This window comes from Pan paniscus, chromosome 6 (assembly GCF_029289425.2).
Source record: "Pan paniscus chromosome 6, NHGRI_mPanPan1-v2.0_pri, whole genome shotgun sequence".
NCBI classification, from domain to species: domain Eukaryota; kingdom Metazoa; phylum Chordata; class Mammalia; order Primates; family Hominidae; genus Pan; species Pan paniscus.
The window spans coordinates 182516563-182588651 of NC_073255.2; positions in this window are offsets into that span (position 1 = coordinate 182516563).

Here is a 72089-nt window from a genome sequence, read left to right on the forward strand (position 1 = left end):
GAAGCAGCTTGACTTCAGAGGGACAGCTTGACAGAATAACTTTGGAGAAGAATCTAGCCAGAGACAGCCAGACTTCAGGGGAAGATTACTTACCCACCTCACCCCCTTTTCAGCTCCTCTTCCCACTGAGAGCCACTTTCATCAGCAAAAAAATAAAATAAAATAAAAAATAATAATAATCCCCTGCATTTACCATCCTTCAATTCGTTAGTGAGACCTTATTTTTCCTGGATGCCGCACTACCATTCAGGAGCCGCAAGTGTGGATACAAAAGGGTGTCATGCTGATCCTTTGCCCTCGCTGGCAAAGAGCAGCTGCTTCATGCAAAAAGGCAGAGGGCCCACTGACCGGTTAACATTTAAGCCACCCATGGATGACAGAGCTAAAAGAGCACTGTAGCATGCCCTCTAGGGGATCGGGGGCCACAGGCACCCCCACCTAGATGCTGCCACAGGGCCCACTTGGAGTATGCTCCTGCCAGAGCCCAAAAGCGCTGGTTCCAGCCCCTGCATCTACTCAACTGTGTGCTCCCTCCCACAAGGGGTGGGACACAGTGGGTCTGAGTGAGTGGAGTTCGATTCCACTGCTGCTGACTCAGCTGGTCAACTCCAGCACTCTTGCACTCCAGTTCCTGCCTTATTCGCTCATGCACTCCCTCCAGCAAGGAGTTGAGAGTGGTGGGCTGAAGAAACAAGGCACCCCTGTCACAAAACCCATGAAGGGGTCAGGGAAATATCCTGCTCCATTAGGATGTTTTTGCATAGTCCAGATAAGTGATCATTATAGCTCAGATCATGTTGTCATACTAGAAATAATAAAAGTTTACATTTGTATATATATTGAAAATACAGTCAACATGATTATGGAGTGGTGTGAAACTAAGGATGTCTTAATGGTTGTTGGCTTGAAAACCCAGATATAAGGAATTTCTGGCCAGGTGAGGTGACTCACACCTGTAATCCCAGCACTTCTGGAGGCCAAGGTGGGCAGATAACTTTAAATCAGGAGTTTGAGACCAGCCTGGCCAACATGGTGAAACCCTGTCTCTACTAAAAATCCAAAATTAGCCAGGTGTGGTGGCAGTGTCTGTAATCCCAGCTACTCAGGAGGCTGAGACAGGAAAATTACTTGAACCCAGGAGGCAAAGGCTGCAGTGAGCCAAGATCATGCCACTGCACTCCAGCCTGGGTGACAGAGTGATACTCCATCTCAAAAAAAAAGAAAAAGAAAGAAAAAACAAAAAGAATTTCCATCAAGGTAGGGCCCAGTGGCACATGCCTGTTATCCCAGCACTTTGGGAGCCTGAGGCAGGAGAATTTCTTGAGACTAGGAGTTTGAGACCATTTGGGCAACATAGCAAGATCTTGTCTCTACTAAATAATAATAATAACAATTAGCCAGGCATAGTGGCATGCACCTGTAGTCTCAGCTACAGTCTCAGGAGGCTGATGCAGAAAGATGACTTGAGCCCAGGTGTTTAAGGTTGCAGTGAACTATGACTGCACCACTGCACTCCAGCCTGGGAAACAGAGTGAGACCTTGTTAAGAAACAGAAAGAGAAAGAAAAAGGGAAGAAAAAGAAAGAAAGAAAAGGAAGAAAGAAAGAAAGAACGACAAAGGAAGGAAGGAAAGAAAGAAGGAACGAAGGAAGGAAGGCAAGCAAGAAAGCAAGAAAGAAAAAGAGAAGGAAGGGAGGGAGGGAGGAAGGAAGAGAGGGAGGAAAAGAGGAAGAAGAAAAAAGACTTGCCATCAAATAAGAGGTGAAAATCTGTGGTTAGAGTAGGTCTTGTATATAGGGAATGTCAGGAATTCACTTTTGAATACATTTTGTTTGAGATGCATACATATACAAATGGAGATGCTGAATAGACAGTTGGAAAAATAGGTATAGAGTTATGAAGAGACTCCTGAACTTGATGTATTAATTTGGGTATAGAGTGCAAGAAGATGGATATTTAAACTTGTTGGACTGAGATAACATCAACAAAGGAATAAATAGTAAAATAAAGGGGTCCAAACTTGTCTCTTGAGGCAAATATTGAGAGTAAAACCTATAGAGAGAAAACGGTTGAAAAGAGAGAGAGAAGTAATAAAGACAAGTGAAGAAAGTGAATTAAGAAAGAGTAATTGAACACCTGTTAAAACCTAATAATTAGCTAAGCAAATAAAAATGAAGGATGGCATTATATTCAGTAGAAATTACTGGCAATCTTAAAGAGCTCAGTTTCACCAGGGTACTTGGTGTGAAAATAATTTAAATGGTTGTAAGTGATATTCAGAAAGCAGGAATTAAAACAGAAATTGTAGAAAATTTTTTCAGGAGGAAGGAAACAAAAATAGATCAATGGCTGCAAGGGAAGTAGGATATATATGTATAGAAAATAATAGAGAATAAAAATACATCATGTATTAGTTTTCTAATCATTATTGTGCTGTGGATCTTAAGCACAATAGCAATGAAAGTAAAAGAAAGAACAAAACAAGAACAACATTGGAAAGAAAGAAACAATCTGTAACTTTTGAAGATATATGGTTGCCTATAAAGAAAACTGAAGTCAAACATTTTTGTGATTACAGTTATTATTAGCTTATTCTTATTCTCTTGTTTTCTAACTGTTATACTAGAATTAAAAATGATTCATGTACCACAATTTACAATATTATGTTATTCTGTATTTGTCTATATATTTTCCTTTACCAGTGAGATTTATACTTTTCTATGCTTTCATGTTGTTGTTTAGCAACCTTTCATTTTAACTTGAATAAATCCCTTTAGCACTTCTCATAAGGAAGTTCTACTGATGACAAATTACCTGTTTTTTTTTTTTCTTTCTTTTATTCTGGAAAAATCTTTATCTCTCTTTCAATTTTAAAGGACATTTTTTTTTCCAAGTGTAGTATTCTTGTTTGGCAGGGTTTTTTTTTTCTTTTTTTTAACAATTGAATATATCATCTCACTCTTACATCATCTCACTCTTTCTTGGCCTGCATATATCTGTTGTAAAATCTGTGTGTATTCGTATGATGTTGCCTTGCATGTGACAAGTCTCTTTGCTCTTTCTTCCTTCAAAATTCTCTCTAATTTTAACTTTTGACAATTTAATTATAATGTGTCTCAGTATAGATCTCTTTATGTTTGATCTTTTTAGGATTCTTCGGGCTTTATATGTATGTTTGTATTCCTCTACAGATTTGAGAAGTTTTCAGCCGTTATTTTACTAAATAAGCTTTCTGCTTTTTGTCTTTCTCTTCTCCTGGGAATTTAATAATGAATTCATTTGATGATGTCTCATAAGTTCCATGCCTCTGACTGGGTAATTTCAAATGACATATCATCAAGCTTGCAGATTCTTTCTTCTGTTTGTTTGAATCTGCTTTTGAAGCACTCTATTGAATTGTTCAGTTCAATCATTGTATTATTTAGCTCCAGAATTTCTGCTCAGTTATTTTATATCATTTCCTTTATTTTGTTTAACTTCTCATATTGTTCATGTATTGTTTTCCTGATTTATTCTATTTGTATATCTGTGTTGTCTTATAGCTCAGTGAAATCCTTTAAGGCAATTATTTTGAAACCTTTTTCAGGCAGCTCATAGATCTCAATTTTTTAGAAATGGTTACCTGTGCCTCATTTGGGTCGTTTTGTGGTGTCATTTTTCCCCTAATTTTTCATAATCCTTGTGGCCTTGTGTTAGTATTTGTGCATTTGATGAAGTAAGAACTTCTTCCAGTCTATACAGACTGGCTTGGAAGGGATACCCCTTTACCAGTCATCCTAGCTAAACATTTTGGGTAAGACAGCTCATGGGTTTCATGGCCAGGACTGCTGGCAGGGTCTATGGGCAGGTGGACCTGGTGTCTGGGTCCACAGGTGGGCAGGCCTAACACCAAAATCCATGTTTGAGAAGTTCAGTTGTAGTTTCTGTGGACAGTAGGTTCGGTGCCACGGTGCCAGGGACTACGGGTGAGCTGGCTCAATGCTGCAGACCACAAGTAGCCTTGCTACCCAGGTCCAATTGGGGAAATCCTGGTGCCTGTGTCCATAATAAAGTCAGATACTCCCTTCACTCTTCTTTTCCCTCACAGAGATAACATAGGCTCGGAGATTTTTGGGGGTGCTGCACTGTGCTGGCTTGAGGAAGGGGTAACACAAGTAAAATAAAACCATGTTTTCCTGCCCTTTTCAACTCATTTTTATTCATTTCTGTGTTCTACCCAGATGCTTTAACTTCTCACTTGGATTCAGAATTCTGTTGAAGGTATTTTCATCTTTGGATGGTTGTTAAATCTGTATTTTGTGGGCATGTGAGGGCTGAAAACTCCCACTGTTGCTGAGGTCATTTCTAAGTTGACATTTGGCTCAATTATGTGCAAACGACTTGACATTTTGAATCTACGTTTTATGTGTGTGGCAGAGACAATGCCAGTTGGTCAAAACTTTTAGTTTATTTTTCTGAAAATATAGGAAGTCTATATTTCCCAGCACTTCTGGAATCTAGGTGCAGCTAGGTAACTATATCTGGCCAAAGAGATATATACACACTTGTGTGTGTGTGTGCACGCATGCACGCATATGTGTGTGTGTGTGTGTGTATATATATATATAATGTTTATGGCTTCTAGTTATGATTTCTACTTTCTTTCTCACTTGTTTTGTTTTCGTTTTTGAGACAGAGTTTTCCTCTGTTGCCCCATCTGGAGTGCGGTGGCATGATCTTGGCTCACTGCAACCTCCACCACCTGGGTTCAAGCAATTTTCCTGCCTCAGCCTTCCGAGTAACTGGAATTACAGGTGCACACCACCACATCCAGCTTTTTTTTTTTTTTTTTGTATTTTTAGTAGAGACAGGGTTTCATCATGTTGGACAGGCTGATCTTGAACTCCTGACCTCAAGGGATCAACCCACATCGGCCTCCCAAATGCTGGATTTATAAGCGTGAGCTACCATGCCCGGCCCTGACTTCTACTTTCAAAAGGTCTTTTTTTCCTCTCTTCATTAATTTTCTATCAAAATGTGGGTGATCCAGTGGTTTATTCTGCAGCAGTGCCACTAGATAGAATGAGTCAAAACCCCTGAAATATCTTTACTGAAGTTTCCCCATTCATGGCATTCCCTACCATCCTGACATGCCAGGTACTAAGGGGTTTCCTGGTATACAGGACTTTCAGTACTAAAACCAGAATAATCCCATGCAAACCTGAACTGCTGGACACCCAACCAGGCATACTCTATAAGAAAACAGTGTAAGGGAGAAATATTATTTTATTGTATTAAGCCACTGAGATTTAGAAATTTATTTTTGTAACAGCAATTAGCCTACCTTTAGTAACAGAAATTAATGTGTCACAGTGTTATACTACCAAAACAAACACATTGGCTTAGATAATGAATAATGAGAAAACTGACGTCAAGAGCTGGAAAGATGTTGATCCATGCATTCCCATGGTGAAGCTCTTGATAATATTGGCACTATGTTAACATTGGAGGGAGATTACTTGTATTCTAAGCTAGTAACACGAGGATAAGAAATCAGAAGTCACTTGTGTCCTCTGTGGTGGTGGTATGTTTTTAAAAATGTAAAGGGCAACTGTACTACAACTTTTGTGAAATGTAGAAAGCAATTTCTTTACAATGTAAAATGTATATTAAAACCACGTTGCAGCTGCACAAAAACAGATATCAGGCTAGATTTGTATATCGTATTCATATATATGTAAAACAAATCACAACCTCACATGCACAGATTCATAAAAAGTAATATTTTTTCTTGCATCTCACTTCATTTAAAAAAGATTACCCAGAAAATACATCCATGTGGTATATATAAGATCTATAGGCATCCACGTGTAAAGATATATCTTTCCCTTGCTGTCAACCACTGTTTGTCTTCCCCATTTAAAACCTTGGTGTTACATTCCTTTTCTCACTATCTTATGTGAATCATTATTAGTTTATCATCAATTGCATTTACATTTGTGGGTCATTAAACCAGGCTCTTTCAACTAACTTTTAACTTTGCCAGCATTTTTACACGAATAGTACGACAATGAAACCACATAGTACTGTCACGGACTTTGTCCCACTGAGATACACAGAGAGGACTGGACAATATTGAAAGAGCACAATTAACCCTTTCCAAAATTTTCCTTTTCTATTATTGCACTGTGGCATTTTGTTGCTTGTTATTACCATCTTTGGAAACTACTGCTTGAAAATACCACTTAAAAACCTTTAAGAAAGGTCTATTTATTATTTGAATGTTTGTGTAAATTGAAATAAAATATGCATTTCAATCACTGTTTGGATCCCTATGTTGTTCATCACACAAACCATATTAATGCTAGAGCAGCATCTTTCTAATCTTCCTAGGATAGAGTTCAGCAAGATATATCCTTGATTAACTTCCTTATGATTAACTTCCTTATTGTATTCAAGTCTTTTCTAAATTATTACTTTCTTAAGGAATCTTGTACCACAACCCGAATTAATATTGCAATCTCATCCCTGGGAATTTTGACCCTCTATATTTATTTATTTATTTATTTATTTATTTATTTTATTTTATTTTGAGATGGAGTCTTGCTCTGTCTCCCAGGCTGGAGGGCAGTGATGCGATCTCAGCTCACTGCAAGCTCTGCCTGCCAAGTTCACGCCATTCTCCTGCCTCAGCCTCCTGAGTAGCTGGGACTACAGGCACCCGCCACCACGTCCGGCTAATTTTTTGTATTTTTAGCAGAGACGGGGTTTCACCGTGTAAGCTGGGATGGTCTCTATCTCCTGACCTCGTGATCCACCTGCCTCAATCTTTATTTTTTAATTGATTACTAATTTAATTTATTATATAAAGAGATATTTTCTGCATGATAACAAATCTTTGAAATATTTTGAGCTTTGCTTTGTACCCCAATATATGGTCAGTTTTCATAAGTGTTCTTTATGCTTGAAATGTATTCTGCTATTGTTGAATATAATATACATTTATCCATAGATCAAATAAATTAATTACATTATTAAAGTCCTTTTATCCTTAGTAATTTTTTTCTGCTAAATTATCAATTACCAGCAGAAGCGTAATAAAAATCTCCCACTCAAACAGGGAATGTTTTTCCTTTTCCTCTGCAGTTATGTGAATTCTTTACACATTTTTGAGACTGATATCAGTTGTATGTAAGTTTTTAGTTTTTGCGTATTTGTATTCATTGAACTTTTATCAGCATATAGATATCCTCTTTAATAATATTTATTGCCTTTAGATAAAGTCCAATTTTTATGGATACAAAACTTAAGCTCATTTGCCCTCTGGTTTCTTTTTGTATCTAGCTAAATGGAGGAACCAGCAAGAAATCTAAGGTCAGGATAGTGTTTCTCTACCAGAGGCTACAACTTCTGTAGACTCATTCTCTCCTAACAGCTGCACGTCTTGCTTTTGCCCTTTACTTCTTCAGATGTGGTGTTGGTGATGCCCCACCCTCATCAACTATCAGTGCTATTCTGGGGATGCTTCACATTGCATAGTTAGTTTTCCTTAACATGTTTGTAAATTAGTTCATTCATAAAGTGATCCTTAGTTACCTTGTTTGAGTGTATCTGGCTTATCTGTTTCATGCAGCCCAAGATACAATAAGAAGGAGTTTGATAGAATATTTCTTCATTACATATCAACAGCCACACATTTCCCAGCTGGAATACAGTAATGCCCACCTTCTCTTCCATAAACAACTCCTTCCAGATCTTAAGAGATGTTATCTAAGGTACACTATTTACATGTATCAATTTTGGAATCAGTTCAGATGCATTTAAATGCAAGTGATACCAAATTCAAGTGCTTATAAATTAAACCTGTGACATTTACAATTTTTGAACAGAAATCATACAGAGAAATACATTTTTCCTAGGGAACATTATACGAAGTAATACATCCATTTATAAACCAAAACAAATGTTACAAAAAGTATAGTTGCAAACAGTACCTGTACTGCAATATGCAGTTTTCTATTCCATTCTGTGCTTCTCAGGAAATATTCTATTGCCTTCTTACATTTATTTCATGTTCAACTCACAGCCTTGCGTTTGAAAAATACTGACTACAACTCTAAGGACATTTACACAAAGCCACTCTTAGATACAAAGGAGCCTAGGAAAATGAATAGCTAATCATTTAACCTCTTTAGTAGGATATGGAAAGTGTGTGTGGGGGGGCAACATTTGAAAAAGCTGTAAAATAAACAATGATATCTGCAAAAAAAAAATACTTACCAGGAAGGAAAAGCAAGTACCATTTTAAGTGGTGAAATATCAAAGCTATTTTCATTAAAATTATGATCAATTCAGAAATCCCCATTAGCATTATTTCCATTTAAACATGATTTTGGGGGATGACTTACAACAAGAAGACAATAAAATAATGTAAGTTATATAAATATTAGAAAAATGTGATGTATAACATGACAAAAATTTAAATAAAATGTAGAGTTACTAGAATTAATGAAAAATTTTGGCAAGCTGACTAAATACAAAATAAATAGCCAAAAATTATTTTTTTACTAAACAAGCAATATCAAGGAAGAAATAAAAAATAAGACAATTCACTATTAGAACATTTGTTTATATTAGCATAATTACTAATTTTCCAATAATATTATGTATAGAAATCTACCCTACACAATACAGTTACTGTCAGAAAAAATATATTACTAGCAGTGTTATTTATATTGATGCTGCCTCAAAATTTTCTTTAAATCTGAAAACTGACAGACAGTAATTAATAAATTGTGCCATATTTCTACTATGTAAATTCTTATATGCAAATATTTATGCATATTTGTACTATATCCATCTAGAAATGAATGAATATAAGGTAATATGTTTATGACCTTGTAATAGGCAAACATTATCTTAAGACACAAACTGCATAACAATAAAAGAAAAAATTATATTTTATCAAAGCTAAAAACTTTGGTTTAATCAATAACATTAAGAAAATAAAGGAAAAGAAGTAGGGTAAAAATAATCAATATACAGGTATCTGATAAAGAACCCGTATCTGATATATTTTAGAACATTAGAATTAGAAAACAGTGAAATTAAATCAATTAAGAGAAAAGACTCAATCAGCTTACAAAAGAAAATACGTGAATGACTTATAAGCACAGGAAAAGTCGCTCCACAACCTCAATTAGAAACAACTTCATACAAACTAGAATTGAATGTTATGGCAATTTTTAAGTTAAACATACCCCTATCTAATGAGTCAGCAACTCATAGGTATTTGCCCAATTAAAACAGAAATGTATGTCCACAAAAAAGAACTATAAAAGAATTATCATAGCAGCCTTATTTGTAACAATAACTGAAAACAATTCAACCACTTATCAAGAGGAAACTGGTTAAGAAACTGATGGTATATTTATACTACTGAATAATAATTAACAATAATAAACAGGTGATTCTTACAAGCATCATTCTTAAAAGCATTTTATTGAGCAATAGGAGCCAAGCATAATAAAAACATGTCCACTAACTTAAAGGACAAGAATAGGCAAATACACAAATCAGAGGTGACTGTCTTCAGGGATAAATAGAAAATAGATACTAGTTCTGTTCTCCTATAATGGAACTATTCTAAGTAGTAAGTGGGTAGTTGCAAAAGTTGTTTTTTGTTTGGTGTTTTTTTTGTTTTTTCAAAATTTCTCGAACTATACAATTAAGATCTGGGCATGTTTCTGTAAATATATCTCATTTTAAAATTATTGATTAGAAATACTAAATCACGACCTATCCAAGTTTATTTTTATAGCAGACATATCTATTGTAGTATCTTAAAATCCTTATTCACTGATATTAATTTTGCTAATTTTTTATAAGAAAAAACAAGCAAATTAACCGGTAGCAGTAAAAATTAATTTTAATTAATTGTTTTCTGTATGGTGGTATGGTTTATTGGAAATAGCACTGGCATAGGGTTTAGGTGATGCTTTTTTTTTGTCTTGGTCCTATGATTAATCTTCACAAATACATTAAACACTATGCCATTAATTTTCTTTTCTGTGAAATAAGTTGGTGTGCCACTTATCAATGCACTTTCCTTCAGCTCCATGTTTACCCTTCATTGCTTGCTCTGCAAAAATGAAGATGGATCTTTCAAATACTTTTTCTTTGCATGATGAAAAGAAAAATAGTATGATGTTAAGTAAAAGATGCTGGATGGACATTGAAGAGGAAATGTAGGTTGTCTCTTCCTGGTTCTTGTACATTTTTCTCCCCAGGCTCCTGCAGTGTGTAGTTTCTCCCATGTCTGCTTCCTGCAATGAATAGCTTTTCCAGTGTCCAGTTCCTGTGACATGCAACAGTCAAGGGGACCCAGGGCCCATCAGCTTCTCCCAGTACACACTCTGGCAATGTCAATACGTAGTGCCACCAGTGAGGTACCTCCCTTTAAATGGCCTCACTGCATTTCTTCAGGATAATCTGCAGCAAGTTCTGGGCATGAGACTTCTCTGCAGGCAGATTGCTGTAGCACCTCAAAGGGAAGATTTTCATCAATTTCCATGAGTATACTATATCAGTGATTTCTTCACCATCTGCTACATCATGACCACACTCATCCCATTGAGGTCTTGGTTTCTTCCATGAGTGAAAACTGTGTCTTTCTAGCATAATGTATTATTTTTTTAAATGGGGTTCAAAGACACCACAAGTTTACACGTTTAAAACAACATACGTTTAGCTCACAACTTCTATGGGTCAGAAGTCTTGGCACGGCTAAACTGGGTTCTTTGTTCAGGGTCTCACATGACTATAATTAATGTCTTGGCCAAGTTTCATTTTCTTCTGTAGCTCAAGATTCTCTTCACAGATCATGTGGTTATTGGAGGAGTTTAATTCCTTGAAGCTGTAGGACTGAGCTCCCTGTTTTCTTTCTAGTCAGAGGCTGCTTAGCCCTTAGAACCTGCCAGGAATTTCTTGCCATGTGGCCTTGTCCACTTCTTGCCATGTGAAGAAGTGTATGTCATGTACTTCTTCAAAGCTAGCCAGGGAGAGTTTCTTTTTCCAGTTTCCTAAGACAGAGTTTCATATAATGAAAAAACAATTAGAGCTGTGATGTCCCATCATTTTTCAGTATTCTACTGGTTGGTAGTCACAGGTTCTACCCACACTCAAAGGAACGGGATTTGCATGGTAAAACATCTGGGGGCAGAGATCTTGGGGCTTGCCTGAGAATTCTACCTATCCCAGATGCTCTCTCCTAATGCAAGTGATAATGGCTCTTTCTGTTTTCTGAGCTCCTTAGGGTTCCTTTCAGTTCTTACTAGCCAGTCTCCTGTTACTTCAATATCCTGCTGTAATTAATTCTTCATATCATAGAGAGAAACTTTGTCTATAAAGTGTAAAATAATAAACATTCCATGCTTTCAGAACAAATATGGTCCCTGTCACACATTGATACAAGAGTTAAGAAGAAATCACTTAGGCAAATAGTGAGGGTATGGAAGTCCTCGGTAAGGCTTTTATTTTTAATAAAATGCAGGCCTAAATTGTTTTCTAACAAAGAACATCCTGTAAAGTCGAGCAGCAGACATAAACAAGCAAGCTGGGAGCTTGCACGGGTGAATGCCAGCAGGAACTAAGGACTAGACATGCTCAAGATAGTGGCTCCATCTTCCCTTCTCTGCCAGCCATGTGTACAGTAAGAAGCAGACAAGATGGCCCTAATCAACTGGAAAGCCCATTTTCATAGTAAGATTAGGGTGGGGCGACCCACCTTCCCCATGCACTATATAACCATCATACCTGATCAAACCAATCTGTGAGCCCTATGTAAATCAGACACTGCCTCCTCAAACCTGACTATAAAATTCAGCCCTTCTGCCACACGCTGGTCCTTTCTGCTCAGAGATCCCTGTTTCTATAGAGAAAACTGTTTCTCTTTCTCTTCTGCCTATTAAACCTCCGCTCCTAAACTCCTTGTGTGTGTCTGTGTCCTAAATTTTCCTGGCCTATGGCAACAAACCTCAGGGTATATACCCCAGACAATGTAGATGCTTCAGTATGCTATTTTTGGTTTTGGTATTTTAACAAATTTTAAAATCTTAAAACTTAAAAGTCATTCCTAGCTCACAGGCCATACAAAAACAGGTTATGGGCCAGGTTTGGCCCATGGGCCATAGTTTTCTCTTCTCTTTCATATATTCAACTTTTCCTAGTCAAGTAGCTTTGTGGTTTCTGTTTCCTGGTTGGATCTGCAGTGAAAGGAGATAGATTCTGAAAGATGAGAGTCTTTGTGGTTTCAGGCTTGAGTGCAGTGCTGAGCAATAAGGGGCAATAAGGAAAGGGATACCTCTTGGTAATCCATGGCATGCAATGGCATCATGATTAAGCAAGCTATCTCCTGTGGTTGATGAAGTCTCAGTTGAAGCAAGTCCCTTGGAGGCTCAAGAGCCTGCTGCACTAGACCAGTGTAGTAGTAGCAATGACCAGAAGGACTTTGGTATGAGAGAATGTTTTTTAGTGCACTTGAACAAAAACAAAAAGAAAATGAGTTTAGATATTTCAACTTTAATTCAGATGAATATCTTATTTCTTATAGCTACAGGGTTGATATTGTTTTAAATAAAGCACATTTAATTGTGTAATTGAACTCAGTCTCATCAAGTATCTCACATGAAAGAGTATCAACTAGGAAAAGATAGGATCCTGAAATTTGGAATAAGGATATCTGGTTGAATTTAGATGACAGTCTTGAACCTCCAAGTCACTCTGAGCCTGCCTTAGTAGTGGAAGTAGCTTTCCTTACACTACTAAGTATATGAGGAGACTGGCCATCTTCCACATTAAAAAAAAAAAAAAAGAAAACTTTGCTAAATTCATCTGACTTTGATGCCTTCAAAAAAGATGATCATTCTTCTTAATATGCATAACTACTCCTTGTGGTCACTTGACCCCTAACTAAGGGGCAAGAACACATGACATCTAAGAAAATACCTTATACATCAAAAGAATGATCCAAAAACATTGATAACGTATCAGTAGAAATTTGAAGAACATATGTGAGAGAGGATTCTAAGGGTGTTAGACCAAGGAGTGTGGACTATAACATTGAATTCATTAACATGATGCACTTAATAAAGATTCTGAATTTAAGATGCTAGTTTGTTCAGGTTGAAATAGCTCTTACTGCTTACTTGTTTGATTGACTTAAACTTGGGCACAAAGTTTGCTGATATTTAATGAGGATGAGGTGTCAGATTTTCCCTGGCACGATGTAGAGAAATGAATCCAAAAGTTGAATTTATCATGTGTGACATGCTAAGTAATGACATATGACATGTTTCTCCCAGATGCAGTCAATAAAAAAATTCAAAAGCTACATCCTTCAATAAGCTGTTGAGAAACGTATTAATGAGGGGAACATCCACATCCTTAGGTTCTTCTTCCTTTTAGGCCAGTTATAATTGTAGGGCATGCCAGCATTAAAATAAGCTCAGTGACTTAATGTGAGTGATGAGATCCCAGAGTAGCACAGGACAAGTGACAGAACTCAACTGCCAAAGACAAAGTGGCAACATAAAGGGATGCAGGGATGTACTAATATACAGAATGCCTTGACCCTCAGAAATCTTAGGAATGTAATAGATGGGAAAACCACTAGCATATCGCTTGATCTATATAACATTGAAAACTTCAGTTATGGAAGCCAAAAAAATCCTGACTTGATTTGGTACCCTGAATAGTCACATTCTCAGTCTGGTTTCCAGACTTAAGTCAATCCAGAGACCCAGAGCTTCTTGATTAATAAAGAGGAAAGTGTTTCTTGAAGAGGGACCTTGAACTGTTGCTGCAAATACGTATCACAAATGTTCTCTAAACATTCCCAAAATGCCTGCGACCATGGCTAGACAGACTATACTTAGGGAAACATGAAATACCCATACTTTTTGAGATAAATAGACCTGGCTTTGAAATGACACTAATTTCTGAGGACCCAAAATGTCACTGTTGCCACAGTGGAGTTCTGTGGTGATCAAGTCCTAGTTGTAGTCTTAGCTCAAGTCTGACTCAGGGGTCCTAGTTAGTTCATAAATCCACCCTAATTATTATCCTACTTCCTGAATGTACAAATAGAATAAACATACTTGGGTACTACAGAATTCCCACATTTCCTTTCTGACCCTTGACGTGAGGGCAATTATAGTAGAAAAGGCTATGTTATAATCTCTGGAACTTTCATTCCCTAGAAAGATAATGTAACAGAACCAATAACACATCCTAGAGGGTGCTGTGAAGATTATTGCCATCATCAAAGATTTTAAAGAAGCATTATAAAGTATTCAGTGGGGCTATGATGTACTTTGAGTAGTACTTAGTATTGCCAGCAATGAATACAGTGACTGTTGGGCTATGACTCTTATAACTTGGGAGTAAGTGTGATGACTTTTTCACTTGTAAAAATAGCTGTATCCTATTAGATAAATATAAACACTTTATTAAGTATTTTATTATTGTATATATTCAAATATGTGTAGAAGGGTTCATATGGATGGTGACTAGCCAAAGAGACAGACTGTCCTAGATATTAATATATTAATTATAGTATAATGTTAATACATTAGTTAATTATATGTAATATATGTTAATGTATGAAATTAATAAAATAATTATAATATTTAAAAATCTGTATTTCACTGCTTGCTCTGGAAAAGTGGAACTGGGCCTTTTAGAGACTGTTCCTTTGTCAGCTGGTACAATATTAAGTGCTTTCAATAGATACTACTAAAAGGACACTGAAGGTGGAAGGAGTTTTTCAGTTGCTGCTTCAAGTATGCTGCTCTCACCAGATTCCTATATCATGTGGTTTCTTCAGGGCTTAGCTCCTCACTTATTTCTCTGCCATCCATTGAAGCACAGATAATCCCTCTCCAGAAAAGTATGGATCTCAGCTGATATGGTTTGTCTGTGTCCCCACTCAAATCTCATCTTGAATTTTATCTCCCATAACCCTCACTTGTCATGAGAGACACCTGATGGGAGGCAGCTGAATCACGGGGTCAGGTTTTTCCCATGTTATTCTCATGGTAGTGAATAAGCCTCATGAGATCTGATGGTTTTATAAAGGGCAGATCCCCTGCACACGTTCTCTTGCCTGCCACCATGTGACACGTGCCTTTGCTTCTCCTTCACCTTCCGCCATGATTGTGAGGCCTCCCCAGCCATGTGGAACCATGAGTCCATTAAACCTCTTTCCTTTATAAATTACCCAGTCTCAGGTATGTCTTTATAGCAGCGTGAGAACAAACTAATGCAATAAATTGGTACTGGTAAAGTGGGGTGCTGCTATAAAGACACCCAAAAATGTGAAAGTGAATTTGGAACTTTGTGACAGGCAGAGGTTGGAAAAGTTTGGAAGGCTCAGAAGAAGACAGGGAAATGTAGGAAAATTTGGAACTTCCTAAAGACTTGTTGAATGGCTTTGACCAAAATGCTGATAGTGATATGAACAATAAAGTCCAGGCTGAGGTGGTCTCAGATGGAGATGAGAAACTTTTTGGGAACAGAAGTAAAGGTCACTCTTGCTATGCAAAGAGGCTGGTGGTATTTTGCTCCTACCCTAGAGATTTGTGGAACTTTGAACTTGAGAGAGATGACTTACTGTATCTTGTGGAAGAAATTTCTAAGCAGAAAAGCATTCAAGATGTGACAGAGCATAAAAGTTTGGAAAAATTGCAGCCTGATGATGCAGTAGTAAGGAAAAAAACAGATTTTCTGGGGAGAAATTCAAGCTGGCTACAGAAATTTACGTAAGAAACAAGGAACCAAATGCTAATTTGGCTCAAGACAATGGGGAAAATATGCCTAGGATATGTCAGAAACCTGTGTGGCAGCCCCTATCACAGGCCCAGAAGCCTAGGAGGGAAAAGTAGTATCCTAGACTAGGTCCAGGGCAACCTTCCTGAATGTAGCCTGGGAACTTGGTGACCTGCATCCCAGCCACTCCAGCATGACTGAAAGGGACAAAGATACAGCTCAGGGCACTGCTTTAGAGGGTGCAAGCCCCAAATCTTGGCAGCTTCCATGTGGTGTTGGGCCTGCAGGTGCATAGAAGACAAGAACTGAGATTTGGGAACTAATATGGTTTGGCTGTGTCCCCACCCAAATCTCATCTTGAGTTGTAGCTCTCACAATTCCCACATGTTGTGGGAAGGACCCTAGTGGGAGGTAATTGGATCATGGAGGTGGGTCTTTCCTGTGCTGTTCTTGTGGTAGTGAATAAGTCTCGAGATCTTGATGGATTTATAAAAATCACAAGTCCTCTCTTGCCCACCATCATGTAAGAAGTCCCTTTGCTCTTAATACATCTTTTGCCATGATTGTGAGGCCTCCCCAGCCATGTGGAACTGTGAGTCCATTAAACCTCTTTTTATTTTATAAATTACCCAGTCTCAAGTATGTCTTTATCAGCAATGTGAAAATGAACTAATACAGTAAATTGGTACAAGTGGGGCACTGCTGTTAAGATACCTGAAAATGTAGAAGTGACTTTGGAACTAGGTAACAGGCAGAAGTTGGAACAGTTTGGAGGGCTCAGAAGAAGATAGGAAAATATGAGAAAGTTTAGAACTTCCTAGAGACTTGCTGAATGGCTTTGGCCAAAATGCTGATGGTGATATGGACAATGAAATCCAGGCTGAAGTGGTCTCAGATGGAGATGAGAAACTTGTTGGGAACTGGAATTAAGATGACTCTTGCTATGTTTTAGCAAGGAGACTGGCTGCATTTTGTCCCTGCCCTAGAGATATGTGGAACTTTGAACTTGAGGGAGATGATTTAGGGTATGTGGCAGAAGAAATTTCTAAGCAGCAAAGCATTCAAGAGATTACTTGGGTGCTGTTAAATGCATTCAGTTTTAAAATGGAAGCAGAGTATAGAAGTTCAGAAAATTTGCAGGCAGACAATGTGATAGGAAAGAAAACCCCATTTTCTGAGGAGAAATTCAAGCTGTTGGCTGCAGAAATTTGCCTAAGTAATAAGTAGCCAAATGTTAGTCCCCAAGACAGTGGGGAAAATGTCTCCAGTGTATGTCAGAGATCTTCACAGCAGCCCCTCTCATCACAGGCCTGGAGCGGGGCCCAGGGTCCCTCTTCTGTGTGCAGTCTAGGGACTTGGTGTCCTGCATCCCAGCTGCTCCAGCTTTAACTAAAAGGGGCCAACCTACAGCTCTGGCCTTGGTTTCAGAGGATGCAAGCCCCAAGACTTGGCAGCATCCACATGGTATTGACCCTGTAGGTACAGAGAAGTCAAGAATTGAGATTTGGGAACCTCTGGCTAGATTTCAGAGGTTTTATGGAAACACCTGGATGTCCGGGCATAAGTTTGCTGCAGAGGTGGTACCCTCATGGAGAACCTCTTCTAGGGCAGTGTGGAAGGAAAATGAGGGGTTGATATTCCCGCACAGAGCCCCCACTGGGGCACTGACTAGTGGACCTGTGAGAAGAGGGCCACCGTCCTGCAGACCCCAGAATGGCAGATCCACCAAAAGCTTGCACTCTGTGCCTGAGAAAGCCACAGACACTCAATGTCAGCTGTGAAAGCAGCCAGCAGGGGGGCTGTACCCTGCAAAACCACATGGGTAGACTTGTCCAAGGCCATGGGAGCCCACTTCTTGCATCAGCAAGAGCTGGATGTGAGACGTGGAGTCAAAAGAGATCATTTTGGAACTTTAAGGTTTAATGACTGCCTTCCTGGATTTCAGACTTGCACAAAAGGCCTGTAGCCCCTTTGTTTTGGCCAATTTCTCCCATTTGGAGCAGGTGTATTTTCACAATGCCTGTGCTCCCATTGCATCTGGGAAATAGATAAGTTGTTTTGATTTTACAGGCTCCTAGGCAGAAGGGACTTGCCCTGTCTCAGATGAGACTTTGGACTTGGTTTTTTGAGTTAATGCTGGATTGAGTTAAGACTTTGAGGGACTGTTGGATAGGCATTTTGAAATGTGAGGACATGAAATTTGGGAGGGGCCGGGGTGGAATGGTACAAGTTGACTGTGTCTCCACCTAAATCTCATATTGAATTATAGCTCCCATAATCCCCACATGTCATAAAAGGGACTCAGTGAGAGGGAATTGAATCATGGGGGCGGGTTTTTCCCATGCTGTTCTCATAACAGTGAATAAGTCTTAGGAGATCTGATGGTTTTATAAAGGGCAGTTCACCTACAGTCTCTTGCCTGATGCCATGTAAGACAAGCCTTTGCTCCTCCTTCACCTCCTGCCATGATTGTAAGGCCTCCACACATGTGTGGAACTGTGAGTCCATTAAACATCTTTCCTTTATAAATTACCCAGTCTTTAGTATCTCCTTATAGAAACATGACAATGGACTAATACATCAGCCCTGTGAATGGCAACCTCTTTTTTGAGCACTCTTCTTCGGTCTTAGGTTGTGTTAAAATCTATGATTTCTGAACTTTATAGAGTTCCATTTATTTCTTACTATCCTACATCTCATTACTCCTGTTTCTATCATAGTTAATTACTTGTTTTTGAACTTCCCTTGGTTCAATTACTGTGTGTTTTGTGTCACTGGCTTGGCCCTTAACTAATACAGTTGGTTAGATTATATAATGCTTAAGATCCGTTCTGGCACTAGATGTAATTATTCTTTCATGATTGCAAAGCAAAACTTCTTATTTTCCTTTGATGAACTACATCATAGGATATGCAAAAACAACAATTAAAATACCTTTGATTCATGACACTCATATAACATGTTAGACAACATTACTTTTTATAAATTAGCTATAACGCAGAGCTCTATTTTTCCTAACCATAGGACAAATTAAAATTGCTTTAACTTATAGTATTAATTATATATTCATCTCTGTTTTCAAAAAGAAAGAATTGCCAGGCTCCTTGGAAAAGGGTCATGTTTCCTAATCCCAGTTAAATATTCTGCATTAGAGTGATGCTTCCTTCTTAAGCACCATGTAAAAAACATGATATATATTTGCCTCACAGTAGTATTAAAATAGGCTCTATGTAATATTTCAGTTTATTGTTAATTAAAATAAGAAAAAATGGAAGCATGATAGTGAACTCATTATAATTCACTTTGAAAGAAATATATTTCACATTGTGAGGAACAGAAAATTAAGACATATTCCACTTAGTACAATGGAGTTTTCAAGGAAGGCTCTATATGCCTTTTGATATTGTGTTCTTATTAATATTAAAATGATGATATCATTGGTGTTTTATAACTCCTTCATTTCTCTTCCTAAATACATGTTCCTAAAAGATAATGACTATCATCAAGTTTACAAATTCCATGAGGTCCTGCAAAAGATAAGAATTTTTCATACATTAAAATATGCATTAGCATGAATATCCTGAAGACAAGAAAACATCTTAGGTCCAGACAGAAGAAAAACACTGGGGAAAACAGAGAAAAAGTAAACTATAAAATGTTAAAGGGAATAAAAACAGTAAATTGATGACATGGGAAATCATTAAGTTTTTGCAATTTATTTTTTTTAATCTTCTGAATATATTGGGAATACATATTAAAATTTAGAGGTGTGAATACTGTATATGATTAACTCAAATAATTCTGATTGAAGCATATTAAACACTTGATTACCTGCCAAAAATAGAACACTTTTTTTCTGAATTTCCTTCTAACCAGCACGGTTTTTAATATCAACTAGTTTAATAAAAGTATTAAGGATGTGATAAGCCTTGAAAATAGCATCCTATAATCTTCGTCTGTTTATATGCATGCCCTTGTATAATCTTCTCTCCTTGCGTGCAAAGAGTTTACATTGACTCAATTTTAAAGAATAGAATATGGCAGAAATGGCAGGATATCAATTGTAAGATATAAAATGGTTGAAAATTTCATCTTGGTGCATTCTCTGTCTTTCTCTCTCTCTTTCTCTCTCTCCTTCACTCTCTCTTTTTCTCTCTCCCTCAGAACTCTCACACTAGGGGGAAACAAGCTGTCTATAGGACAAAGAATTAATGTCAAAACTCAAGAGACATGAGAGCTATAAAGAGCCACATAAGTGGATCCTTTTCCCAGTTGAGCCTTTGGATGACTACAGCCCAGCCAATGTCTTGATTACTATCTTGTGAGAGACCTCGAGCCAGAGGCACCAAATTAAGCTATGCCCAGAATCCTGGCCTCCAGAAACTGCAAGATAACAAATGTTGGTCGTTTTAGACTGCTAAGTTTGGAAGTAATTTATTACACAAGATTAGAAAAGTAAATATATGCAAAATATATATCAGAATGGCAGGCAAGAGAGTAGACATATGAATATGAATTATTGATTCAGATGTACAGAATACAGCGGCAATGAAAAATTGAATATTTAAAATATGCAGAGTCCTTGTTTGAGAAAATAAATTTACTACTTAATCTTGATGAGTTTTTATTATACACTTCAAAATCAACACCTTCCCAAAGGTGTTGCTTTATATTTGTATATATCAGTAGCAAGTTCAAGTAAATTATCTATGATTTATTCATATATACAATGAAGTTAATACAATGAATTGTCATGGTTCTTGTGGGAAATCCATGTGTGAAGCCATTTAAAGTACACTTTAATGGTAACTGGCATATTTTAAGCAATCCAATCACTGCATTTTCCACCTCTTCTTTTCCTTACCTTTCCTGAACTTCTTTAATGATCATGCTTATTTCAAGCTGTCCCATTCCTCCTTATCTTCACTCAGAGATTTTTTTAAAGACACTATAAGAAAGTCTGAGAAAAATAAAGCATATCTAGTAACCTTGAAATAAGCTAAAAGAGTTTTAAGCAAAAAAAGCTGATCCCTTGAGTAAAAAGAAATCTTTCATGGGGGCCTAGAGACCAGCAAGCCCAGACAGCCACATGATACTGCCAATATCTGTGTACTTAACCCTGGAGCCTGAGATCAGTTTACTCACCCCACCAGAAACACCACCAATTCCTGCAAGCCCCGTCAGGCACCAGAGGACTGACCTGACATTGCCAGCACAAGCACTTGTGCCTCTTGTTCAGGGATCCAAGAAACATATTACCCCAGGCCTGATGACTCCACTACTGGCACCTGATTGTGCCACCCAGGGACCCAAGGACTGCCTTACCTGGCCCACTGGTGCTCACATAGTGCACCTAAGGTAGAAAGACTGGCTCACTTGAGGTAGAACACTAGTGGTGCCTACATGTGCTACCTAGGAGCCAGAGGATTGGTTTACCAATGATTATGAAATCATATTAACATACAAAACTCACTGGAAGAGCAGATACACAAATGAGAAAGGGAAAGGAAACAAAAGTTATCACTAAGGAAAGCCACCAATTCATAAAGATAAGCAATAATAGAGGAAGAAAGGAACAAAAAATATGCAAAACAATCCGAAAACAATCAACACAATGTCAGGAGTAAGTCTTCCCCAACCGATAACAACCTTGAATGGGAATGGTTTAAATTCTTCAATTAAAAGATAGACTGGTTGAATGGATTAAAAAAAAAAAAAAAAAAGACCGAGCTATATCCTGCTAGAAGAAACTCAGTTTATCTGTAAAAACACACATAGACTGAGTCAAAGTTGGGAAAGTATATCCCATAAAAATAAGAGCTAAAAGCATGCAGGAGTAGCTATGTTTATATCTGACAAAATTGACTTTAAGTCAAAAAAAAAAAAGAGACAAAAAAGCTCATTATATAATCATAAAGGTACCAGTTTGTCAGAAGAATATATCCATTGTAAATGTATTATGTATACACCCAACACTGGAGCATTCATTTATGTAAGGCAAATATTAGTATTAAAGAGATAGATGAACCTCAAAACAAAAATATTTGGAGATTTCAACACCCAACTTCCAGCATTGTAAATATCATCTAGACACAATATCAACAAAGAAACACAGGGATTAAACTAAAACATAGACCAAATGGAACTAACAATTACAGAATCTTTTATCCAATCACTGCAGAATACATATTCTTCTCATCAGCACAAGTGATATTCTCCAGGATAGACCATATGTCAGGCCACAAAATGAGTCACAATAAATTTAAAACAAACAAGTCACAGTAAGTTTAAAACAAAATTATTTCAAGTAACTTTTCACACCAAAATGGAATAAAAGTAGAAATCAATAACAAGAGGACCATGGCAAACTAAACAAATACATGGAAATTAAATAAAATGCTCCTGAATGACGACTGGGTTAATGAATAAATTATAAAAGGAATCATAACATTTTGTGGAACCAACGAAAATAAAAACACTGCATACCTAAAGCTATGGGATACAGCAAGAGCAGTACTAAGATAAAATTTATAATGATAAACGCCTACATTAAACAGTGGAAGGATTTCAAGTAATCTAATGATGCCCCTCAAAAAACTGAAAAAGCAACAACAAACAAAACTAAAAATTAGTGGAAAGAAAGAATAAAAGCGAACCAGAACTAAGTGAAATAGAGCCTACAAAAACAATACAAAATATCAATGAAATAAAAAGTTGGTTTCTTTGGAAAGATAAATTTAAAAATCATTAGCTAGATTAAAACAGACATAAGTACCAAATAAAATCAAAAACAAAAAAAAAAGACATTGCAATTAGTACTACAGAAGTATAAAGGATCATTATTAACTACTGAAAGCAACTGTGCCCCTCACAGATTGGAAAACCTAGAAGAAATAAACAATTCATAAACATATATAACCTACCAAGACTGAACCAAGAAGAAATAGAAAACTTGAAGAAGAAATAGAAAACTTGAATAGACCAATAACAAATAAAGAAATTGGATCAGTAATGAAAGTGTCCCAGTAAAGAAAAGCTCAAGTCTGGATGGCTTTAATGCTACATTCTACCAAACTTACAAAAACTTAACACCCATTAAAAACAAACAAACAAAACTATTCCAAAACATTAAAAAGGAGGGAATTTCTTTTTAGGTCATTCCATGAAACCAACATTACTCTGATACCTAGACCAGGCAAAGATGCAACCAATAAAGAAAGGTACATACAGTCCTGTATCCCTGATAAATACAGACACAAAAATTCTCAACAAAATGCTAGCAAATCAAATATAACAAGGCATCAAAAGGATAGTACATCATAATAAATTATAATTCTTCCCAGGGATGCAAGAATGTTTTAATATGCACAAATCTGTAATTATGATACATAATATCAATATAATAAAGGACAAAACCCATCGGATTTTCTCAATAAACTCAGAAAAAGCCTTTGATAATATTTAGCATCTTTCATGATAAAGACTCACAACAAATTGGGTATAGAAGGAAAATACATCTAAACAATAAATGCCACATACAACAAATTCACAGTTAACATCATACTGAACTGGAGAAAATAAAATGAAAGCCTTTTATCTAAGTTCAGAAACAAAACTAGGATGCTCATTTTTACCACTTTTATTAAATGGTGTACTGGAAGTCTTAGTCAAAGCTATTAGGCAAGAGAAAAAATAAGGGGCATCCAAATAGGAATGGAGTAAGTCAAATTGTCTTTGCTTGTAGAAAACATGATCTCATATTTAGAAAAACCTAGTGACTCCAACTAAAATCTATTAGAACTGAAAAATAAATTCAGGCTGGGCACAGTGGCTCACGCCTGTAATCCCAGCACTTTGGCAGGCCAACGTGGGCAGATCACCTGATGTCAGGAGTTTGAGACCAGTCTGGCTAAGGTGGGGAAACCCTGTCTCTACTAAAAATACAAAACTTAGCCAAGCGTGGTGATACCCGCCCATAATCCCAGCTACTCTGGAGGCTGAGGCAGGATAATCACTTGAACCTGCGAGGCGGAGGTTGCAGTGAGCAGAGATCATGCCACTGCACTCCAGCCTAGACAACAGAGTGAGACTCTGTCTCATAAATAAATTAATGTAAAGCTGCAGAATACAAATATTAACATACAAAAGAAGTATCATTTACGTACACCAACACAAAACAGTGTGGAGAGGAAATTTCAAAAGCAATTCCATTTGCAATAGAGACAAAACATAAATAAAATACCTAAGAATGAATTTAACCAAAGAAGTAAAAGTTCTCTACAATAAAAACTGTAAAACACTGTTGAAAGGAGTTAAAGAATACAGATTATTTCATCACCCAGGTATTAAAGCCTAGTACCCATTAGTTATTTTTCCTCATCCTCTCCTTCCTCCTACCCTCCATCCTGCTGTTCCCCTCTATGTGTCCATGTGTTCTCATCATTTAGCTCCCACTTAAAAGTAAGAACATGTGGTATTTGTTTTTCTGATCCTGTGTTAGTTTGCTAAGGATAATAAAAGTCTAAACAAAGAAATTAAAGAATACACAAAAATGGAAAGATATTCCATTCATGGATTGGAAGAATTAATATTTTAAAATGTGCTTAGTAAACAAAACAATTTACAGTCTCAAAGTAATTTCCATCAATATAAAAATTATATTTCTAACATGAATGAAAAAGCAATCCTAAAATTCATATGAAACCAAAAAATAACCCCAAATAGCCTAAGCAATTATGAGGAAAAGAACCAAGCTGGTGGCATTACACTACCTGACTTCAAAATATACTACTAAGCTATAGTAATCAAAATAGCATGATATTGCTATAAAAACAACACATTGAACATTGGAACAAAATAGAGAATACAGAAATATATACACATATTTACAGTCAATTCATTTTTTACAAAGGCACCAACACCATGCATTGGGGAAAGGACTGTCCCTTCAATAATTGGTGTTGGAAAGATGGAAAATTCACATGCCAAAGAATGAAACTAGACTCTTATTGCTGATCACATACAAAAAAAATTAAAATAGATTAAAGAGGTAATTGTGGTATCTGAAACTATCATACTACTAGAAGAAAATTTTGAGGAAATTCTTCAGGACATTGGTCTGGGCAAATATGTTTTGGTTATGGGAAGACTGTAAAAGCATAAACAAAAAAGTAAAAGCAGACAAATGGGATTATATCAGGCTAAAAGCTTTTACATAGCAAAGGAAAAGCACAGTGAAGAGATAAACTACAGAATGGAAGAAAAATATTTGCAAATCCCAACATAAGATTGGCACAAGAATATATGATGAACACAAAAAAGTGAACAGCAATAATGACAATACTACTACTACTAGTAATAATAATAATACAATTAAAATAGGCAAATGATGGGGAGTATTTCTCAAAAGAAAATATCAGTGGTCAACAGGTATGTAAAAAAATGTTCATTATCATGAATCATCAAAGAAATGTGAATCTAAACCAGAATGCATTATTATTTCATCCCAGTTAAAATGGCTATTATCCAAAATACAATAAACTTAAGGAATTTTAAAACTGATAACTAGAAATATTTTGTACTCACTTCCTCCATTAGAAAGAATCAAAACAAGCACATTATAATCAAACTTTAAATAGATCACCTAGGAGCAAACATTGGATTTCAACAGAGAAATAACAGGTAACTCTAATGTCAAGAAAAGAGAGATAAACAAGGGAGCCTGCTAGGCTAAGATTGACTGGGAGCCCACTGAGTCTCCCCAGTGTGAGCAAATAGTAAGTGAGTGACCAGTAGCAGTCCACATTTCCACCCCAGATTCCTGCTACGGGACAGCCCCTCAACCCACATGGGCCCTGAGACTAGCATAGGAAGATCCCTCAATACCATATGACATCATTGCTTCAGAGTGGGAGCTCACACTGGATCTCATACACCCCGAGTTCTCAGAAGCTACAGCATGGTGCTGCATTGAGAACCCAGCCACCATCCGACTGCATCTTAACCTGGAGTCCAATAACTCCTGCATCTAAAGATCCTGGAGCCTCACTGACATCCCCAATCCACAGCAAGTCAACACTGCCAGCTGTTTCTGCCACCATCAAAGCACATGCCATTATAGTTACCCTGCCACCCTCAGCAGCAGGACTGCCTTGCATTTGCAAGCACCCCAAAGACAGGCTACCCTGCTTGCAACCACCATTTAAAGCCAAAACACACACTCCTCATGTACCTGTTTACCACTGAAAGCAATGTTGCCCTACTCAGCAGCAAGGTTATAGCACAGCCACTGCTGTCTCCACCTCAGCATTTTGCTTGGTGGCTGGATGTCATCTCACCCCTGCCTCCCAAAGCCAGAAGGCACACTTGGAGGCCTGATGGCAGGCCCAACCAGCCTGTCTCCACCCCTGCTCACAGTGCCTGAGCACACTGTCCAAAGGCCTGGGAATTGCTCAGCCTTATACACAACCTTTGGTGCCTGAGCACTCCTCTCCACCTGAAGATGGGCCCTCCCAGATGGGCCCTCCAAACCTGCCCGTGTCAGTATAGTTGGAAACCACATATATCTGCCAGCACCAGGCATAGATACTGGCCCACCAAGACTATTGTAGCCCCAACCAATACCAGCATAGACCACTTGGGACCCAGATGATTGTCCCTCCACTGCTACTGTCATCACCTATAGCAGACCTACTCCTCAGGGTCTCAAGGTCCTATGCACCTGCCCAACCTACTGCTGCCACTGCTGGCCTTCAAGAAAAGCCACCTGAAGGCCAAGAATTGGCCTGCCTTGACACACTAACACAAGTACCAGCATATTCAGCCCTGGGACTCAAGAACAGGCATATTTGGCATGCAGCCGCCACCACTGAAGCCTGAGGACAGCTCATCTGATGTCCTCATTCTCATCAAAACTTTATCACAGCCTCTACTAACCACACCCTAAGCCACTAAGGAAATCAGGCACCACTGGTCCTATTTACAGCCAAAGTAATCATATGAAGACATAACTATTGCAGACACCCAGAATTGAAAGCAACAGCAGATTTCTCACAAAAACTTTACAGGTTGGTATAGAATTAGATGATATATTCAAAGTGCTGAAAGAAAACACTGTCAGCCAAGAATACTACATCCAGAAAACTTATTATTCATAAATGAAGGAGAAATACAGTTTTTCTCAGACAATCAAAACCTGAGGGAATTCATTACCATTAGACTGCCCACACAAAAAATGTTTAAGAGAGTCTAACACCTGGAAGTGAAAGAACAATACCTATCATCATGCAAATGCAGGAAAGAAAAACCTACTGGTAGAGGAATCACACAAAGAAGAGAATGGACTCAACTATTAGCACTACAGAAAACCACCAAACCATAATGATAAAAAGAGTGAAATAAATGAAAGATGTACAAAACACAACCAGAAACCAATTAATAAAATGACAAAAATCAGATCTCACATATCAATCATAACCTTGAAAATAAAAGATTTAGACTTTTCACCTAAAAGATATAGACTGATTTTTTTCAATGACCCAACTATATGCTGTCTACAGGAAACTCATCTCACCTGTAAAGACATATATATAGGCTTAAAGAAAAGGAATGAAAAAAATAATCTATGCAAACGAAATCCAAAAATGAGCAAAGTTAGCTATACTTTTATTAGATAAAACAGATTTCAAGTCAAAATCAGTAAAAAGAGATAAGAAAGATCAGTATACAATGATTAGGGGATCAATTCAGCAACAGAATATAACAATTCAAAATATATAAGCATGCAACACCAGACAACTCACATATATAAAACAAATATTAGAGCTAACGGGAGACACAGACTTTAATACAATCATAGTTGGGGACTTCAGCACCTCACTCTCAGTATTAGACACATGAAATAGAAAAAAAATATTTATAAAGAAACTAGAATTTATGCTGTGCTTTAGATTAAATGCATCTAACAGGCACAGAACATTTCATCCAATCACTATAGAACACAAATTCTTCTCATGCACACATGAAACATTCTCTCAGCTAGAACATATGTTAGGACATAAAGTAATTCTCAGCTAATTTGAAAATATGAAAATCATATTAAGTATTTTCTCAGACCACAACAGCTAAAAATTAAAATTCAATAATGAGAAGAACTTTGAAAACTGTACAAATACAGTTAAATTGTACAACATTCTCCTGAATGAACATTGGGTCAAGAAAAATTTAAGGAAGAAATTTAAAAAGTCTTGACACATGAAAATTGAAACACAATATACAAAAATCTTTGGAGTACTGCAAAACCACTGCTAAGAGGGTAAAGTTTGTAGCAATAAATGCCTTCATCAAAAAAGTAGAGAGATTTCAAATAAATAACAATGCATCTTAAGGAACTAGAAAAGTAAGAACAAATCAAACCCAGATTTGGAGAAAGAGAGAAAGAATAAAGATCAGAGGAAACAAAACAAAATAGAGACTAAAAAATTAATACAAAGTATCAACAAAACACAAAATTTGTTTTTTTTTTTGAAAATATAAGAAAATTTGATAAACTACTAGCTAGAATAACCAGGAAAAAAGACAGATGATTAAATAAATAAAATTAGATATGAAAATGGTGATCTACAACTGATGCCATAGAAATACAAATGTTATCAGAGATGATTATGAACTGTACACTAACAAACTTGAAAACGTAGAGAAAACAAATAAATTCCTAAACACATACCACTTACTGTGATTCAATCAGGAAAATGTAGAAAACTTGAACAGACCAATAATGGGTCATGAGATTGAACCCTAATAAAATTGCCCCAGTGAATAAAAGTCCAGGGTCAGATGGTTTTACTGCCAACTTCTTCTAAATATAACAGAAAAATTAATACCAATTTTCTCCAAACTCTGACCAAAATTTGAAGAGGAGGGAATTCTCCCTTAGTCATTCAATGAGTCTAACATTACCCTGATACTAGACAAGTATGCAAGAAATATGTGAAACCATAAAACAATATTCCTGATGAATACAGATCCAAAAATTTCCAACGAAATAGAAGAAAATCAAATCTGCACATCAAAAATGTAATAACACCATAATCAAGTGGAATTTATGCCAGGGATGCAAAGATGATTCAAGCCATGCAAAGCAATAAATATGATAAATTATATCAACAGATTGAGGGCCAAAAACCATATGATCATCTCAATAGACACAGAAAAAAACATTGGCAATACTCAACATCCCTTTATGATAAAAAATTTTTCGACAAACTAGGCATAGAAGGAACAAACCTCAACATAGTAAAGACGAAATATGAGAAACATACAGCTACCATGACACTGAATGGAGAATAGCTGAAAGTCTTTCCTGTAAGAACTGAAATAAGACAATGATCCCCACTTTCACCATTCCTATACAACATACAGCTGTAAGTTCTAGCCAGAGCAATCAGGCAAGAGAAAGAAATAAAAGCATCCTAATTGGAAAAAGAGAAGGCACATTACCCCTCTTTGCAGATGGCATGATCTTATACATATAAAAACCTAAAAACCGCCAAAACTTCTTATATGTGATAAACAGTTTCAGTGAATTTGCAGTATACAAAATCAACACACAAAATTTGTAATGTTTCTACATACCAATATTGAACTAGTTGAGAAAGAAATCAGGAAGGCAATCTCAAGTATAATAGCTACAAAAAATTTAACTACAAATAAATTTAACTAAGAAGGTGAAACACCTCTACAACCTCTACAAGGAAAACTACAAAACAATGATGAAAGAAATTTAACAAGACACAAAGAAAGGGAAAGACATCCCATGATCTTGGATTTAAAAAATTAAAATTGTTAACATGGTCTTAAGACATAAACCAATCTATAGATTCAGGGCAATCTTTCTCAAAATGGCAATGTCATTTATTCACAAAAATAGAAAAAAAATAATGCTAAAGTTTTTATGAAACCAAAATAGAGCCTTGAGTGGTAAAAGTAATAAGGTGATAAAATACTGGAGGCATTACACTACCTAGTTTTACAATATATTACAAAGCTATATAAATCACAACAGCATGGTATAGTATAAAAACAGACACATAGTCCAGTGGAACAGAATAGAGAATCCAGAAATAAATGGACATATTTACATTGAAATGATTTTTGACAAAGGCCTCAAAAACATACATTGGAAGAAAGGTAATGATGCTGGAAAATTTAGATATCTATATGCAGAAAAAATGAAAATGGATCCCTGTCTCTCAACATATTCAAAAATCAACTCAAAATGGATTAATTACTTAAACATAAGACATGAATTTATAAAACTACTGAAGGAAAACATAGTGGAAACACTTCAGGACACTGGATCTAGGCAAAGATTTTATGGTTAACACCTCAAAAGCACAGGCAACAAAAACAAAAATGAACAAATAAGACTATATTAAACCAAACTCTTCTGCACAGCAAAGGTAAGAATCAACAGAGTAAAGAGACAACTTGTTCAACGGGAAAAATATTTCACCTAAGAAGGGGCTAATATCTAGAATATAAAAGGAACTTAAACAACTCAAGAGTAAAAAAGAAGCCAGCAAAAAAAAAAAAAAAACATTTAAAAGTGGGCAAAGGACATATATAATCATTTCTCAAAAGAAGACATAAAAATGGCCAATACCCATATAAAGACAGTGTTCAACATTACTAATTTTCAGAGAAATGCAAATTAAAATCATAGTGAGAAATATTGTTACCTCAGTGAGAACCGATACTGTTAAAAAGTAAGAAATAATGTTGGCAAGGATGTGGAGTAAGGGAAGATCCTATTACTGATTGTGGGGATATAAATTAACACAGCCACTATGGAGAACAGTATAGATATTTCTAAAAAATCTAAAAATAGAACTACCATACAATCCAGCAATCTCACTACTGGATATTTATCCAAAGGAAAAGAAATCAGTGGTCAACAAGGTACCTGCACCTCACAATGATTGCAGCACTATTCACAACATCAAAGTTATAGAATAAATATAAGTGTCCATAAACAGACAAATGAATAAAGAAACATGGTTTATGTAAGTGTCCATAAACAGACAAATAAATAAAGAAACAATGGAATACTTTTCAGACGTAAGAATGAAATCATATCATTTCCAGCAATATGGATGGAACTGAAGGTCATTATTTTAAGTGAAATAAGCCAAGCTCAGAAAGACAAATATCACATGTTCTCATTTATATATGGGAGATTTAAAAAGTTGATCTCATGGAGATAGAGAGAAGAATGATAGATGCCAGAGGCTGGGAAGAGTAGGGGTCATGTGGAAGAGGGGTTGGCTAATGGATACAAGGATACAGTTAAATAGAAGAAGTAATTGCTAATGTGTGATAGCAAAGTAGAGTGACTACAGTTAAAATAATGTACTGAATATTTCAAAATAGCTTGAAGAGAAGACTTGAAATGTTCCTAAAACAGAAATAATAAACATATGGATACCCTAAATACTCTAACTTGATCATTACATATTCCATTCATGTAACATATTACATTCCTCATAAATACATATAAATATTAGGTGTAAATTAATTTTTTTAAAAAGAAAACAATAGGAGATTTGGCAAGGACATGGAGAAAGGAGAACTTTTATAATTGTTGGTTGAAATATAAATTAGTACAGGCATTATTGAAAATAATATGGAGGTTTCTCAAAAAACTAAAATAGAACTACCATATGACCCAACAATTTAGGATAGTGAGTATCTATCCTAAAAAAAAAAAAAAAAAAAGAAATCACAATATTGAGATCTCTGCACTCCCATGTTTATTGCAGCACTATTCACAATAGCCAAGATACGGAATCAACCTAAGTGTCCATCAATGAATGAATGGATGAAAAAAATTGTGGTGTATATACACAATGGAATACTATTCAGTCATAGAAAATAATGAAATACTTTTGTTTGCAGCAATATGGATGACCCAAAAGACATTATGTTCAGTAAATTAAGCCAGGAACAGAAATACAAATATCACATGTTCTACATCACATATGAAACCTTAGAAGTTAATTATATGGAAGTAAATTGTAGAATAGTTGTTGCCAAGGCTGAGGAGAATGTGAGTAAAAGAGGGATGAAGAGAAGTTGATTATGAGTAGAAACATATAGATAGAATACATTCTAGCATTCAATAGCACAGTAAGGTTACTACAGTTATCCGTAACTTACTGTATGTCTCAAAATAACTAGAAGAGAAGATTTGAAGTGCTCTCAACACGAATAAATGATAGATATTTGAGATGATGGATATCTCAATTAACCTCATTTGATCACTGCACACTGTATGTATATGTCACAACATCACTAGGTAATTTATAAATATCTATATTATTATGTGTCAATTAAAAACCCCAACAATTCAGGTAAAAGACAAAGATTGCCCTTGCTATAGTTTGCTGAGGATGATGGTTTCCAGCTTCATCCATGTCCCTACAAAGGACATGAACTCATCCTTTTTTATGGCTGCATATTATTCCATGGTATATATGTGCCACTTTTTCTTAATCCAGTCTAGACAGAAAACCAAACACCGCATGTTCTCACTAATAGGTGGGAACTGAACAATGAGAACACTTGGACACAGTGTGGGGAACATCACGCACCAAGTCCTGTTGTGGGGTGGGCAGAGGGGGGAGGAATAGCATTAGGAGACATAACAATGATGAGTTAATGGGTGCAGCACACCAACATGGCATATATATATATATATATATATATATATATATATATATATATGTAACAAACCTGCACGTTGTGCACATGTACCCTTGAACTTAAAGTATTAAAAAAAAGATAAAGGTTGGATTAAAAAGCAAAACTCCATTATATGCTTTTAACAAGAGACACAACTAAAACAAAAGAGAAGTTGAAAGTGAAAGACTGGTGAAAGATATCCATCCAAGCAATAACCAAAAGTGAGTAGAGCCATATAAACATAAAACAATAATAAATTTTGAGGCAAATAACATTTCTGGAAAGGAAGAACTCTATTTTATGACAATAAATTGTTCAAAAAGAGACAATAATTTAAGATCTGTCTTCAAAGCCTCAAAATATATAGAATAAAACTGCCAACTACACAGATAGTGAGAAAAATTCATGATTACAGTGTAAAATGTTCAGATCCTACTCTGTGACTGACAGAATAAATATACCAACACTTCAGTAAGTATACAAAATTTGAACAATACAGTGAGAAAATGACCAAAGAATTAGTTCAGCCATTGTGAAAGACAGCATGGTGAATCTGCAAAGACCTAAACACAGAAATGCCATTTGACCCAGCATTGTCACTACTGGGTTATATACCCAAAGGAATATAAATCATTCTGTTATAAAGACACATGCATGTGTATGTTCATTGCAGCACTATTCACAATAGCAAAGACATGGAATCAACCTAAATGGCCATCAATAATATTATATGTAAATAAAATATGGTGCATATACACCATGAAATACTATACAGCCATAAAAAATGAGATCATGTCCTTTGCATGAACATGGATGCAACTGGAGGCCATTATTCTCAGCAAACTAACGCAAGAACAGAAAATCAATACCACATATTCTCACTTATAAGTGGGAGCTAAATGATGAGAACACATGGACCCATGGAAGTGAAGAACACACACTGAGGCCTTTCCAAGTGTGGAAGATAGGAATAGGGAGAGGATCAGGAAAAATAAATAATGGGTACTAGACTTAATACCTGGGTGAGGAAATGATCTGCACAACAAAGCCCCATGACACAAGTTTACTTTTGTAACAAACCTGCACTTGTACCTCTGAACTTAAAAGTTAAAAAAATAAGGCAAGAAAAAATTCTGCTATTTAAACAATAAGATTAAGGCATTATCCTATTCCTTGATACTAAAATTAATAATAATAATTAATAGTTATTTATCTAATGCTATGTAGTAGTCAGTTATAAGGGCTTTATATGTACTAACTCATTTTATCCTTATGTAATTCTATGCAGTAGGCACTAGATTATATGTATTCTATATACAAGAAAATTGATATGTAAAGAAGAAGTTACATAAATTCTCCAAAGGCATATATTTAATACATGGCAAAGTCAAGATTTAAACCAAGGCAGTCTAACTCAAAGGGCAGTGTTCTTAATAGAGGCACTATACTGCTGAGGGTACATGAATTGTTAGAACTAGATTTTTATTTTTTAAGAAATGAATGAATTTATTGAACAAAATTAGTAAATATTCATTTCCAGAAGTTATGATTGCCTTAAACTCCTTTTAAATTTTTCCCCAGAAGCTTTTATGTCCACATCTTTTTGTAAGCTAGAGAGAGAAGTGAAACCTCTGACTACGAAACAGTGTTAATAAGACCAAACCTTTAACTTTATCAACTTATGCTCAAATCAGCCAAAAATCTAGTCCAAGGATCAGCTTGGAACTGAGCACTGTGGCATGAAAAGAAATGCAAAGGGTGCTTCATAAATGAATTTAATGATGAATGGTCATACACTGCCTTTTAAGGATATTTCTAGTAAGATGTATATGGATCAATGCCTGACCAAGTGTAGTTCAACAGCATTTATAATTAACTGAAACATAAAGTGATGATTAGATTAATGACTCCTATAGGTAGTGTTAATTTGGAAAGTAAAAAAGGCATCCAGAAATCAATATGTTAATGTATATAGAAACTATATATCTAGTTAGTTTCTATATTCAAGCTTACTAGAATTGTATACAAATTGTCTTGAAATAAGGCTCTTATGTTTGTTATTCTCATGAGTAAGATAATAAAACATTGTGACATACATTTACTAAACTTCTGTATTTACTTAGTTGAGGCTTTTAGACATCATATACAGATAAATGAGGTAATCTCAAAATCCTTCAGGCTTGAAATGCCATGTTTTGCTTTGAACACTTATGCTATATTTCCCTGAACACTTCATAGATTAATCATATTATCGTCGCTTCATAGATTAATTAGATGGAACCCATTTGCAAAACTGAAACATTGCAGAAAAATGTTTTAAGGAGGAAGAAAGAGGAAAAATTAACTTCAGAATATAGAAAGTATAAAATGTTTCCCTAAATAAAGCTGTTCTGATATATCATTTAAATTCCTCCCCTTAAATTGTCATACCCACAAGCAACAATTCTCATTTATTCCTTTCTTGTGTCCTATACTCAATTTGTCTGTAGCTCATAACAAGTATGATAAACTGGAGAATGATAAAACACTGCTTATCTGAGAACTTTCTGCAAACTAAAACTGTTTGTAAAAACATTAGCCACTGCCACATTTTGGAGCCCTACATAAATTTTCTTTAAAACTTTCTTCAGAGAATTTGATCTTGCTTAATCTTTCTGAATAATATTTATATATTAATTCTACTTTCCCTAAATTATCTCCTTCCACAACTAATACAAGACATAAGCTGTTTCAAAGTGTTTAAAAGAAGTTTGTCTAGATCAATTTTTAATTATAAAAGATCATATTTCTGATATAGATATAAAAATATAAATGAATTGCTCAAAGAAAGTTAAGACAGAGGTGAAAAAAATACCTATTAAATGCAATTAATGAATCCTCTGAAACCCAATTACTTGCTCTTTTAAATTTCACAAAAATTTTTAATTCTTTCTTCTGGAAAATTTTGGCACCATTTACATTCTCTATAGTTATTAAAAAAGATTAAATTTGTCCTAATCATTTGTATAGGGGTTCAAATTGATCAATTTGCTGTTGTCTCTGTTAGAAAACCCTTTCTGTGATTGGTATAATACTACATATTCTAGACTTCATTTGTTTGTAAATCATGCCATCATAAAAAATAAGGCATACCTACTCCAAAATTCTATCTGTCATTTTCTCTATGTCAGCATAGCAAAAATACTGATTCAGTTTCTGAGTCCATTTCCATTCACCTTGTCGTGTGTGGAAATTTTTTCCAACCCTAGTAAGTCTTAATTTTCAGTTTTAATGTTTATATCTTTTTTTCGAGATTTCTTTAGAGAAATTTTTGTTGGCAATTGGAATAGCATGTATACAGCTCCTAACCAGCCTTCATTTTAAATTAAAACCCTGTTTTGGCATGGTGGCTCACGTGCCTGTAAGCCCAACTCTGAGAAGCCAAGGCGGGGGAATCACCTGAGCCCAGGAGTTCGAGACCAGCCTAGGCAACATAGCAACACCCCATCTCTAAAAAATAAAGTGTAAAAAAATAAAAGTTAGCCAGATGTGGTGGCCCACGCCTGTAGTGCCAGCTACTCAGAAGGCTGAGGCAAGAGAATGTCTTGAGCCCAACAGATCGAGTCTGCTGTGAGCCATTATGGCGCCACTGCATTCCCAGTCTGGGCAAAAGTGAGAAGACCTTATCTTAAAAAAATAAAGTAACAATAACAATAAATTGAAACCGTAATGCAGTCATTATCTATCATTATATTTACTATGTCATAATACTGTATGTTTTACTTTACATTGCAATGTGCCATATTTGCTTACTTCAGATAAAACCCTTGTATACTCTTTATTGCCTCATATGTTTTTGAATTACATTTTTTGTTTTAAGGTAATTATACAATAGGCTCACATTCAGTTGCAGGAAATAATGCAGAGACCACATCTACTCCTTACCTAGTTTTTGCCAGTGCTGACATCTTGCAAAACCATAGTACAGTATCACAATTGGGATATTGACATTGATACAGTCATGATATCAACATACAGAACAATTCCAACACCACAGAGATTCCTTATGCTGCCCCTTTATAGTTACATCCACTTTCCTCACCTCCTTAATCTCTGACAACCATGGTCTGAAAATCTGTTCTCTTTTTTAAAAATATTGTTATTTTATAATATACAGAATATAATCTTGCTGTATGTAACCTTTGGAGATTGACTTTTCATGCTTAGCATAGTGTTCTGAAGAGTCATTCAAGTTGTGCATATCAAAACTTTATTCCTATTTTATTAAGTATTATTCCATGGAATAGATATAGTCGTGTTTACTTAACCATTTATTAAGGGCATCTGAATTGTTTCCAGTTCTTAGCTATTATGAATTAAGATGGCATGAACACTCACGTACAAGTTTTTGTGTGAGAAAACTTCACATTTTTCTGGGATAAATGCCTACTAATGCATTTGCTGGGTCACATGGTAGTGGCTTGTTTAATTTTAAGACAATGCCAAACTGTTGCCAGAGTGGATATACCATTTCAAATTCCTGTTGATATTAAATGAGTGATCCAGTTTTTCTGCAGTTTTATCGGTATTTGTTGTTATCATTAATTTTCATTTTTGACATTCTGATAAGTATATAGTGATAACTCATTGTGGTTTTAATTGGTATTTGACTAAAATTGCTGAACAGTTTTTCATGCATTTATTTGCTATGTGTATGTCCTCTTTGACAAAATGTTATTTCATGTATAGTGCTTATTTTCTAAGTGGCTTGCTTTTTTTTCTGTTGAGTTTTGAGAATTTTTTATATATTCTGTCCTTTCTCAGATATGTGGTTTGCAAATATGTTATCTCAGTCTGTAGCTTTTCTTTTCATTATTTTAGTAGGAGAGTGCTTCCAAGAGCAAAGGTTTTTAATCTGATGAAACATAATTTATTCAACTTTCAATTCATAAACTATGCTTTTGGTGTTATATCTAAAAACTCTTGCCTTACCCTAGGTTCTGTTAAGTTCCTTCTTGTATATTTTCCTAAAATTTTTGTAATTGTACATTTAAATTGTGACCCATTTTGAGTTAACTCTTAGATAAGGTATAAGACTTACATTGAGATTTTTCTTCCCTCATTGGATATCCAATTGCTCCAGCACCATTTGTTGAAGAAAAACCTATTTTTTTTCAGTGAATTGCTTTTGCCCCATATTTCCAGAAATCTATTATATGTGTGTGGGTCTACTTTGGGTTTTCCTATTCTGTTCCCTTAATCTATGTGTCTAGTCTTCCTTCAATACTATACAATATTGATCACAGGCAATATTAAAAAAACTCCTAAAATTGGGTAGACCTATTCCTCCAACTTTACTTTTTCAAAGTTTTGAAAATTATCATATTCTTTTGCATTTCTATATAAGTCGATTTCAAATATCTTGTCAATATCTACAGATAAATCTTGTTGGAATTTTGATAGGAATTGTGTTAAAGCTGCATATCAATTTGGGGAGAATTCACATATTTACGATGCTGTGTCTTCATATCCGTGAATACAGTATGTCTTTTATTTAGGCCTTCTTTGAGTTATTTCATCAGCATTTTGCAGTTTTTAACATAAAAGTCTTAACATGTTTTGATAGATTTATACCAGAGCATTTCATCTTTTTAAGCAACTGTAAAATACATTGTATTTCTAATTTTGCATTAAATGGTGTTATATAGAAATACAACTCATTTTATAGGTTTGTCTTGCATTTGAATTCACTTATCAGACTTAGGATTTCTTTTTCTTCATTTTCTTTGGGTTTTCTACATAAATAATCATGTCACCTAAAAATAGCAAGAATATTTTGTCTTCCTTTCCAAACTGTCTATCTTTTAATTCCTAGTCTTGCATATTTTCACTGGGTAGAATTTTCAGCACTATATTGAACAAAAGAGGTGGGAATGGATATTCTTGCTTTGTGCTATTGAATCTCAGGGGTAAAGATTTCAGTCTTTTTATCATGATTATGAGCTTTTTTCATGATGAGTATGGAATTTCATAAAATGCTTTTTCAGAATAAATTAAAAGAATCACAAGATTGAATTATTTTCCAGTATCGACTCACCTTTACTTACCTGAAATGAACCCCTATTGGTCATAGTGCTTAAATTTTTTTTATATGTTGATGAATTGTATTTGTTAGAACTTTGTTATAAATGTTTACATCTATATTTATGAAAAATATTGTTCTGTAGTGTTCCTTGTCAATATTCTTTCATCTGGTTCTCATATCAGGGTAATACTAGCTTCTTAAAATAATTTGGTTTTGTCCACTCTTCTACTTTCTGGAAGAGATCCTTCAGGTTTGGTGCTAATTCTTTTTAAAAGTTTTAATGGAATTACCCAGTCTGACCATCTGGGCCTGAGGTCTGTAGTGATATCTACTTCCTGTTATTGATAATTTTTTATCTTGTCTTTTTTTCTGTATTAGTCTCATTTTTTTTTTCTCTACTGATATTCTCTTCATTTCATTGGTGTCTCATTTTATCTTGATTTCCCTTTGCTTGTTTTGGGTTTGCTTTACTATTCCTTCTCTAGATTTTTGAGGTAGGAGTTTAGATTGTTGAATTAAAACTTTTCCTTTTTTATGTAAGCATTTAGTGCTATAAATTTTCCTCTTGGCACTTCCTTAACTGTATTTTCAAAGTATTGAGAAGTTTATTTTTATATTCCTTCAGGGCAATGTATTTTTGGTCTTCCCTTGAGATTTGTTCTTTGACACATAAATTATTTAGAAGTCTATTGTTTAGTTTGTGTTTGGAGACTTTACCGTTATCTTTCTTATTGATTCCTAGTTTGATCCCATTGTGTTAAGTGAATATATTCTGTATTAATTGAAGGGAATACTTGTGCACTGTTGGTGGGAATGTAAATTAGTATAAGCACTATGGAGAATATTTTGGGGGATTCTTCAAAAACTATTTTAAATTTTTTGATGTTTGGTTTATGTTCCAGGATATGATCTATCTTGGTATATGTTCTATTGCACTAAAAAAATGTTTAGAGGAGAAAAAGTTTTGACCGTCAGTCAGACAAAATATCCTAACTTCCTACACAACTATCTATGACACCATCCCAAGGGGCAATGGAATTGGTGTGTTTCATTACAGCTTGGTAAAATTGGAAGTCTAGGCTCCTTGCTTGTCCCTTATGACCATGAATGTGGTCGGGCTGCAGATTTTTTTGTGCTGTTTGTTTTAGTGTAGAGTGGTTGTTGTCTAAAACTTCTCTGTATTGCCAGGATACCCCTTTCCTGGGCCTTTGTCCAGAGGAAGTGGGATTTTGAGGTGTTGTTTATTTATTTCTTGATTTTTGCTTGCCCATGTTGGTTTTTCTGGTTGCTAGCTTCTTCAGCTTCAAATATGGAACATATGAGGGAAATTATAACTCAGGGAACTAACATGTAGATTTTAGGCTCCTGAAGTTCCCAAATAGGGTGCCTTCTCTCCACCCTTCAGGGTTTAATAATGTTCATTTTGTATATAAATGTTCAAGGACATTTAGTTGGAAGACAAGGGAAAATATGTATATTCTATTTTCCCTGACTTCTGTATTTTAACTCAGAAAACTGTCCTCAAACATCATCATGCTATGATTATGTCTGTCATGCTTAATCTGAGAGGGAATGGCCAACTTTCTACAATTAAAATATTCTACTAGGTTGTGTTGACATAGTTATTTCTGAATAGTATCATGGTGAAGGGAGTTTTTAAATTTCTATCCTTTACTACTGGACAAAAAAAATAGGTACAATAATACTTCTTTAACAACCCCATTAAGCAAATAATCTGATCCTTAGCTGCAGGTGTTCAGGAAGTGGCAGCTGCTTCAGCATTTCATATCCAACATATCTACATTTTCAGATCTTAGAAAAGTAATAATACCTTGCATGAGTCCAGAACATACATACATTTTTAATTCAACATGTATTTTCTCCAGAAAATAGAAAAATAAATAGAAAATGTCTCCTCTGTTTGGCAAATTGAAATGGCAAAGACACTATTATTTTATTCGTCTTGTCACTGACAGAGAATCTAGAAAGGTAACTCTTGTGTTGTAACTCACTAACAGCTGATTTTATTGCAAGGCAAGCATTGCTCAATTCCTAGGATCAACAAGGATAGTATTAGAACATTTTTTCCACTATTTTAATAACCACAGCCATGTTTACTCATGGGAAAGAAAGGGCAGAAGAAGAGAAATTCCTAGAATCTGTGTGATCATCAAAAATATCATTCCTGTGGGTGACCACAATTTTAAAAGCTATCATATTCTGCAGAAAAACTGAATAATTAGGGAGATATCTGGCTCCTTTGGTTGAGAAATTATATTCAGAGAAAATTATATAGCTGACTACTGATTTGGATACTGAGTATGTTTTCTATATGTATTGATTTGTATTTTTTAAGGATAATAGGGTCCTGAAATATTCAATTAAATATACAGTGAAGTATTTAATGTATTTTTAAAAGCCAACTTCAAAATTATTATGAATCTAGATCCTTATTTGCTATGCTAAATTAGGCTAATAGAAAAAATAATTTAAAATATCACTTTCAAAATAGAAAACAAATTACAGCTATTTTGTCGTAGTGATTCTATTCAAGCTTCTTATGTTGATGTTAAAACAGTATTTTAGAGTACTGTATACCTTCAGGCTGATTTTATCCTTATGAACTACAATTAATCTTGGAATTAACAGTCTTTAATCTCTGAGAACATATTTATCTCTACATATTTTTTAATGTGATGTAAGATTGTACAATAAGATAGCACAATAATAATAATTATATTTTTTGTCTGGTTTTGTTTTTTAATCTTGATTATGCCCACTAAGACATACTTGCTTTCATTGATAATATTAAGGATAAAATTTCAAATAAAATATTTTTAAAAATCTAAATTTTATAACTGGTAATTTCTTCCCTTTAAAATTACTGCCGGGTTATAAAACAATCTTGTTTTAAACCTACATGTAGACAATGATTGCTCCCTAGTCCCAATAAAATACTTTGCTTCTCTTAAAGTAACTAAAATAATCATACAAATTGGAATAATTAAGCAGCAGATTTTCACAGAATGAAGAAAGAATGATTGCATTATTTGATCAAAAGTGAATGAAAAACTCATGAAAAAGATAGATTAATATTATTGGCATAAGAAATATATCATGAAATTACCACACAAGCTGGTAATTTACAAATATCATTGTTTATCAAATTTTTGTGTTCAAGTTTCTTTGAAGCAAAAAACGCTCCAAATTTATTAGTGCATATAATTGAGTAAGACATGGATTAATTGCAACTAGGCCTACACATTTCTCTTATTCCCATTTCTTCACTATGATAAAAGTATGTGTATTGAAATTGCCATTATAATGTTTTTCATTTTAATTGACCCATAATAACAGTGCATATTTAGGGAGTACAATATGATGTTTGGCTACAGGTATACTTTGTATAATGAACAAATCTGGGTAATTAGCATATTCATCACCTCATATGTTCATCATTGCTTTGTAGTGAGAACATTCAAAATCCTCTCTTCTGGTGTCCTATTGCACAGTAGGTTGACTATAGTTAACAATAATGTTTTGTATACTATAAAATTGCCATTCTCTTTTGTCAAAAATTGCAGTCAGTGCAACTTTGATTTTGTTTGAGAAACAAAGCCATCATCAAATCATAAGACTGTTGTAAAAATTGGGCTCACTAGAATTTTTTAACTCAATTTCATAATTTACACATTTGTTTAATGCTGATATTTATAAGATCCCTATAGCAGAAATAGAACCTTTTTCTTAAGAAATGTTGATTATTGTACCTACTGAAAAGCTGCTGCCCCCCAAGCTTACTTTTCGGAAAGGCAATATATTCATTCCTTTTTTTATTTATCCATTTGCTTCCCTACATTATGGTTTAGGTACATCGTTAAGCCCTAAGAAAGATACTAAGTTGAATATGATATGCTTGCTTCTAGCAAATATTTCTGGTCTGGTCAAAAAAATAAGGTTACTATAATACAATATAATAACTACTTTATATACAATGTAAACCAAATGATAATAAAAACAAGCCAGAAAAACTGTTTTCCTGGAAATATCAGGGGACATCTTAAAGAGGAGGTAGTGTTTTAACTGGGTTTTAAAGAATGAACGCAATTTCACTTCACCATAAGAAAGAGAAGGGACGTACCATGCAGATGGAATGGCCTATGTGAAAACACACGAAGACTTGAAGAATCATGCTGTAGGTGTTGAAATGGCAAGATTCCAATGTGTGTGTTGAGACTGATACTGAGATTCTGGACTAGACAAAAACTAGATTGCAATGTGAATTCTCTGAGCAATTATTATCGTTAGTGACCTACCAGCCACAATCATATCAACTATTTTCTCCTGAAACTCTCCTTATAAATATCTCTTCTCTCTACTATTGTGATAGACTTAGAAGGATCAATAAATGGGATTCATTTTGTAGAATGCTTTCATGAGTCTTAGCTTCCAATGATATTGTAATTCTTTCAGGTTTACCATATTACTTGAGGTTGGTAGTGTAGATAAATATGACTTCTCAGAAGGGAAGTAAAATGGACCATTAAAAACTTAACACAAATTAGCTTATTCAGTGTAATTGACAGCACACAGAGGGACCATAAGGGATTTGAGACATGAGGCAGACCCATTTTAATGCAAATGAAAGGAATCAAAAGTGTGCAGATCTGGGTTGCTTTTCAGTCAGGGAAAACCTAACCAGAAAACCAAAATAGACGTTTTGGATAATCTAAGAAGCAAAAAGAGGCTTTTAGGCCGGGCGCGGTGGCTCACGCCTGTAATCCTAGCACTTTGGGAGGCCGAGGCAGGCGGATCACGAGGTCAGGAGATCGAGACCATCCTGGCTAACACGGTGAAACCCCGTCTCTAATAAAAATACAAAAAAATAATTAGCCGGGCGTGGTGGCGGGCGCCTGTAGTCCCAGCTACTCGGGAGGCTGAGGCAGGAGAATGGCGTGAACCTGGGAGGCGGAGCTTGCAGTGAGCCGAGATCGCACCACTGCACTCCAGCCAGGGCGACAGAGCGAGACTCCCTCTCAAAAAAAAAAAAAAAAAAAAAAAAAAAAAAAAAAGGCTTTTAATGATCAAAACTGAGGAAGTCACTAAAACAGTGATTTGGGAGTCCTAAAACTAAATATTATTCAGTTATGACAGACCAGTCCCAGGCTCTTTCTGATTTAAGACTGGAGACAAAGACAAACTGCCTTCACTTTGGTTTACTATCACAGTAGCAGATAAGAGGTGCAAAAGAGTCACATCACATTAAGTTTATAGAAGTGAATGTGGTTCGCTGCTGTTTTCCTTTATTATTATTATTATTATTATTTTTATTTCAGACAGAGTTTCACTCTTGTTGCCCAGGCTGGAGTGCAATGGCGCAATCTCAGCTCACCGCAACCTCTGCCTCCAGGGTTCAAGCGATTCTCCTGCCTCAGCCTCCTGAGTAGTTGGGATTACAGGCATGCACCACCATGCCCAGCTAATTTTTAATTTTTTTTTTAAGTAGAGATGGGGTTTCTCCATGTTGGTCAGGTTGGTCTCAAACTTCTGACCTCAGGTGATCCACCTGCCTTGGCCTCCCAAAGTGCTAGGATTACAGGCATGAGCCACCATGCCTAGTTTTCCTTTATTCCTTATAAAAGCAAGTTTCATTTCTTGGTCAAAGCAGCCGGTAAGTGACCCTTGTCCACAGGTGAGGGAGGGCGCCCAGAACTACAGGTACTTAGCCTCTGTTTTTTTGTTTTTTATTTTCTGAGACAGATTCTTGCTCTGTCACCCAGGCTGCAGTGCACGGAGTGCAGAGATGTGATCTCTGTTCACTGCAACACCTGCCTCCTGGGTTCAAGCGATTCTCATGTCAGCCTCCCAAGTAGCTGGGACTATCAAGCTTCATCTTCTTATGGCTTGATAACGCAGTTCTTTTTAGCACTAAATAATATTCCACTGTCTGGAGGTACCACAGGTTGTTTATCCACTCATGTATTGAGGGACATTTTGATTATTTCCAAGTTTGGGCAATTATGAATAAAGAAACTATAAATATTTGTGTGCAGATTTTTGTGTCAATATATGTTTTCAATTTATTTGGGTAAATACAAGAAGCACAACTGCTCAATCATATGGTAAGAGTATGTTTAACTTTGTAAGAAACTGTCAAAATGTCTGCCAAGTAACTGCATTATTTTGCATTGCCATCAGCAAAGAATGAGAATTCTTGTTGCTCCAAATCCTCTTTAGCATTTGATGTTGGAAGTGTTTTGAAACTTGGCCAATGTAATACGTGTGTAGTGGTATCTAGGTGTTGTTTTCATTTGCAGTTTCTTAATAACATATGATACTGAATATCTTTTCGTATGTTTATTTGCCATCTGCTTGTCTTCTTCTATGATGTCGGTTCCATTTGCCAATTTTTCTTTTTATTTATTTTTGTATTTTTTTTGCAAACAAAATGCCACTTTTTAATCTCTTAAAACTAATATATCTCAGGCTCTTATGATTTCAATGGTCTCATTTCAGTTTAAATATCTAGTTTATTCAAAGTTCCCCTCCCTCTGACAAGATCCTTAATTGGCTCCCAGCTAATTATTTCTCCTCACCGTAGAGCATGCAGAAACAGCAAGATTCCTCCATGTGACCCTGATACAGTGGGAAACTTGTGAAAGCCAGACACCTCACCCCTGCCCTTTGGCTTACCTGTCCATACCCTGTGTCTTCTCTGGGGCACCTGGTGCCTGAGGACTGGGGCAGATCAGCCTGAGAATAGGTGTTGCTCAGAGCTGTGAGTGTGAGTGTAGGTGCCCCTACTTTGGGGGCACACAAATCTACTTAAAACACCTCTTCATTTGGGAGCTTTGGGCCAAAGAGGAAAGCCTTAACCCAGCCTTTCTATCTGTAAGAAAGGAAGGCACAGAGAGGGCAGCAGCCTCTACTTGAGATGACATTGTCAGGATAAAAAGGCCTCCAAGAAGACCTTTGATGAAATTATTATTCTGAGAAGAATGCAGCCCAGGGAAGAGGTTTACATGTAGAGAGAAGAGCTAGTACAAAGACAAATTTATAAATTGGAAGTTAATTTACATGTTGTTTAATGTTAAGAGTTATTTGTATATTTTGAATAACAGTTCTTTATCAAATATGTATTTTGCGAATATTTTCTTCCAGTCTATGGCTTAGTTTTCCATTCTCTTCATATTGTCTTTCACAGAAGAGAAGTTGTCACTTTAATGTAATTCAGTGTCTTGATTGCAGACAGAGCAAGATAGTAGTATAGAAGGCACCATCAATTGCTCCCCCAACAAGGACACCAATTTAACAACTATCTACACTACAGAATCACCAACATAATAACCAAAAATCAGGCGAGCACTCAAAGTTGCTGGTTTTAACTTAATATTGCTGAAAGAGGCATTGAAGAGTTAAAACAAACTGTCTTGAATGGCTGATGCCACCCCTCCCTTATTCCCCAGCAGCAGCAGCATGATGCAGAGAGCATTTCTGGGCACTGGAGGAGGGAGAGTGCAGTAAATGTGAGGCCTTGAATTCAGTGCTGTCCTGTTACAGCAGAAAGGAAAACTGGACAAAATCTAGCTGACTCCCATCCATGGAGGGAGCATTCAAACCAGCCCTAGCCAGAGAGGAATCACCAATACCAGTGGTCAAAATTCGAGTTCCCACAAGTGGTGCCACCATGGGCTAAACTGCTCTGAGTCTTTAAATAAACTTGAAAAACCATCTAGGACCTAAGGACTGCAACTTTTTGACAAGTCTTAGTGCTGAACTTGGCCCAAAGACAGTGGATTGGGGGTCACATGACCTTCTGAGACACCAGCTGGGGCAGCTAGGGAAGTGCTGGCATCATCACTCCTTTAACCTGAGGCTGCATAGCTCATGGCTCCGAGGGGGGAGCCCTTCCTTACACTTGAGGAAAGGAAAGAGTGAAGAGTACTTTATTTCACATCTTGAATAACAGCTCAGTCAGAAGGATAGGGCACCAGGAAATGTCATGAAGATCTGATTCCAGGCCCCATGTCCCAGATGACATTTCTAGACATGTCATCTGACAGAAAGGAACTCACTGCCTTAAAGAGAAGGACCCAGTCCTGGCAGCATTTATTATTTGCTAACTGGAGAGACTTTGGGCCCTGAATATCCAGCAGCAATACACAGGGACTATGTTAGGGCGGTGGGTGAGACTCTAAGACTTCTGGGCTTAAGGTGAGACTCATTACATTACCAGCTATGATGGATGTGGGGAGAAACTCCTTCCACTTGAGAAAAGTAGAGGGAAAAGTAAAGGGGAGTTATCTTGCACTTTAGGTACCAGCTCCTCCATGCAGGAGTACAGCACCAAGAGAGGTCTCGAGGAACCTGATTGCAGTATTTGGCTCTTGGATGGTATTGCTGGAACTTCTCTGGGGAAAGGGAGCCCACTACTCTGAGGAAAGGGAGCCCACTACTCTGAAGGATGAATACTAGGCCAGCCATCAGTCACAACAAGCTGACTGAAGAGCTCTTGGGCCTAAAAGGTACGTTGAGGGTAGTCTGACAGTTCTCTTCTTGGGCCTGTGGTGGTAGTGCCCATGAGGCAGGGCTCTTCTGCCATTGGAAAAGGTAGGGAAGAATGGGAAGGTCTCCATCTTGTGGTTTGAGTGCCAGTTTAGCAGTACAACAGAATATTAGGTAACTTTTAAGGTTTTTAACTCTAGTCCCTGGCTCTCAGGCAGCATCTCTGGACCTACATAAGGCCTGGGGAAACTCACTGCCCTGAAGTGAAAGACACAGGCCTGTCTGGCTTACCACGTGCTAATTGTAGAGCCTAACGGCCTTGAGCAAACATAGGCAGTAGCCAGGGAGACATCACAGCAGGCCTTAGGTGAGACCCAGTGTTGTGCTGGGTTCAGATCTGAGCCAGGGGAGTCTTAGTTGCGGTGGCCACAGGGGTGCTTGTGTCACTCCATCCAATGCTTCAAGGAGTTCAAAACAAGGAGAGACACTCTGTTTATTTGGGAGCAAGTAAGGGAAGAGAACACAAGTTTCTGCCTGGTAATCCAGAGAGTTCTTCCGGATCTTGTCCAAGATCATCAAGGCAGTATCTCTAAAAGTCTGCAAGAACCACAGCATTACTGGACTTGGGGTGCCCCCTGAAGCAGATATAGTTTAGATCACAACACCTAAGTTTTTTTTTTTTTTTTTTTTTTAATATCCAGACAACTTTCTAAAGAAGGGGAAGTTCAAAAGCCCAGACTGTGAAGACTACAATAAATGCCTAACTCTTCAATGGTCAGACAGAGATGAACATCTACAAGTACCAAGACGATTCAGGAAAACACGAACTCACCAAATGAGCTAAATAAGGAACCAGAGGCCAATCCTGGAGAAACAGAGATATATGTCCCCTCAGACAAATAATTCAATATAGCTGTTTTGATGAAACTCAAATAAATTCAAGATAACACATAAAAGGAATTCAGAATGCTAATCACATAAATTTAACAAATAGATTGAAATAAATAAAAAGAATCAAGCAGAATTCTGGACTGAAAAATGCAATTGGCATACTGAAGAATGCATCAGAGTTTTTTAACATCAGAATTGATTAAGCAGAGGAAACCACTAGTGAGCTTGAAGACAGGCTATTTGAAATTACACAGTCAGAGGAAACAAAGGACAAAAGAAGAAAAAATAATTAAGCACACTTACAGGATGTAGAAAATAGCCTCAAAAGAGTTAAATTAATAGTTATTGACATTAAAGAGGAGGTAGAGGAAAGTGCATGGGTAGAAAGTTTATTCAGAAATTTAGTGGAGAACTTCACAAATCCAGAGAAAGATATAAATATCCAAGTACAATAAAGATATAGAACACTAAGCAGATTTAATCCAAAGATTAGCACAAGGTATTTAATAAAAACTCCTAAAGATGCAGGATAAAGAAAGGACTCTAAAAACAGCAAGAGAAAAGAAACAAATAACATAAAATGGAGTTACAATATGCCTGGCAGAAGACTCTTCAGTGGAAACCTTAAATGCCAGGAGAGAATGGCATGACATATTTAACATGTTGAAGGAAAAAAAACTTTTACCCTAGAATGCTATATCCAGTGAAAATAACCTTCACACATGAGGGAGAAATAAAGACTTTTCCCAGACAAACAAATGCCGAAAGATTTCACCAACACCAGATAGATGTGTGTTATGACAAATGCTAAAGAGAGTACTTCAATCAGAAAAAAAAGACAGTAATAAATAATAAGTAATTATCTGAAGGTACAAAGCTCAGTAGTAATAGTAAGTACACAAATAAACAGAATATTATGTCATTGTAACTGTGGTGTGTAAGTAAACAAAGAAACATAGAATATTATATCACTGTAACTGTGATGTGTAAAATTACTTCTATCATAAGTAGAAAGAGAAAATGATGAAATAATTAAAAAATACAACATTTAAAGACATAGATAGTACAAGAAGATGTAAACAGAAGCCACAACATTTGAAAAGCAGGGGCATAAAGTAAAGGCATAGAGTTTTTATTAGTTTTCATTTACTTGTCTGTTTATGTAAACAGTGTTAAGTTACTATCAGCTTAAAAATAATAGGTTACAGTATAGTATTTGTAAGCCTCATGGTAACTTCAAACCAAAAATTATATAAAAGATACACACACACACACACACACACACACACACACACACACACACACAAACTAAGTTATATTAGCAGAGAAAATCACCTTCACTAAAGGAAGACAGAAAAAAAAAGAAGAAGGAAAAGACCAGAAAACAATAACAAAGTGGCAGGAGTAAGTCATTGTTTATCAAGAATAATGGTGAATGTAATGGATGAAACTCTACAATCAAAAGACATAAATGGCTGATAAAAAACAAGACTCAAAGATCTGTTGCCTACAAGAAACACACTTCATCTATAAAGGCACACACGGACTGAAAATAAAGAGATGGAAAAAGATATTCTATGCCAATGGAAAGCAGATAAAAGCAGGAGTACTTCTATCAGACAAAAGAGATTTCAAGACAAAAATTATAAGAAGAGACAATGAAGTTCTGTTCCAAGAAGGCCAAATAGGAACAGCTCTGGTCTGCAGCTCCCAGCGAGATCGATGCATAAGACAGGTGATTTCTGCATTTCCAATTGAGGTATCTGGTTCATCTCACTGGGACTGATCGGAAAGTGGGAGCAGCCCACAGAGGGTGAGCCGAAGCAGGGTGGGGCATCACCTAACCCAGGAAGTGCAAGGGGTCAGGGGATTCCCTTTCTTAGCCAAAGGAAGCCATGACAGACTGTACTGGGAAAAGTCAGGACACTGCCAACTAGACACTATACTTTTCCAACGGTCTTATCAATGGCACACCAGGAGATTATATCCCATGCATGGCTCAGCGGGTCCCACGCCCATGGAGCCTTGCTCACTGCTACTCCGAGATAGAACTACAAGGCAGCAAGCCTGGCTGGGGGAGGGACTTCCAACATTGCTGAGGCTTGAGTAGGTAAACAGAGCGGCTGGGAAGCTTCAACTGGGTGGAGCTCACCACAGCTCAAAGAGGCCCGCCTGCCTCTGCAGACTCAACCTCTAGGGGCAGGGCATAGCTGAACAAAAGACAGCAGAAACTTCTTCAGACTTAAATGTCCCTGTCTGACAGGTCTGAAGAGAGCAGTGGTTCTCCCAGCACTGTGTTTGAGCTCTGAGAACAGACAGACTGCCCCCCTCAAGTGGGTCCCTGACCCCCATGTAGCCTAACTTGGAGACACCTTCCAGTAGGGGCCAACTGACACCTCATACAGCCAGATGCCCCTCTGAGATGAAGCTTCTAGAGGAAGGATGAGGCAACAATATTTGCTGTCCTGCAGCCTCTGCTGGTGATACCCAGGCAAACAGGGTCTGGAGTGGACCTCCAGCAAACTCCAACAGACCTGCAGCTGAGGGACCTGACAGTTAGAAGGAAAACTGACAAACAGAAAGGAATAGCATCAACATCAACAAAAAGGACAACCACACCAAAACCCCATCTGTAGGTCACCATCATCATAGACCAAAGGTAGATAAAACCACAAAGATGGGGAGAAACCAGAGCAGAAAAGCTGAAAATTCTAAAAACCAAGTGCCCGTTCTCCTCCAAAGGATCTCAGCCCTTCACCAGCAGTGGAACAAAGCAGGATGGAGAATAACTTTGATGAGCTGACAGAAGTAGGCTTCAGAAAGTTGGTAATAACAAACTTCTCCAAGCTAAAGGAGGATGTTTGAACCCATCGCAAGGAAGCTTAAATCTTGAAAAAAGATTAAACGAATGGCTAACTAGAATAAACCGTGTAGAGAAGACTTTAAATGACTTTATGGAGCTGAAAACCATGGCATGAGAACTACATGACACATGCACAAGCTTCAGTAGCCGATTCGATCAAGTGGAAGAAAGGATGTCAGTGACTGAAGATCAAATTAATGAAATGAAGCAAGAAGTTTAGAGAAAAAAAGAGTAAAAAGAAATGAACAAAGCCTCCAAGAAATATGGGACTATGTGAAAAGATCAAATCTACATTTGATTGGTGTATCTGAAAGTGACAGGGAGAATGGAACCAAGCTGGAGAACACTCTTCAGGATATTATCCAGGAAAACTCCCCCAAACTAGCAAGACAGGCCAACATTCAAATTCAGGAAATATAGAGAACACCACAAAGATACTCCTTGAGAAGAGCAACTCCAAGACACATAATTGTCAGATTCACCAAGGTTGAAATGAAGAAAAAAATGCTAAGGGCAGCCAGAGAGAAAAGTCGGGTTACCCACAAAGCGAAGCAATCAGACTAACATTGGATCTCTTGGCAGAAACCCTACAAGCCAGAAGAGAGTGGGGGCCAATATTCAACATTCTTAAAGAAAAGAATTTTCAACCCAGAATTTCATATCCAGCCAAACTAAGCTTCATAAGTGAAGGAGAAATAAAATCCGTTACTGACAAGCAAATACTGAGAGATTTTGTTGCCACCAGGCCTGCCTTACAAGAGCTCCTGAAGGAAGCACTAAACATGGAAAGGAACAATCGGTACCAGCCACTGCAAAAACATGCCAAATCGTAAAGACCATTGATGCTAGGAAGAAACTGCATCAACTAGGGGGCAAAATAACCAGCTAACATCATAATAACAGGATCAAATTCACACATAACAATATTAACCTTAAACTTAAATGGACTAAATGCCCCAATCAAAAGACACAGACTGGCAAATTGAATAAAGAGTCGAGACCCAGCAGTGTGCTGTATTCAGGAGACCCATCTCATGAGCAGAGACCCACATATGCTCAAAATAAAGGGATGGAGGAAGATCTACCAAGCAAATGGAAAGAAAAAAAAAAGCAGGGGTTGCAATCCTAGTCTCTGATAAAACAGACTTTCAACCAACAAAGATCAAAAGAGACAAGGCCATTATGTAATGGTAAAGCGATCAATTCAACAAGAAGAGCTAACTATCCTAAATATATGTGCACCCAATACAGGAGCACCCAGATTCATAAAGCAAGTCCTGAGAGACCAAAAAATAGACTTAGACTCCCACACAATAATAATGGGAGATTTTAACACCCCACTGTCAACATTAGACAGATCAATGAGAAGGAAGGTTAACAAAGATATCCAGGACTTGAAATCAGCTCTGCACCAAGCAGACCTAATAGATGGCTGTAGAACTCTCCACCCCAAATCAACAGAATTTACATTCTTCTCAGCACCACATTGCACTTATTCCAAAATTGACCACATATTTGGAAGTAAAGCACTCCTGAGCAAATGTAAAAGAAAAGAAATCACAACAAACTGTCTCTCAGACCTCAGTGCAATCAAATTAGAACTCAGGATTAAGAAACTCACTCAAAACCAAACAGCTACATGGAAACTAAACAACCTGCTCCTGAATGACTACTGGGTACATAATGAAACGAAGGCAGAAATAAAGATATTCTTTGAAACCAACGAGAACAACGACACAACATACCAGAATCTCTGGGACACATTTAAAGCAGTGTGTAGAGGGAAATTTGTAGCACTAAATGCCCACAAGAGAAAGCAGGAATGATCTAAAATTGACACCCTAAAATCACGATTAAAAGAACTAGAGAAGCAAGAGCAAACACATTCAAAAGCTAGCAGAAGGCAAGAAATAACTAAGATCAGAGCAGAATGAAGGTGATAGAGATACAAAAAACCTTTCAAAAAATCAGTGAATCCAGGAGCTGGTTTTTTGAAAAGATCAACAAAATTGATAGACCACTAGCAAGACTAATGAAGAAGAAAAGACAGAAGAATCAAATAGATGCAATAAAAAATGGTAAAGGGGATATCACCACCAATCCCACAGAAATACAAACTACCATCAAAGAATACTATAAACACCTCTATGCAAATAAACTAGAAAATCTAGAAGAAATGGATAAATTCCTGGACACATACACCCTCCCAAGACTAAACCAGGAAGAAGTTGAATCTCTGAACAGACCAATAACCGGCTCTGAAATTGAGGCAATAATTAGTAGCCTACCAACCAAAAAAGTCCAGGATGAAACAGATTCACAGCCTAATTCTACCAGAGGTACAAAGAGGAGCTGGTACCATTCCTTCTGAAACTATTCCAATCAATAGAAAAAGAGGTAATCCTCCCTAACTCATTTTATGAGGCCAACATCATCTTGATACCAAAGCCTGGCAGAGACACAACAACAAAAAAGAGAATTTCAGACCAATATCCCTGATGGTCATTGATGCGAAAATCCTCAATAAAATACTGGCAAACTGATTCCAGCAGCACATCAAAAAGCTTATCAACCATGATCAAGAGGGCTTCAGCTTTGGGATGCAAGGATGGTTCAACACACACAAATCAATAAATGTAATCTGTCACATAAACAGAACCAAAGACAAAAACCACAAGATAATCTCAATAGATGAGGAAAAGGCCTTTGACAAAATTCGATGGCCTTTCATGCTAAAAACTGTCAATAAGCAAGGTATTGATGGAACATATCTCAAAATAATAAGAGATATTTATGACAAACCCACAGCCAATATCATACTGAATGGGCAAAAACTGAAAGCATTCCCTCTGTAAACTGGAACAAGACAGGGATGCCCTCTCTCACCACTCCTATTCAACATAGTGTTGGAAGTTCTGGCCAGGGCAATCAGGCAGGAGAAAGAAATAAAGGGCATTCAATTAGGAAAAGAGGAAGTCAAATTGTCCCTGTTTGCAGATGACATGATTGTATATTTAGAAAACTCCATCATCTCAGCCCAAAATCTCCTTAAGCTGATAAGCAACTTCAGCAAAGTCACAGGATACAAAATCAATGTGCAAAAATCACAAGTATTCTTATACACCAATGACAGACTCAGAGAGCCAAATCATGAGTGAACTCCCATTCACAATTGCTACAAAGAGAATAAAATACCCAGGAATCCAACTAACAAGGGATGTGAAGGACCTCTTCAAGGAGAACTACAAACCACTGCTCAACGAAACAAAAGAGAACACAAACAAATGGAAGAGCATTCCATGCTCATAGATAGGAAGACTCAATATCATGAAAATGGCCATAGTGCCCAAGGTAATTTATAGATTCAATGCCATCCCCGTCAAGCTACCAATGACTTTCTTCACAGAACTGGAAAAAACTACTTTAAAGTACATATGGAACCAAAAAAGAGCCAGCATTGCTAAGACAGTTGCAAGCCAAAAGAACCAAGCTGGAGGCATCACACTACCTGACTTCAAACTATACTACAAGCCTATGTAACCAAAACAGCATGGTACTGGTACCAAAAAAGATATATAAACCGATGGAACAGAACAGAGCCCTCAGAAATAACACCACACATCTACAACCATCTGATCTTTGACAAACCTGACAAAAACAAGAAATGGGGAAAGGATTCCGTATTTAATAAATGGTTCTGTGAAAACTGGCTGGCCATATGTAGAAAGCTGAAACTGGATCCCTTCCTTACACCTTATACAAAAATTAATTCAAGATGGATTAAAGACTTAAATTTTAGACCTAAAACCATAAAAACTCTAGAAGAAAACCTAGGCAATGCCATTCAGGACATAGGCATGGGCAAGGACTTCATGTCTAAAACACCAAAAGCAATGCCAACAAAAGCCAAAATTGACAAATGGGATCTAATTAAACTAAAGAGCTTCTGCACAGCAAAAGAAACTACCATCAGAGTGAACAGGCAACCTACAGAATTGGAAAAAATGTTTGCAATCTACCCGTCTGACAAAGGGCTAATATCTAGAATCTACAAGGAACTTAAACAAATTTATAAGAAAAAGACAACCCCATCAAAGAGTGGGCAAAGGATATGAACAGACACTTTCGAAAAGAAGACATTTATGCAGCCAACAGACACATGAAAAAGTGCTCATCATCACTGGTCATCAGAGAAATGCAAATCAAAACCACAATGAGATACCATCTCACACCAGTTAGAATGGTGATCATTAAAAAGTCAGGAAAGAACAGGTGCTGGAGAGGATGTGGAGAAATAGGAATGCTTTTACACTGTTGGTGGGACTGTAAACTAGTTCAACCATTGTGGAAGACAGTGTGGTGATTCCTCAAAGATCTAGAACTAAAGATACCATTTGACCCAGCCATCCCATTACTGGGTATATACCCAAAGGATTATAAATCATGCTACTATAAAGACACATGCACATGTATTTTTATTGCGGCACTATACACAATAGCAAAGACTTGGAACCAACCCAAATGTCCATCAATGATATACTGGATTAAGAATATGTGGCACATATACACCATGGAATACTATGCAGCCATAAAAAAGGATGAGTTCATGTCCTTTGTAGGGACATGGATGAAGCTGGAAACCATCATTCTGAGCAAACTATCACAAGGACAGAAAACCAAACACTGCACGTTCTCACTCATAGATGGAAATTGAACAATGAGAACACTTGGACACAGGGCAGGGACATCACACACTGGGGCCTGTCATGGGGTCGGGGGATGGAGGAGGGATAGCATAGGAGAAATACCTCATGTCAATGACGAGTTAATGGGTGCAGCAAACCAGCACAGCACATGTATACATATGTAACAAACCTGCACATTGTGCACGTGTACCCTAGAACTTAAAATATAATAATAAAAAAAGAAGAGACAATGAAAATCACTGTATTATAAGGATCAATTCAGCAAGATGATATTACACTTTTAAATATATATGCAACCAATGCTGGAACAACCAGATATATAGAGTAAATATTATTAGTGCTGAAGACAAAAATGGGCCCCGATTTAATAATAGCTGGACACTTTAACACCACTTTCAGCATGGAACAGGTGTTCCAGACCAAAAATCAACTGAGAAAGATTGGCCTTATTCTGCACTACGGACCAAATGAATCTAATAGATATTTACAGAACATTTCATCCAAGAGCTGCAGAAAACACATTCTTTTCTTCAGCACATGAATCATTCTCAAGGATAGAACATATGTTAAGTCACAAAACAAATCTTAAAACAGTCACAAAATAGTGAAGTAATATGAAGCACCTTCTCTGACCACAATGGAATAAAACAAGAAGTCAAGAAAAAGAAGAATTTTAGAAACACTACAAATACATGAAAATTAAACAATACTCTTCTGCATGACCAGTGGGTCAATGAAGAAATTAAGAAGGTAATTGAAAAAATTTTTTAAACAAATGATGATGGAAACACAACATACCAAATCCTATGGAATACAACGAAAGCAGTATTAACAGGTACGTTTGTATCTATACGTGTTTACATCAAACATAGGAGAAACATGAAATAAACAACCTAATGATGTGTCTTAAAGAACTAGAAAAGTCAGAGCAGATCAAACCCAAATTAGCAGAAGAAAAGAAATAATGAAGATCAGAGTGGAAATAAATGAAATTAAAATGAAGAAAATGCAAAAGGTTACTGAAACAAAAAGTTGGTTTTTTGAAAAGTTAAACAAAATTGACAAAACTTTAGCTGGAGCAATTAAGAAGAAAAGAAAGACAATCAAAATAAATAAAATCAGGAATGAAAAAGGAGATATTACAAACGATATCACAGAAATTTAAATGAGCATTAGTGGCTAGTGTGAGTAACTATATGACAACAAATGGGAAAAGCTAAAAATCCATTTCTGGATTACCCGGTCTATTCCTTTGAGCTACTTTTGTGTCTTTTTGCCAACAATCACACCGTTTAGCCAAACACTATACGAACATAACTTTATAGGGCATCTTGAAATCTGCTCCCGTACGATGCCCTAAAATTCTAGCTGCCTTAGCAATTCCACATTCTATTCTGTTTTTCCCATCTAATGAGATTGGTTTTCTTTCTTGTACTTTATTTCTCTGCATCATAGTTTAGAAAAAGCTCCCAGGAAAAAAGCTTCAGTAAATGTGGAACGTATATCATTTCTCTTAAGACTTTCAGTCCTGTACTATCAGCAGTGTAATAAAAGTTTCTTAATATATTTTTCCAATTTATAATTGTTCACTATAGGAAGTAAGTCTACAACCAACTACCCTGTCATGTCAGGATCAAAAGTCAGCTTTCAGTTGCTTTCATCCACCAATTATTCTCTTCCAAAAATTTAGGGATATATATAATTTATATATGCATTCAGATATAATGCATATATACAATGTACATATATTATTTTTACATATACACTCATATATATGTGCATATGTACATGTATATATGTATGTGCGTGTGTGTGTATGTGTGTGTGTATATATATACACACACACATACACACACACGCACATACATATATACATTCTGTTTGCTACCTTCTTATCCTTACTTCCTACCTAGAATAACAGCCTTAGAGATTGTCGTTTGTCCTTCTATAGTACTAACAAATGGGTGATTAACTGATGTGTATGACAACAGAAGCTGTCTATAAGAAGAGTCAGTCTAGGCAGATGTGTAAATTATCCAATATTTAATTTATGTGTGCAGAAGCACAGCCTTCATAAGCACACCCCATATTGTAGTGAATATAGAAGACTTAGGCAGAGATCAGAAATTCAATAAGCTTGCAATGGCTTCTTTTTAAATAACAGGTTTTCCATGGGTTGGTATCATGATAAGAGAAAGGCTTTGGAGAGAAACCCAGAAGAAACTTGGTTTGAGCCCTTGTTATATCTGTAATATAACTACTCCAAGCATCAATGTCCTCATGGGTTAAAAGAATACCACAGGAATACCATTTTTTTAAAGATTGTTTCAAGGATTTAAACAGTGAATCCATGTAATGTACTTATCAAAGGATCTGGCTCTCACTTTCTGGTTAATAAATGGCAGTTATTATCATTACAACTGGAAGTGCATACAACTATCTTTGGCTGTATACTAGAAACCAACAAATGCCATTACCTCCTGGAATATATTAACCAGTGGTCTGACAGCTTAATGATGTGTGCCAGCACATTGAAAGATAACAGGAAAAAATAAAAACAACTCAACCCAGAGGATTACTAGGATAGGGATCAGGGTTGGGGAAGAAGAAAGAACAAAATTCACCTTTGGTCCCCAAAAATCCCAGGCATATTTTAAAAAGATAATCCTTCTGAAATTTATTCTTTTACTATAACATAAATTCCCTTATCATCCTGTATGATTCTAACCCTTCATGCGTATGTGTAATATATGTATGAACAAGCATAGAGTAAATAATGAGTAATATTGTATTTAAGTTGGTTTTGTCAATTTTTTCACTTTGAATTAGTGACATTTAACATTTCTGCATATATGGTGTCTTAACTACAATCATATGTCATAGTTGTGAAAATTGTCTATTTCATACCGTAATTAGAAAAAATATACCACCTTAGAATGTTACTGAGATACAAAGAAACAGCAATATAGTCTAAGCATGTACCACTCTTTAATAATATTTAACAGATATTTGTATCATTCTAGGCACACACACACACATTCACACACACACAGGAGTGTAAGGTACAATTCCAGATTCTAAAGACCTCACACTCTTGCAGGGAAACTCATCTGTGAAACTATTGTAAAATATATTGCTACTGTAAAAAACAGACACTATCTATTTTCTTTTTCAGAAAAGTAGGTGACAGGCTCAGAGGGAAAGAGGCATTCCTGCTGTGTCTTTACTTATCAGTTATATTCTTTTCGAAGGTCAAGTTGGGGAAAGAATCTCTAGGTCAAGGAAAAACTACAAGCAAATATACAGAATTATAAAGATGTATGCCGTGCCTAGAAAATAGCAAGAAAAGAGGTTAACTTAGAACATACATTTATGGGTGAGAGTGACAGAATGTGATACCAGAAAGATAGGTTGAGAACATATTATGAAAGGTTTGAATGCCATTTTGAGGTGTTAAATTTCTACTTACGGAATTCAGGAGTGGAAGAATTATGATCAGGTTATTTTATATAAGTTTGAGATATAAAATATTTTAGAGAAAATATAATATGGCATACACTAAATATACAATAATACATATTTATTATATATTATAAATATCAAATGTTATATAATATTGATAATATAACATTTTATAATATTAAGTAGGTTCAATATTCTATAGATAATTGCTGATATTAAGAAAAAAAAATGGTCAGGTGTGGTGGTTCATGCCTGTAATCCCAGCACTTTGGGAGGCTGAGATGGGAGGATTGCTTGAGGCCAACCAGGAGTTTAAGACCAGCCTGGGCAACATAGTGAGACTTCTCCTCCACCACGTCTACTAAAAAAAATTTTTTTTTAAATTGTGTGGGTGTAATGGCATGCTTCTATTGTCTCAGCTTCTCCAGAATTCAAGGCCGCAGTGAAGTATGATCATGCCATTTAACTTCAGCCTTAGTGACAGAGAAAGACCCTGTTTCAAAAGAAAAAAAAAAGAGAGAAAAAAAAATTACTAGAATGGGGCCGGGTGCAATGGCTCACACCTGTAATTCCAGCACTTTGGGAGGCCGATGCAGGTGGGTCACAAGGTCAGGAATTCAAGACCAGCCAGGCCAACGTGGTGAAACCCTGTCTCTACTAAAGATACAAAAAATTAGCCGGGTATGGTGGCGTGCACCTGTAATCCCAGCTGCTTGGGAGGCTGAGGCAGGAGAATCACTTGAACACAGGAAGCAGAGGTTTCAGTCAGCTGAGATCATGCCATTTGCTCTCCAGCCTGAGCTGAGATCATGCCATTGCACTCCAACGTGGGCTACAGGATGAGGCTCATCTAAAAAAGAATTACTAGAATGTGAACCATATGTACTATTTCATTTTATAGAGAAAAACCATAAAATAATCTGACTTTGTACAACTAAAGTAAGACATATGAGACATTATTCATATGTCTTTCTATAACATAAAAATAACAATATAATAACATATAAAAACACTCATGATTTGCCTCTCTGTTTGTCTATTATTGGTGTATAGGAATGCTTGTGATTTTTGCACATTGATTTTGTATCCTGAGACCTTGCTGAAGTTGTTTATCCGCTTAAGGAGATTTTGGGCTGAGATCATGGGGTTTTCTAACTATACAATCATGTCATCTGCAAACAGAGACAATTTGACTTCCTGTCTTCCTATATGAATACCTTTTATTTCTTTGTCTTGCCTGTTTGCCCTGGCCAGAACTTCCAATACTATGTTGAATAGGAGTGATGAGAGAGGGCATCCTTGTCTTGTGCTGGTTTTCAAAGGGAATGCTTCCAGCTTTTGCCAATTCAGTATGATATTGGCTGTGGGTTTGTCATAAATAGCTCTTATTATTTTGAGATACATTCCATCAATACCTAGTTTATTGAGAGTTTTTAGCCTGGGGAGTGTTGAATTTTATTGAAGGTCTTTTCTGCATCTATTGAGATAATCGTGGTTTTTGTCATTGGTTCTGTTTATGTGATGGATTACGTTTATTAATTTGCATATGTTGAACCAGCCTTGCATCTAAAACCATAAAAACCCTAGAAGAAAACCTAGGCAATACCATTCAGGACATAGGCATGGGCAAAGATTCAAAGATTTCATGACTAAAACTCCAAAAGCAATGGCAACAAAAGCCGACATTGACTAATGGGATCTAATTAAACTGAAGAACTTCTGCACAGCAAAAGAAACTATCATCAGAGTGAACAGGAAACCTACAGAATGGGAGAAAATGTTTGCAATCTATCCATCTGACAAAGGGCTAATATCCAGAATCTACAAGGAACTTAAACAAATTTACAAGAAAAAAACAATCCCATCAAAAAGTGGGCAAAGGACATGAACAGACAATTCTCAAAAGAAGACATTTATGTGGCCAACAAACATGAAAAAAAGGCTCATCATCACTGGTCATTGGAGAAATGCAAATCAAAACCACAGTGAGATACCATCTCATGCCAGTTAAAATGGCAATCATTAAAAAGTCAGGAAACAACAGATGCTGGAGAGGATGTGGAGAAATAGGAATGCTTTTACACTGTTGGTGGGAATGTATATTAGTTCAACCATTGTGGAAGACAGTCTGGCGATTTCTTCAGGATCTAGTACCAGAAATACCACTTGACCCAGCAATCCCATTACTGGGTATATACCCAAAGGATTATAAATCATTCTATTATAAAGATACGTGCACATGTATGTTTATTGGAGCACTGTTCACAATAGCAAAGACTTGGAACCAACACAAATGCCCATCAATGATAGACTGAATAAAGAAAATGTGCCATGTATACACCATGGAATACTATGCAGCCATAAACAAAGATGAGTTCATGTTCTTTGCAGGGACATGGATGAAGCTGGAAACCATCATTCTCAGCAAACTAACACACAGGAACAGAAAACCAAACATCTCATGTTCTTACTCATAAGTGAGAGTTGAACAATGAGAACACGTAGACACAGGGAGGGGAACATCACACACCAGTGCCTGTCAGGGGGTGGGTGGCGAGGGGAGGAATAGCATTAGGAGAAATACCTAATGTAGGTGACAGGTTGATGGATGCAGCAAACCACCATGGCACGTGTATACCTATGTAACAAACCTGCACATTCTGCACGTGTATCCCATAACTTAAAGTATAATAATAAAAAAGTTAATATTTATGTATCTATATACATTATTTATAGTCTTAAATCTACACTGAGGCATTTTTTGTGCTTGTAATTTTTACTAATCAGAGGGCATTTTGATATATTTTTCTGCATCAGCTAGAATTTGGTTTCAATATGTTGAATGTACATAGTAGATATTGTTTGATCCTCCATGCTGGGTTAACTGTCTACTAATATTTGGGAAATTATCTGTTTTATAAACTTGACTTTGCCTCCCACTGGCAAAGCTACTTCTGCTGGCTCAATGCACATGTGGCCTGGCTCCTTGCCCAGAATATTGCACCTGGAGTCAGGGACCAAAGTATGCAGAAAGTAGGCCCTGAGAGGTTTCATTGTTGCCGTTATAATTGTTTGATTGTTGCATCTAAAGAGACAGTCACTGATGGAGCAGTTGCAAAAGTATACCAGCAGAGATATTCTCACTGCACTAGTACCTGTGCTATAATTTTTTGACCATAGATTGGACCTGACAGCCTTTCTTTCCATTCTCAGAGCCTGCTTCTTTCAAGCTCCTAGGCTTTTAGCAATTCTGTCAGCTACCCATCATCTTTTCCAAACATTTGTTTCCTGCATATATCCTTCATAGGCACATTTTACTGCTTGTAAATTAGGTCTCTAATGCAAGATGTGCCAATTATTTGAAAGCGGGGGTGATGGCATTTACCTTACCAATCATTAGCACAAAATCTGGCAGTGGTCATGCAACTGTTATTGAAAACATATATTTAACAAATTAATAAATAAATGATAAGCATTAAAATGACATTTACATTTTGAAGACGAAGAATAATTTTTGCAGGTTGCTTTACTAGATTCTTGGAAAGATTTGAGTAAAAGAATGTATAAAGAATTTTGGGGTCCAGTGAGGTATCTAAAAGCTCCCAAAGTAGAAATAGCAGCATCTTTGAGTGGAAGACCTTTTGACTAGCTATTTAGTTTGATTAGCCTTGTTCTACATAATTTGGGCATCCTGTGAGTAAGTGCCATATGGTGTCAATAAATAAGCCTTTAGTGTGTTTCACTTATCCTCCACAATGTATATAAAAAGGTCAATTAACCCTAATTAAGTCTCTCTTTTCTTTGGTTAGGATGTACGTGTTTTTCCAATCAAGCACCCAGTGAGATTTTGTAGTGTTTCTACATGGTTGATTAAGGGCATGTCAAAGGTATAAGTGAGGAGAAAAGTTTAAATGTCTTTCTCTGTTAAAAACAAACAAACAAAAAACAGTATCAACAACAACAAACATATCGGGATTTTTTTTGCAGGGTATTATCACCCTTTTATTGCATCATTTCCTTGTCAAAATCTTGTTTTCAAACTCCTGTAACTCACTTCACCTGGGTGGATAGATTATAAGAACACAGGAAGCGGAACATCACACACCGGGGACTGTTGTGGAGTGGGGGGAAGGGGGAGGGATAGCATTGGGAGATATACCTAATGCTAAATGACGAGTTAATGGGTGCAGCACACCAACATGGCACATGTATACATATGTAACAAACCTGCACGTTGTGCACATGTACCCTAAAACTTGAAGTATAATAATAATAAAATTAAAAAAGAAAAAAGAACAATCTAGAATAGGGACATACCAAATCTGTTCCTTAGGGGCCACTGCGTGACATTCCAAGGCTCAGCACAAATCCACAACAGTATACAGTATGGGTTAAGGTGTAGATATTGAGAAAGGACCAAGATGCAGGCTGCTGGGGACTAAATCCCAGCCTGTAAGGTACACAGGATTTTTTTTTGATGGTAATCTGAAAGAAATCTGGTAGAGCACTATGATCATCTCCAACATTCCCTTTCTAAGATTTTGAGGGAAAAGTCACTTCACTGAAACATATGCAATAGAAAGCATTATATTCAAACCCCATAATGAATTATTATCAGAAACAAAAATTGAGCAGGAAAATCCATTTATAGACAAATGTGCACCCTGATCTGAATAAACAATTTTGGGGAAGCTGAAATTTCCCCAAAGGAGAGTAACTATACAAACGATGATTCACCAATTTCATATAATATTTTGCAGCCATTAGCAATGATAGTTTGAAGCTTAGCCAACACATTGGAAATGCTTAAGATATTAATTTATGTGAAAATGATAAGCAGAATGTCTATTACACATACATATAAAATACACATATTCATGTATAGGTAGATGTATAGTACCTTTCATGTATAACATGTATATGTACATGTATGCTATCTTTTATGTATAATCATGTAATAGTCATTCTGCTTATCATGTTCACTTATTTTATTAATACATTATTTACATATGTATTACTATATATATATAGAATGATCAAGAATAAAATACTCATTTTTCTAAAGTGATAAAATTGTGAATGATTTTCTTCCTTGTGATTCCTGATTTCATATTTTTGACATACTTTCTTCAATAAAAATATATTCGTGCAATAAAATAAATGATTAATGAATTGACTTTCTTTTTTTCTTTTTTTTTTTGAGACACTGTCACTCTGTCACCCAGGCTGGAGAGCAGAGGCATGATATCGGCTCACTGCAACCTCTGCCTCCAGGGTTCAAGGGATCATCCCGCCTCACCCTCCTAAGCAGCTGGGACTACAGGCGTATACCACCAAGCCCAGCTAATTTTTGTAGTTTTAGTAAAGATGGGGTTTTGCCATGCTGTCCAGGCTGGTCTCAAAGGATCCACCAGCCTGGGCCTCCCAAAGTGCTGGGATTACAGGCATGAGCCACCGTGCCTGGCCTGAATTGACTTTTAAAGTCTTTTGCACCCTGATTTACATTTCTTTCGCCTTCATTGGGGACAGTATAGTATAAAAAGGACAGAATTTTAAAATTTTAAAAGTCAGAGTTGGTTACAGTCTCAGATCAGCCATTATTTTAAACCTCAGTTGTGAAAGTCATAATATAATTTAACCTTTTGATCATGATGAGTTTCTGAGTGAAGACATAGTACCACTCAAAATCTTAGGAATTTTTTTACAGGTCATTTTGCATCAAATTGACACAAAATGGTATATTTAAATTATCTTTCTCATGTTCTTTTTAAAATTTTTAAAAATTTTCTCTTAGTCCTCAAATTTTAGAAACTTTATTCTCATTTTTTACCATTTATATAATTATATTAAAAATCAAACCAAAGTATAATGTCTGAAATTTAAGTAAAGCTATTCTCATTCATTCATTTCTTTTTCATTTATAAAACATTTGTTGGTCTTTATTACTTTCCATACACAGATTTCTGCAGGGTCTTTAATTCATTTTCATCAGATTCTCCTTGCAGTCCTTCTGATAATAGGAAATGGATTAAGAAGAGTTATATCCTTGACAGTCATTTTCAGTGGTGAAAATCCAAGTTGGGGACTAAATATGGTCTTTTTATTCTTTATCATTTTAGTGCTGAGTAAATTACAGCTGTCCTCATTCTTCTGCCACATTAAAATATCTCAGCCTGTCTCTTTTAAAGGATAAATGATATTTTGAAACATAGAATTTGCTTTGGCCTGCAATTTAATCAGCTCTCCAAATCCTGCCAATCACCTTAGGACTAAAACAGTTTTTCTGTTCAGAACATAATATAACCTTTAGTGTCTGTTCATGCCATTATAAGTCAAGACTGAGTCCTTTGTAGCTCTCTACAATAAGAGGACTTAACGGAGATCTCAATTTTATTCTGCTTCCCTCATTGTAAACAACTTCAGACTCAAAATGACCCCTCACTTTAAACTGGATACAGATATACCCTAAACTCTGTGATTGGCTGTCAAGAAGCTGAACAGGCAACTCTAAACTCATCCTTATAATCCCATTATCTTCCTCTTCATATTTAAGAGTCTACTTTTAGATCTGCCCGAGAGTGCCGTTCTGCTAAAACCCCATACAGGATACACTGCCTCTAATTATATATTACAGCAGAGGAGAGTGTTTCTAGGTAAATAATTGGCTAACGGGTACTGATTGCAGTTAATTAAACTAGATGGACATAGCTTTCTTAGCCTACTTCCTACATTTTTCTGAAAAATCTCAGTTTCTAACTAAATTTAAACATCTATAAATGTATAAAAATTAATTTAAGACAGAAAAATGTTAACAGATTCATTCATAAGTAGTCACACTTTCCATGTAACCTACATATCGCCCCTTCAACCCATACTCCAAGCCCTTCTATTCTGCTCCACTTTTTCTCTTTTCCATAGTATTTATCACATTTAGTATTCTAGACAGTGTTCTCTTTGCTTATGTTTCATTGTATTCTCTCTGTTAGAAATTATGCCACACAAAGATCAAGAACTTCATCCCTTTTACTCACTGATATTTATTCATTGATATATGCCAACTGCCTAGAACAGTGCACATAGTATAATGGATACTCAATAATCCCCATTGAGAACTAGTATATATGTATTTTTTGTTTCATTTTGTAGGAAAGAGAACACAAAATGTTGTGTTTAGACACTATATTTTCTTTCATTCGGGTTATTTGCAGTTTTTCGCTTTGTCCTCTATTTGTCAGCATGTTATACTCACATATAGTCTAGGACCTAAATAGATAGCTTCTTCACATGAGTTACATGATTCTTGGTTATTGAACCTAACTGGATGGAATAGTCAAAGTGATGCACGGTATACCATGTTTACAAATAAAGGTGACATACATCATACAAAGAAGGTAAATAGCTCAAGTGAAGCTTTTAGCAAAATTTTAATGTAAGAATATTTTGTCTTGGGCTTTCTTGTTTTCTCTTTTTCTGGTTCATCGCCACTATGGCAACGTCCATCTTCTCCACACTTACATACATGCATTCCATTTTTATCCACTATAAAAATGGTCTCTCAGAAAATGCTCTTAAATACCCATGGAACACCGGGGTGCAAAAAGTCATAAAATTTTAACTATAATCCCCCCAAGAAGAAACTTTATTTTCACCCAAAACAAAGCCTTAAATCAAAGGGGTGAAATGAGAAATGTCTATTGATGGAGCTTAAAATATATAAATGGGGAAACAAAATATTTTGGCAGAATGTTCATACCATTGACCCTGAAATCATTTAAATCAGAGATCAACTAATTGAGATTCCAATCCTACCAATCTCCTCACCCCATCCTCAATGTGATTTGTAACACAATGTTATTCTCCTTTAAATTACTACGGTTCTTATATTTTGAACTGCACTTGGCAGAGTCACTTTAACATAACACATGAGAAAAGACAAGACATAAGCAGAAAGCTATGTGTCCTATATTGAGCTCAGCATCCTTCCCTCTTTTAATAAACCTAGTTTTTCTCTCAGCAGGTTGTCCAGTAATCCATTATTAGTTAAAGGCACTAAACCTTCCAGAGAGTTTCAATTTTATAGAGCACTCCTGAACAAGAAATTGATTTTCAACACTGGAATTTCCAGAAATCAGTGAGAATTTAGGATCAGACTGTCTATAGGAGTCAAAAAGGCTATTAACATTTCTGTTTTCTGCACACAGAGGAAAAAATTTTGGGTCAATATGTAGAAATTCTTCCTATTTTTAAATCAAGAATTGCCTTCAATCTGTAAAATGAAAAGCACTATATACATCCTGGCTAATATTATTAACAATAATTACAGTGCCTCTATGCCTTTGCATATAGTATTTTCTCAATCGGGAATTTTCACTGTACCTCTTTTTAACTCTGTTAAAGGGCCCCCTGTTCAAATATTTATTACTGAATAAGAGGTTTCCTCAACTGTATACGTCGATCTGTCACCCTCTAGCATTCTTATTTGTTAAATAATCCTTTTGGAACTTTATCCTGAGATATTTTTATTGAAACTAATGGTTTAGTCAATATAAGGATAATGTATACTTAAAATACGTTCATTGCTTCAAGAAAATTATTTTTAACATAGGTACTCATAGAGTATTGATTTAATTACTTTCTGTAATTTTAATTCTTGTACATGTAGGTAAGTTTGTAGTGCATGTATGTAATATCTCATAAGACTCTATTTTATTTCAAGGGTCAGAGACATCTATCTATTATATATCTTTATATACACCATAGTTCCTAACTCAATAATGCATATGCAAATGTAATAAACCTCTAGTGAGAGAATGAATCTCCTGAATGTAATCTTTCAGGATGTGGTTATTCCTAAACAATGTATATCTTTCAATTAATTGTAATGCAACAGGGACCACAGATTGGTACCACACCAGAACTCTGTGAAATTAATAATCTAATGCAGTGCCATGCAGCTCTTTTATGACCTTGTTTACTTTGGGATCCTGTGTTACTAGACTACAGTGAGTAGAGCTAAATAAGGCTGTGGGATAAATTATTAGTATCCTGTCCATCAATTTCCTGCTTGTAAATTGTTTATAATGCCATTGATCTGATGTTCACAGGTTACTAGAATGAATATCCATAAATCCATGATCCCTGAAACCTGCAGACATTTTCTGATTGAAGAGAGGATGTGCATTGCACGAGTGTTCCCTGACCATTTAATACAAATTGGCTAAGGATTTTATAGAACCCACAATTTTCTACAAATATCACAGAGACTTTAGATTTTGTGAATCCATCTTTATGTTCCATAAAAACACATTATGCTACATTTTATTTTGTGGATTGTACACATCGGTCAATTAATTAAGCATTTGTTAGTATCTAGAGTGCCTTTGTGTCAGATTCTGTTCCAAGCACTGGGAATATATCTATGATCAAAAGAAATTGTTATTCTTTTGGAGCTTTAATGTAGGGGAAGATAAATAACAAATTTAAAATATTATGGTAAATATCACATAATAATAAGCTCTATAAAGAAAATAAAGCAAAGGAATGGGGCGAGAACTGGAGATGGGTCTGAGAAAGTGACATTTGAGTAGAAATTTGAATGAATTTAGGGAGTGAGCTAAGTGGAATCTGGGAGGAGAAACTTCCAGCAGAAGAAATAGTAAAGGAATAACTCTAGATAGATTCTTATTTAGAATTTGGTAAAATAAGAGGAGGATCAATATCGTGAAGCTGGTGTATGGTGAATAGCGAAGACAATGTTAAATGGCCAGCCTCAAATCATAGAGATTATATGGGTCATAGATAGGAATTTGGATTTCATTCTGAGTGTAACTGGAATATATTCAAGTAAGAAATCAAGGATGGATTCCAAGTATTTTGGCTTTAGCAACTGGGTCAATGAAAGTGTTATTTACTGAGATAAGAAACACCATAGGAAGGACAGGTTTTGAAGGGGAAATCAGGAGTTTGGTTTTGGACATGACACATTTAGGATGTCCATTGGAATTCCCAGTGAAGATCTCGGTAGGCAGATAGTGATATTGCAAGTTCAGAACTATGGTGAAGTCAGTGAAGCACTCACCTCAGATACAAAATTTAAGGAAGCACCAAAAAACGGAGTAATCAAGATTAAAAATATTTCAATGTGATATATCTTAACAATCAAAATTAATGCCAAAAAATCCATGGTGAAAAAAAAAAATTTCATATATAATTTGTTTGGTAGCAGGACGTTGGCCCCCATTATCTTTACTCTCTTGTTTTTCATCTGTAAATATATTACCCCACGTATGAAAAGGTACTTTAAAATAATATTTGTTAATAAGTTGCTCTTAAAATAGGGAAATCATCCAGGATTGTTCAGTGGTCCCTTTACACTATTATGAACTTTAAAAGCAGCAGAGGAAGGCAAAATAGTCAGAACGTGTGGTGGAAGAAAATGCAGGAGAGATCTGAGAGACTGAAAGATAAAATTGGCTATCTTTGGCTTTGAGAATAAACCAGGATGAGTCATCAGCCAGAGAATGCCAAGGGATGACCTCCAGAAGGTAAGAACAAACCCTGGGTGGCAGCAAGCAAGGAAACAGGGGCCTCAGCCCTGCAACTTCAAGAAACAAAATTCTTCCAACAACAACCTGAATGAGCCTGGAAGTGGATTCTCCCCTAGAGACTCCAGGCAAAAAAGCCCAACTGCCGTTTTGATTTTAGCCTTGTACCTGGAACAGAGAAACCAGATGAGGCTATTGGATTTCTGACCTAGAGACTTGTGAGATACGAAATTTTTGGTGGTTTTTAGTTTTGTTTTAAAACAGTAAGTTTGTGGTAATTTGTGACAATAACAATAGAAAACTAATGCAAAGTCAACATTACTAATTTTTCCTTTTGCCTCAGGCTCAAAGATGTTTTGGTACTATACTTTAAATCTGTCTTAACTGGGGGTTTAAATTTGAGATTTATTACGTATACATGGTATTTCAAACCAGGGCTATATATGACTACTAAGGAGTGAGTGAATATAGAACAAAGAAAAGCTCTAAGGACTGAACTTTACACTGTACTAAAATGTAATAATTCAGCAAGAGGAGGATTCAGAAAAAAAAAACAAAAACTAAGAAATGTAATCCAAGAGGGCAAGAAAAAATACATTATATTATCCCGGTTTCTGATATCCTCTTATAGATCAAATCACCTAATATCTGGTTTCTACCATTATGAATAATGTTTAAATATAGAGTTGTGTATTTCCATGGAAGATTAAAATATATGCTATGAATCACTTGATTTTTAACTTATTTTCTAGAGAAAGTAACTATGCATGTTTAATTCACCCATCCCTATTTAATTTATATTATTTTGAAAAATTGGTTATCTACTAAACTGTACTCCACAAAAGGTAAAATAGATATGGTTCCTTACCTAGTGTCATTACTCTCCTTTAGAATTTTCTTTTTAACTCATGTTACTAGCAAGAATATCCTTAAATAAACTATTAAAATATTTGTGTTATATTTTATGGTTTTTTCATTTTAATACATTAATATAATCCATAAAATATGAGGCTTCACAAGACAACTTTTGAATTAAAGGTATTAAATGCCTCTATGATATTAGGTGTAAAAATATTGCAAGATAAATTAAAGGATAAATCTCTGCAGAGTTACAGCCAACACATGAATTAGTAACACAGAGAAAATATTGTAATAATTATCATTTTAGATCTGGGTCAATCAGGACTCTGCATTCTCACCAGAAACTAAAATAGTATATAAACATCATATAGTGGTGGTATTAAGTATATCAGAGAGATACAAACAGATACAGTGGCACATAAAAACACCACCACATTTAAAACTCAAATTTAATAGTTGTAGAATATATTGAAGACATAAAGAACCTCTCTACCACATTACTTTTATGCAAATTGAAATCAGAGTTAAAGAAAGTGGGAAAATTTAGTGGGAGTCGAATTTGTAGAAAATCTACTGCATAGTAAAAACTGAGCTAATCACATTTTACCATATTCAAGAAACTTGAAATTGAAAGTTGGAGAGGGCATTGACGAAGACTGAAATTAGTCTGAAATTAGTAGTAAACACCCTGATATAATGAAGGGTGATGACACTAACTGGGATTTATAGAATGTCTAATATATAAGAACCTTAATGGAATCACATAATATGGTCTTTCATGACTGGCTTCTTTCACTTAGTATAATTTTCATGGTTCTTTTATGTCGAAGCATGTAACAGTACTTTTTTTTTCCTTTAAGCTGTGATATTTGCATTTATTTATTAATAGCTATTAAAAGGTTTATATATTCTTTTTAAAATTAGGTTCACAGCAAAATTGACCAGAAAGTACAGAGTGCCCTTATCTCTCTGTCCCTCTTTCTTCTCCACACACAACCTTCCCCATTATCCATATCCTTCACCACATTTGTTACAATCAGCAAACCTGTATTGACATATTATTATCACCCAAAGTTCATGTAGTTTACAGTTTGCATTAGAGTTCCCTCTCAGTGTTGTACATTCTATGAGTTTTGGCAACTGTATAATGATACATATCTACACTTGTAGTAGTATATGGAATACTTTCATTGTCTTAAAAATCTGTGTACTTCCTATTTTCTTCCTTTAGTCCCCTGGAAACCAGGAATCTTTTTATTGTCTCTATAGATTTGCTCTTTCCAAAAAGTCGTATAGTTGGAATCATACAGTGCACAGCCTTTTTAGATTGGCTTCTTTCACTTAGTAGTTACGTGGGAATGCTGCACATACTGAGTGCACTAAGGAGGCCGCACCTACTTAATAGCGCTAAGTACAACTCAGTTTCACATAGTAGTACTAATTTAAGGTTTCCTTATCTATTTTTATGGCCTGATAGCTCATTTCTTGTTAACACTGAATGCATACACACAAACACACACATACATCTCTCTCTCTCTCCATAGATACATATATCTACATATATATCTCTACATATATATATCTACATATGTATGAACATATATATATCTACATATATATGAACATATATATTCAATATATATATGAATA